Source organism: Scardinius erythrophthalmus (assembly GCF_964197995.2).
Source record: "Scardinius erythrophthalmus genome assembly, chromosome: 18".
Classification (NCBI taxonomy): Eukaryota; Metazoa; Chordata; class Actinopteri; order Cypriniformes; family Leuciscidae; genus Scardinius; species Scardinius erythrophthalmus.
Window position 1 is genome coordinate 11561813 of NC_138238.1, and position 72089 is coordinate 11633901.

Consider the following 72089-nt stretch of genomic DNA (forward strand, 5'->3'; position numbering starts at 1 on the left):
TGGTTGTCCTAAAAAACTTACAAATGTAGTCTGTATCATTCAAAAGATTTTTAAATGTTTTTGAGATAAGTTTATTATGCTCACCAAGGCTGCATTTATTTGGTCAAAAATACAGTAAAACAGTAATCTTGTGAAATATTATTTAAAATAACAGTCTATTTGAATATGTTTTATAAAGTATTTTATTCTTGTGACAGCAAAGCTGAATTTTCAGCATCATTACTCCAGTCTTCAGTGTCACATGATCCTTCAGAAATCATTCTAATATGCTGATTTGGTGCTCAAGAAACATTTATTATTATTATTATTAAGAATTTTGAATATAGTTGTGCAGTTTAATATTTTTGTGGAAATCATGATGCATTTTTTTCAGGGTTCTTTGATTAAATAAAAGTTTAAAAGAATGGCATTTAATTGATATTTTGTAAGTTTTGTGATTTTGTAATGTCATTACTGTCACTTTTGACCAATTTAATGTGGCCTTGCTAAATAATAGTATTAAATTACATCTTTCAAACAAAAACAATGTCATCCTGTGGTTAATGCATAATGCATTTGGAAATAAGTAGCTAATTCTAGTAGTCTGAACATGAGCCAGTTCTTTTATTTCACAGTGTTGGTTTTGGATGGTTGTTGGCTTGACTTTGATTGCAGAGCAGAACTGGTAGGCGTTGAGATTAAATCCAGTGACTCGTGGCGGTGAATAATTCCCCTGTCTGGTGCATGCCAGCTGGCATTTGTCAACATGTTTCATTTAATAATAAAGTTGGGCTCTTAAAGATGTGAACTTTGACCTTCAGCTCTGGGAATGTGGCACAGGAGTATTTTGTGGCTGCAGGGAGACTTCATCTGAGATGAACAGTATCATTCTGTTTTCTCCACACATCACTGAGCTGTCCCTCCTCTTTTCTCAAAACACAGACGGGTAAATGATTAGTCTGATGTGACGACAGTTTGACTGGCTTAGACTTGAGCTTGCCTGTGATCAGGGGGACTACTAGGAACATTGTTTGGGGCCCAGTAATGCCTCCTCATTGGGCTCAGGGGAGAGGTGGCCCACCCATAAATATTGTATCATGGGTCCTTTGAATTGTAGTGCAGACCTTGACTGCTGTCAGTCATTTTATGATGACTCAGACTCTCTTTGCAGACCTCATGCTACCTGAATTGGTTGGGTTTTATCTGAAAATATCCCTGGAGCTTTCCCATCCCATGTTCCTAGCTTGTTCAACCAGTGCCCCTGAGGGTCAATAAAAATTGCAGTCCCACTAACCTCAAGCCCACCATCTCATGAAATTCCAAGAAATGTTTCTCTCCCAAATTTGTTTTCCCAAACAGTCTCTCTCACAGTTGCTTTTTCTTTGTTAGAATTCTCATAGCCTTTTTTTGGTACAGTTACTCAGTAGTTGGCCTCTTCAAATACTTTTTAATCTTTTTATTCACATTTCAGGGCTCAATGCAAAATGTCCTCTAGAAGTCGGCTGCATCTCCTTCTCATGCTCCTGTTTGGCCAAGGTAAGAGAAAGCACTGACTGAGCACTTTATTTTTTTTTTTTAAGAGATTTAAATATTGTTTGTTGACTTTAGATGTATATCTTTCATTGTGCTTTAGAAATGTGTTGTACTTAGTAACTGTTTATCTGAAAAGAATAATTCATTATAGCCCTCAACAAGGAATTTCAGCCAGATGTTTATTTTCTCAACAAGTGCGTTAACTTTTACATTTGCCCTGCCAGCAAAAGGTTTTTATCAGACTAAGATATCCAAATCTGTTTACATTATTGTTATTCTTTATTGGCTGTCATGCTGAGGCCTCCACAAAATTTGTTGGAGTGTGGAGTTCTGAATTGAGATATCTTCCCGTGTTCCTGAAATATTTTCCCATTACGTTCCTGGACAAATGCCATAAATCTGAGGAGGGATTTAGTCCTTCAGACCGCTCAAATCAGGCGATAAATGTCTCTTGGTTCCACAGCCTGTCAGAGGGGATCACCGCAGGGTTTGAGGGAAGATTCACCGTGACCTAGTACAAGTTGACTTGTTCAGAGCCATACTGTACATCACTGATGCTGGTTGTCTATCGTATGAAAATAACTAACTCTGACATCCCCTTTCCAGTATTACCAGTCCTTTCTTCTTTAGATGTAAAAATGCATAGTACATATTCAAACAAAATCATTAAGCTTCATGGTTCATCACACCACAGATCAGATCATTTATTGAACCTGTAATGCAGGCTTTGTAAAGAGGTTGTAATTAAAGTGTAGTTATAAACTACAAAACTGTATCACCATATATATATCACCATATATATACACTTTAATATATATATATATATATATATATATATATATATATATATATATATATATATATATATATACTAAAGTGTAGGTGTTAAAATGTACTTTGGCTACTATTTACAAAGGTTCTGAGGTATCAGTTTGCTCTTTTGGAATTCTTGTGAGAATTGCAGTGATTCAGAATGACACACATCTTTATTTATCTTCACCATCGGTGGAATTAAACCATTAACATTTTGTGGCATAATTTCCGCCCTGACGCCCCCAGCCCCTCATCTACTCGGGGGGTGGGGGGGTCCTGCAGGTTTCTTAGGCCGAGGTCTGTTTCCATGGCGAGATGCTGAGAGCAGCCCTCCGCATGATGGCATGAGTGTTAGGGGACAAAAGCACATGATTAAATTGTGTGATTCTCAAGTGCACTCCACTCCACAGGAGCTTTACACAGGGTCTTCACTGCCCTGGGCTGTTCTCATGGCCCCTGCCTCTCAATCAGAGATTGTATGCATGAGAGAGCTTGTCGCTCTGAACTGTGCTCACTCGAGCGGGAAACATGGGCTAGGACAGCCTGACCGTTCTCTTCACGTCCAGTGGGCGTTGCTGGAATGCTGATCATTCTAAATTATTCCTCTCCGAAGGATGTTTAGCGAGTTCCTCCTTACGGAGCCGGGTCTTGGGGGCAGGGGTCAGATCAGCTATCTAGAAGCCGTGCTCAAATGACTCATTTGTGCAACCAGTTGTTGACTTTGACAGTGCCTGAGGGAGTACCTGGGTCAGTATCACTAAATACATGTCTAAGTCACATTACACCTGAAATATTTTTTATGATCATTAAGATGTTTTGTATTATATTGTAGTTGCATTATGTTCAACACAATAGATTGGTGCAGGTATGACATCAGATCCTCGAAGACTAATTCGGCAAGATTTTCCTATGGGGTTTTATAATGTTTTTTTTTTTTAATTTATGAGTAAAATAAGGTCTGTGGAAAACATAACTTGATGATACTTTAATGTTTTGTTCTACAAAGTAAATTACCACACGCCCGTACCGAAAATGCGAATTTCGAAGCAGTTATGTTTATTTTTGAAAACGCATGTTTCTAATAAGTAACTGGATAAGACAGTTGGGGTGTGAATGTGAGCAGTGTACGTTGTAGAACAAAACATATCAAGTTATGTTTACCATCATGTTTACGATCATGATGTAAAAACTAATTACTATTTACAAGGTTTGGTGGTGGTGGTGCTTAATTGTTTTAAAATAGCTTTAACAATCCTAAAAATAGGTTGTTTTTAAACTATATCTTCTTTCTTTTGATTTTCTTTTGATTTTTGATTTTGATTTATTTGGTGAAATATGACCCTTTCTTGACAGGTTTTTAATAGTTTCAAAGCTTTCATTTTAAAATTCAATTTTTATATTTAAAATAGAACAATTGAAATTATTAATTTTTACACCTCTTTATAATGCCTATTAACTGCTAACTACAGTATCTCTTTCTTTATAGTTTGGTCCATTTTCTCTGTACAGGAGATACAAACAGATCTTGAAACCATTATGAAAATCAACGCTGCTGGAGAAAGTAAGTGTTGAATTTTTCTTTCTCAGTCAGAAAATCAAGTGAAAACTCCTCAAACATTTACAAAGCCGCACTATAGTGCAGAGGAACAACACTGTATTTAGAAAAAGAAGAATTCATGTCTATTTAAAGAACCACTGATCTAATGCCAACGTGTGTCCATATAAATGTGCAAGGGAGTCACAAACCTGTGTTTACTTGTAAAGAGAGGGTTTAGTTTCATATTAAAAGTTTGAAGGAATGACTCCACATAGACACAGAAAGCCTGTGAGAGTTAGATTATTTACTTAGCCACAGTTTAGGGCCAAAATTGCCCCCAGAAGTTAGCTAAATCCTGTCTTTAGAAATTATAAGTAGCATAAAAACAATGCAAGTCTATGCTATGTGTGCATTTGTATAGCTAGGGAGATGTGTTTGTGTGCTGGTGCAGACAGCGGCATGCCGTCTCTGTCTAATCACCTTCTTTATGACAGGCGGCGGGTTCTAACATGACAGCTACATGGATTATAATTTAGCCGGTTGACTAGCACAAACTTGCTGTAATGTGTTTGTGAGTATTTATCTCTGCTAGAACATGCCATAGGTGACCTTTGAGCTCCTTAAATGTGTCAAATATAGGCTAGTGTTTATGTGAACGTGTAAGTGTTGGTGTTTTGCATCATCGTGTTTTTTTTATTTGCCATTGGGTTAACCAGTCTTGACTTTGTGTTTTCTTCTGTGTGTGGTCAGTGATGCAGTGCTCTGCAGCAATGGATGTTCTCTTTGTGATGGACAGCTCCTACAGCGTCGGGAAAGGAGGATTCGAACGATCCCGGCACTACATGTTGAAGCTGTGTGAGGCTCTTGATGTCAGCCCAGACAAGGTCAGATTTGCATAGAAATCAATGTTAGATTAAATGTAACACCCACAATTAAAGGACACCCAAAAGTAAAAAACAGTCATTGTTTACTCCCTCCTATGTCGTTTCAATCCACTATGCTGTAATTTTTACAATGTAGCTCTTGACATAATGAAAGTTTATTGTGGTCAGGGGTATTCAAGCTTTAAAAACAACGCAAAAGAGCACATTAAAAAATAATGTGATGACATTGTGGATGACAAAATGGCATTCATTATCGCTTATGCAGTAACCAACTGTGACAAGGCAAGATTATCAGTGAATAATGACTTATTATAGTGAACAGTTACATAAAGACATCATTTGACTTCAGAAGATGTAAAGGAATATAGCACACAATTCAAATAAACTATCTTTATGGTGCTTATTTTGTTTATCGTACGTTTTGGAATATGACAGCCATTGTCACTACAAAAAATATCAGAATACAGGATTGGAACGACGTGATATGAAAGCTTGTTTGCACAACGGAATAAAAAAATTAAAAAAGTAATTGCAACTTTACCTTTTTTCCTTAGCAGTTTCGAGTTTATATCTCACAAAATCTTAGAATTAAAAGATTTAAACTGAAAAGGCAATGGTCAGCTGACTTATTTCTCAAAATTGCATGTTTTTAATCTCACAATTATGAGATGTATATAAGATATAAACTCGCAATTGTGAGTTATAAAGTAAGAGTTGTGATATTTGAACTCGGGAAAAAATAAGTCAGAATTGTGAGATATAAACTTGCATTTGTGAGGAAAAAAAAGTCTGTAATATTCACTTTTTTTTTTCTTCCATGCGGGAACAAGCTTCCATAACATTAGGGTAATGACAGAACTTGATTATTGGGTTAGCTATTCTTTTAAAGGAGAACTCCGATCAATTTTAACATTGAGCTAATTTTTTTGTACATTTGGAGTGCTGTCAATACAGAGAACAACGACAAAAAATCCTACACCGAGTTATTCTATTTTTAAAATTTGCACCCTGTTGACTTCAATGGGGCAAGTACTAAACCTGCTTTTAGCCTCTTAACATCCTTGATGTGTCATTACAAGTGCACAGAAAATGTGAGTGATTCCTTCAGAGTGATCACGAGTGAATCTGACTGCAGTAGATGTGAACGATATGTATAAAAATGATGTTATTTAAGCCAGCGCAAATACCTGTGTTTACATCCTGTTTTTGGTTGGTCCAAAGTAATCGATTGCCGAGTTCACGCACGTGATCATTGGTAACTAAACCTATGCGTGTGAACTCGGCAATCGACTGCTTTGGACTTCAACCGAAAACAGGATGTAAACACAGGTATTTGCGCTGGCTTAAATAACATCATTTTTATACATATCGTTCACATCTACTGCAGTCAGATTCACTCGTGTTCACTCTGAAGGAATCACTCACATTTTCTGTGCACTTGTAATGACACATCAAGGATGTTAAGAGGCTAAAAGCAGGTTTAGTACTTGCCCCATTGAAGTCAACAGGGTGCAAATTTTAAAAATAGAATAACTCGGTGTAGGCAACACCGATTTTTGTCGTTGTTCTCTGTATTGACAGCACTCCAAATGTACAAAAAAATGAGCTCAATGTTAAAATTGACCGGAGTTCTCCTTTAATGCCGTCTTTCAAATTCTGGCATTCTGTTGAATATTATTTATGTTAGTTTCCTCTTCATGTTTATGGTGTTTAAACTGCGTTCTCTATTTTGGGCAGGTGAAAGTTGGTGTGGTTCAGTTTGGTTCCACTCCCAAACTGGAAATCAGTCTGGACTCCTACAAGAGCAAGGAGGAGCTGAAGAAAAAGATGAAGAAAATCCACTATAGGTACAGAGATTAGTGTTATTGTGTGTCTATCAGGGCTCAGCACTTCCTGTGGAGGATGAAAAATATCTCACTCCATTTTACATCTTTGAAACTTTGTCGACACAGACATGGGGACTTGTGTTTACAATACACCCTCAACATGTGTGTGCATGTGTGTCGTAGTGCGCTGTGTCATGATGGATGACTTTATGAGGTTGAATTAATGGTTTTTGTAGTGAAGGCTGTGCAGGGTTCTGTAATGACTAGTAGCTGAATTACACTCTGAGCACACAGCTGGCCTAAACCTTATCACCCAGTCAGGACATACCACATCTCCCTCGACTAGCTGTGAAATTACCGTTTCGGATTTCCACTCCATGAAAATTTCACCACTTGTCTGTCTAGCTGAACAACTGTGAGCAAAGATGATGGAGAGAAGCCCAGCTGTGCACATGCCTGTGTCTCCACTGACATAGTCTATATCCCTGCAGGATGGAGGAGATCCTGTATTTCAACATTGCATAAAGGAGCATTGTCAGTAGTTGACACTGAAAAATATAGCTGTTATACCATTTTTTAAAAAGGTACTCATGAAACTGTATATTTATATATATATATATATATATATATATATATATATATATATATATATATATATATATATATATATATATATATATATATATCATTCTTATATTGTGATTTGGTTGCAATTCCTACATCAGTTTCTTAATCAACTGGCCAGTTAACCATTAACTCCAATGTATGTATCAAGTGTTCATTTATGAAGTACAGAGAATGTACAGTATTAACACTGGAAAGAAGGCAAGCAGAGTTTAAATCAACCCGAAGATGAAGATGTAGCCTGTGTGAAGGCTGAGAGTGCTGTTACTGGTTTAGGTTTCATCATGCAGGGTGCTTTAAGGACACAGTGGACTGAAGGGAACTAAAGGCTTCTGTGTTATCCTAAGACTTCTGAGGGGCCGCTGTAGTTAAATTAATGAGATTAGAGCAGAAGCAGTGAAGGGAAACTCGCAAAGAAAATCCAGACTGTCCTCTTCATTTTGCAGTGTAATGTTGACTATGTTGCTGTGGGTTTCTGAGTTACTGTTTTTTCCACAGTGGAGGTGTGACAAGCCACAAAGCTCATAATAAAGACTGGAATTTCATGTCACAGTAGTAATTTTGATATAACTCTCAGTTGTACGTCTTAAAATGTGAAATGTTTGAAGTAACTCTTTCTCTCCTTCAGAGGTGGAAGCACACAGACAGGTCTGGCTCTGAAGTTCGTTCTGAGGAAGGGGTTTTCCGGCGGACGCAATTCCACAGTGCCACGCGTCGTGATCCTCTTATCTGACGGAAAGTCCCAGGGGGCAGTGCAGCTGGCTGCCTCGGAGCTCAAGCTGTCTGGAGTCACTCTGTTTGCCGTGGGGATCCGTTACCCAAGGTAACACACAACATTTCCACTGACTTCAATCACGGAATTAAACCTTCACATCTCTAATTACCTGCTTCAACAGAACCTCTCAGAAATATGTCCAGGTTACCCCCCCCCCCCCCCCCCCCATGAAATGAAGCCTATTATTAGGACCAAGAAGATATTTTTCAATTGTGACATTATTTTTATGACAGTTAAGCATTTTCTCACCATATTTTTATTAATGCACCACACAAATTATTTTTATTAATGTACCACACAAATATATATATACATATATATAATAAATATTTAATATATGTATGTGTAATGTGTGTGCTGTCAAATTGAATTATCGTGATTAACATAAAAGTTTGTGTGTATATACATAAACTTTTGTTAATCATGATAAATTGATTTGACAGCACTGATTAATATGGAATTATGTATATCATTTTTTGGAGTATCTCACTCAGAATCAATATTAAACATATTGTAAATTACCAAACAAAAACTTGATGTATAATGGTAATGAGGATTTTTTTTGGCAAAATGTGCTGACTTTTCATGAAAATAATGTCACAAAAAACAGCTGGTCTTCATTTTCTTAATGCAAAATAACATTTCTTTGTTTATTTTAATTTTGGGCAACATGTTTTATCGCTTTATATTTACCTTGTGTCCTTGGTAATACACTCTGTCAGTAACACTGTACACTGTACAGAGAGTAATGTTGTGGTACTTTAATATATACCATGGTGCTGAGAGATTACCATAATGATGTACCATTGTATTTACTGTGCATGGCACTTTAAGATAAGGTGAAGAATACTATTAGAAAAAAAAAAAAAATGGTAATACCATGGTACTTTTCTGTGCTTTTTTGTTGGTGATTGTTTTGAAACATTTTGCAGGGACAGGTGCGGTCATATTTGAAATGTTTTCAGCTCTATTAGTGCTGACAGCTCTCGGACACACTAACAGGTGTGTTATTGCACACTAAAAGGCTGCTGACAGCCTGGATGTGTGGTGTTACTTTTGGATAGGCTGCAGATAGTGTAATTCCTCTGTTCTCTCTTTACTTTGAGGCTTTATGGCAGCTTCCCAACAGGTGCAAGAGGAAGAGAGAATCTCAGTGGATAAACTCACCTTAACTGCCATTTCTAACAGCTGGGAGTCTATCAGTGTTGTGTTTGGGTGGATTACTGTGACCCCTCAGAGCTCTTGCAGCACCATATGCTCTGTCTGCTCAAAATGTATCGGCAGAATTTTACTGCACCGTGTGTAATGTAGATCTGGAATTGACTGTGACCTTCGCTACTTTTTAAAAGTTTGAGGTCATTTTAAAGAAATTAATACTTTTATTCAGCAAGTAGGTGATCAAAAGTGACTGTAAAATATTCAGCAAGTAGGTGATCAAAAATGACAGTAAATACATTTATAATGTTACAAAAGATTTATATTTCAAATAAATGCTGTTCTTTTGAGCTTTATATTCTCTCAAAGAATCCTGAAAAATCCACAAAAAATATAAAGCAGCACAACTATTTTCAACATTGATAATAATATGAAATGTTTTTTGAGCACCAAATCAGCATATTAGAATAACTTCTGAAGGATCATGTGACACTGAAGACTGGAGTAATGATGCTGAAAATTCAGCTTTGCCATCACAGAAATAAATATTTATTTAAAAACATATTCAAATGGAAAACAGTTATTTTAAATTGTAATCATATTTCACAATATTACTGTTTTAATGTTTTTCTGATCAAATAAATGCACTTCTTCTTCACTTCTTTCCACAACTATTTTTTTTAATATATCATGTATAATAAGTGTCTCTACTTCCTGGCAGATATCATTAAAACAAGATATGTTCCATTATAACCAGTCAGAAAACTTAGCCAAGACGAATGTTTATTTTTTATATTTGTACAGAGCTTTAAAGAAAATTGTCTTTCTCTTGTAAGGTGGGAAGAGCTCCATGAATTGGCGAGCAGCCCATCGGATGCTCATGTGTTCTTCGCGGAGCACTTCAGTGATGCTGTTAATGGATTATTCACCAGCCTCACCACCTCCTCTGTCTGCACTGCCGTTCCTTCAGGTAAAAGACTCACCTGTGACTCAATCAACAACGCCTTTATGAACAGCAAGTGACGTTTCCTGCACTGTGATATCTGCAGGGTGTAAGGTGGAGTCTTACCCGTGTGTGCAGAAAACCCTGGAGACGGTAAAAGAGCTTCAGGGAAACTTCATGTGCTGGAAAGGGTCCAAGGGATACTCACCATACACATCCCTCTGCCCTCATTACAGGTAAATGACATGGACTGAACAAAACGCATGGGTCTTGACCTATTCTAAAGTGTAAAAAACACTTTGTTCATTCCACGAGATGCTGAGAATCATCCGTCTGACACATACCTATGACGAGTCAAAATGACCTTAATGTATATTGACTCTCTTTCTCACAATTATACAGTCACAGAGATGCCTCAGGTCTGAGATTATGTTTGTATTGTATCATATTGTGTGTGTTTTTGTTCTTTTGAAGCATCGCAGGCTCATATTGAGGTTTCATGGCCTGAGGTGAAACATAAAGCAGATCATTAACAGAAATGTATGGAATGAAACTGGTGTCTTACAGAAACCTTAACAATATATATATATATTATAAATTGATTTATCACGATTGCATCTAACATAAAAGTCTTAGTTTACATAATATAGTAATATAGGTGTGTGTGTATATATATTATTAGATGTCTATATATTATATATGTCTGTGTGTGCGCGTGTATATACTGTATACACACACACACACACACACACACACACACACACACACACACACACACACACATATATCTATATATCTATATATCTATCTATATATATATATATATATATATATATATATATATATATATATATATGTTACCAGCAAAGTGTGTAATCCGGCATTCTATAGAATGCCTAGGTAATGTATTTTTTGCAAAAAACATCAGGAATTCTATACATTGCCTAGGCATTCTATACAATACCGGGATTTCACACTTTGCCGGTAACATATGTACACACATACACCTATATTATGTAAACAGAAACTTTCATGTTAGATGCAATTAGTCGATTTTACAGCACTAATAGTACATACTAATACTAATAATAAATATAATAAGGTATATATACTGAATATATAAAATAATTATTCTGATTATTATTAATCATTTTGAGGTTTCATGGCCTGAGGTGGAACATAAAGGAGTTCATTAACAGAAATGCGAAACTGGTTTCACATTGTATTACAGAAACCTTGACCAAAAAAATTATATAGCATTATTATTATTATGATTTAAGCTCAAATAAACACAGATGTGACCATGGACCACAAAACCAGTCACTAGGGTAAAACATTTTTTTTGAGATTTATACATCATCTGAAAGCTGAATAAATAAGCTTTCCATTGAGTTATGGTTTGTTAGGATAGACCAATATTTGGCCGAGATTATTTGAAAATCCGACAACTATTTGAAAATCTGGAATCTGAGGGTGCAAAAAAATCGAAACATTGAGAAAATGGCCTTTAAAGTTGTCCATTTATGTTTGCGATTGTGCTGCATTCACTCACAAACCTAAATGTTTTATATATTTACGGTAGGAAATGTACAAAATATCTTCATGGAACATGATCTTTTTTTAAAATCCTAATGATTTCTGGCATAAAAGAAAAATGTATAATTTTTACCCATACAATGTATTGTTGGCTATTGCCGCAAATATACCCGTGCGACTTGTGACTGGTTTTGTGATCCAGGCTCACAGATAATAATTAATTAATTAATAATTAATTATAATATGGTTTATTATGATTATTATTATTATTAATTTTGAGGTTTAATGGCCTGAGGTGAAACATAAAGGAGTTCAGTGATGTGTGGAGTGAAAGTGGATTCACATTGTTTTACAGGTATAACAAAGTTTACAGGCAGCACCCCGTTGTCTGTCACCGAACTGTCTGTCCAGGTAAGACCTAAAAATCAGAATACTTAATAATGAATTTTTAATTCCATAATCATCAGAATTTGATTAATAGAAATGATTCCCTCTCCCTTCAGAACCATGTGACTCTCAGCCCTGTCAGAACGGGGGGACGTGTATATCTGAGGGACTGGAGAAATACCGCTGCGAGTGTCCCACAGGCTACGGCAGTGACCCCAATTGTGGTGAGTTCACATTCATGTGCCTCTCTTCCCACACTCCTCAGCATCTAACGGGCTGTGTGTGTGTTTTGTTTTGGTGGGTTTGGGTGGATTGTATGCGTGTGTGGGAGTTGTCACAAACAGCTCATGGTTTCACGTTACAGTGGGGGTCAGCTTTCGGGCTAGGTCACGGTTGACTGAAATATACCTCAGAGGTATTATGTCCTTCAGATGATAGAGACGCTCTAATTATGAGCTAATATCACTCTGTTTTCATCTACAAATGCTTCCAATGTCAGAAACCTTGTTGCAAATTTGTCGCCTTGTGCCGTGAAATGCAACCATCAAATTTATTTCGTAATTTTTTTTTTATTTCGTGTTGCCATTATTGATAATACATACAATATTGCCAAATAATCAATGTACACAACAAACGCAGTGAATGAATAAATAAATACATAAATAAAATTATATGAATATTTTATTGCCAAAGCATCAACATACACAACAAAGGCAGTGACAAAAAAATTAAATAAAAATAATAATAATAATAATAATAATAATAATGTTGTTTTACAAAATATAAAAAAATAAAATATATTTTAAAATAAGATCAAATAATATCTTTATTTACATTATGTGTGGTTTTTATATTTAGGGTGAGATAAATCTGAAATGAATAATATCGCAACAATAGTGCCATGATTAAACAATGACACCGCAGTCTCCAAAAACAATTAAACATTAGCAAAAAAGAACATTAAAGAAATTAGAGTAGAATGTGTGTAAAGTTAGTTCTGACCACACAAATCAATTCAAATCAAATCCCTTTTATTGTCATTGCATAAAATGCATTTAAGTTAAAAAGCAAACCTTACGGTGAGTCCACACATGACAACACAGCAGCAATAATTAAGACAAAATAAATATGACACACTATAATACCGAAACTTGACAGTTTCATTTAAAGATATTGCACATTATCACAAAGACGCCCTAACTGTAATTATAACTAGATGTACCGCATTGCGGTACAAAATATGACCGCCGCTCAGGCCTGCACTGGCTTTCCACAAAAATAAATGACGTGGAGTAATTTGGCTGTATTGCGTGTTTATGTAAATACCTAAAAAAAGTAATAGTATGTGGATGTCTGTCTGTGTGTGTGTGTGTGTGTGTGTGTGTGTGTGTGTGTGTGTGTGTGTGTGTGTGTGTGTGTGTGTGTGTGTGTGTGTGTGTGTGTGTGTGTGTGTGTGTGTTTGTGTATGTGTGTGTCTGTGTGTGTGTGTGTGTGTGTGTGTGTGTGTGTGTGTGTCTGTGCGTGTACAGTATGTATGTGTGCGTACATGTGTGCGCGTGTGTGTTTGTGTGTGTGTGTCTGTGCATGTGGATTTGTATGTGTGTGTATGGGTGTGTGTCTGTGCGTGTGGATGTCAGTGTGTGTGCATGCTTGCGTTTCTTTGTATTCCTGCATGTGTATGTGTGACAGTATCATCCTAAACCAGCAACCCTTCGCTCAACAGCACCATCTACAGGCCGATGAGTGTACAGTCACTAAATGTGCACATAAATGAATTTATTTTATAACCCCCCATGGATGAAATTCTACAAAACTTAGCAGAGGATACCCCCAGAGGATGTCAAGTTAATCATACACATGAAATATGGTGCAGTTCTGAACATCTCCACTGAAGATAGGGGCGATTAAAGCAGAATAATATTGCATTTTCATTTTTTATGGGAGGGGCGCAAATCACAAATGAGTGATTAAGGGCTAGGTTGATGTGGGCCCTTAAGAGCAACATACCATAAAAATTTCTTCATCCTCGTTGCCACGGTTCAGGTAGTTATTTAGGAAAAACTGCATTTTTTTGGGTTTGGGGGGGCCCAGCGCGGGGGGGGGAGTGGCCCCCGGGGACCAAACGAAATTTTTCCGTAGAAGTCTAGTGGGGCTACATGCCCACCAAATTTCATGTTCCCCGGTGCTTCGGTGTCCCTGGTATCGTTGACGAAAAATTTACGGGGGCCCCAGCTCAGGGGGGGAAGTGGCCCCCGGGGACCAAACGAAATTTTTCCGTAAAAGTCTAGTAGACCAACATACCATAAAAATTTCTTCATCCTCGGTGCCACGGTTCAGGTAGTTATTTAGGAAAAACTGCATTTTTTGGGGTTTGGGGGGGCCCAGCGCGGGGGGGGAGTGGCCCCCGGGGACCAAACGAAATTTTTCCTTAGAAGTCTAGTGGGGCTAAATGCCCACCAAATTTCATGTTCCCCGGTGCTTCGGTGTCCCTGGTATCGTTGACGAAAAATTTACGGGGGCCCCAGCGCGGGGGGGGAAGTGGCCCCCGGGGACCAAACGAAATTTTTCCGTAAAAGTCTAGTAGACCAACATACCATAAAAATTTCTTCATCCTCGGTGCCACGGTTCAGGTAGTTATTTAGGAAAAACTGCATTGTTTTGGGTTTGGGGGGGCCCAGCGCGGGGGGGGCCCAGCGCGGGGGGGGGGGGGGGGAGTGGCCCCCGGGGACCAAACGAAATTTTTCCTTAGAAGTCTAGTGGGGCTACATGCCCACCAAATTTCATGTTCCCCGGTGCTTCGGTGTCCCTGGTATCGTTGCCGAAAAATTTACGGGGGCCCCAGCGCGGGGGGGGAAGTGGCCCCCGGGGACCAAACGAAATTTTTCCGTAAAAGTCTAGTAGACCAACATACCATAAAAATTTCTTCATCCTCGGTGCCACGGTTCAGGTAGTTATTTAGGAAAAACTGCATTTTTGGGGGTTTGGGGGGGCCCAGCGCGGGGGGGGGAGTGGCCCCCGGGGACCAAACAAAATTTTTCCTTAGAAGTCTAGTGGGGCTACATGCCCACCAAATTTCATGTTCCCTGGTGCTTCGGTGTCCCTGGTATCGTTGACGAAAAATTTACGGGGGCCCCAGCGCGGGGGGGGGAAGTGGCCCCCGGGGACCAAACGAAATTTTTCCGTAAAAGTCTAGTAGACCAACATACCATAAAAATTTCTTCATCCTCGGTGCCACGGTTCAGGTAGTTATTTAGGAAAAACTGCATTTTTTTGGGTTTGGGGGGGCCCAGCGCGGGGGGGGAGTGGCCCCCGGGGACCAAACGAAATTTTTCCGTAGAAGTCTAGTGGGGCTACATGCCCACCAAATTTCATGTTCCCCGGTGTTTCGGTGTCCCTGGTATCGTTGACGAAAAATTCAGTAAGGTGACGAAAAAAAAAAAAAAAAAAACTTTGACAATCCCTATATGACCGCTTTCGCTAGCTACGCTAGCGACGGTCATAATTAGTGCATTTGAATCATGACCATTCAAGGTGTCATCAAACATTTAGTGTTTAGCATTGTTGTTCAGTTCTCTGATGGCTCTTGGGTGAAAAACTGTTCTTCAAACTATTAGTCCGTGATGCGATAGATCTGAAACACTTAACAGAGGACAAACAGAAGATGCTGATGATGATGTTAGCCGCTCTACTCAGACAACGAGAGCTGAATAAATGTTTTAGTGAAGGTTTCCTAGATGGGGCTGGTATATTTTCCTAAATGAGATTCCAAGAATCCGTCATCAGTCTCCATGAGTTCCATTGTAACACTGACATAGAATCCTCCGGCCAATCAGAACATGATGACACGCGCAACCTCCTGCTGTCAGTCAGTGTGAATGACATCACAGGCAGGGGTTAGATCAGATGACCCCATGTTAATGGGTAAAGAAGAGTCTCACACGAGCCTAACTAAAGTCTAAAATAAACACAAGATAATGTTGAAGTGATGCATGTTCTTTAGATCTGAAAATGGTGTCAATCAAAGCGGCTCTTAACCGTCTCCTCTTTTTCCAGCTCCCGTTCTGAGTTTCGACTGCTCTGTGGATGTGCTCTTCCTGGTGGAGGGCTCCTCTGCTCTTACTCTGGAGGGTTTCTTACGCTTCAAGTCCTTCTTAAAGCGGTTCATGCAGGCTGTATTGAGTTCTGACACCCCTGTAAAGATGGGGTTGGCCCAGTACAGCAGCGACGTGAAGATCGAAGCCAAAATTGGGGAGCACAGAGACCCGGCGAAGCTGATCCAGGCCGTTGAGCGCCTGCAGTATCGTGGCGGGCAGGCCAAGGCTGGAAACGCTCTTCGCTACATCACACGCAATGGCTTCCAGAGCGCTCCCGTGTTTGCCGATGTTCAGGACGACCTGCCGCGAGTGGTAGTGCTGCTCACGGGGACGCCCTCGGCCGACCCTGTGGTGGAGCCGGCGAAGTACGCACGGGACAGGGAGATCTTCATCATCGGTGTAGCGCCAGACGGGATGAGGGCTGAAATAAACAACATAACAGGAAACCCCCAGCGCACCATCACATACCAGTCACCCGACAGATTGACCGCTAAGATCCCAGAGCTAAGAGCCAAAATTTGCAGCGTCGACAACCAGGGTAGAGATCTGAACCATTCTTCATTGACACAACTGTAAAGTCCTTACATAGATCGTTGCACATCAAGGAATAGTTCACCTCAAATAATAGTTTTCCATCTAATGGACTCTTTTCACAAACTGTGATGGCGTGTTTCCACAGTTATGAAAATTGTATGTTAACAAAGCTTTTTTTCTTTTTCTTTTTTAACACTAATGAAGATGAAAATGGGCATGATTTCGATAATTCTTCAATCTTAATCAAAATATACTGCTGACAAAAATTAAGAAACAAAGACAACCCCTATACAAGATATTAACAATCACTTTCATAGTACAAGAAAAATCTAAAAAGAATATGATTGTTTATAATTCAATCATAATCAATAATGTCTGAGATTGACCTGCTTGAACACTAATTTTTTTGGGAGAACGCAAAGGTTTTGTGAGTGAAAGCAATAGGTTTGTGAGGGAATGCTTAGTTTCTTGGGGAATGCAAAACTTTTGTAAAATTTAATACGAATAATCGTGAGCCAAGGTAAAAGTTAGCGAAAGTTTCGCTAACGAAAAAGTTTCTCGGGGGAACAATAAGTTTGCGAACAGAGGTTTTGTGAGTTCGGCAAAAGTTTTGCGAGGGAATGCCAAAGCTTTGTACAAGTGCACAGTTATTTTTCAGGGGAATGCTAAAGTTTTGTGGAACTTCTAATAATACAAATTTTGAGTGAAGGCAAAAGTTTTGGGAGGGATCGCTAAGGTTTTCCTTAGACAAAGTTTCTCAGGGAAATGGAAAAAGTTTTGAAAGAAATATTTAAATATATAAAGCAAAACTAAAGCACCGAAATATTTCTCATATTTAGTCCAACACCATGTCCCTTGTGTTACAATAGCAAACCGCAATGATCCAGCAATCCAATCAATTCCCAATGGACAAAATGAAATCCCACCCTACATTTTTTTCTTATACGTCACAATAGGAAAGAAAAGACTATCACAACTTCTGTTACATGCCGACTTTAACTATGATACAAACTAGTCAGGATGTCACATTGTGAATATGCTCTAATATATGACAATAAAAATCTAGACAGCAACATAGTGTCGGCCCAGATCCGGGCCAAATCTGGCACATGTGGATTCAACGCGTACCAGATGTGGGCCGGATCTGGGCCGACACTATGTATCTGGGGTTTCCAAAACAGATAAATGAAAAAGTTTTTTGGGGGTTGAACTATTCCTTTCAGTTTGGTTATGTTTTTTTTTTTTTTTAACTGTTATACTAACGCCTTTTGTCTTTGTTAGGCTGTCTGGGTCAAGCTTTGGACCTTGTTTTTGTGCTGGACGCCTCCAGTGCTGTAGGCAAGGACAATTTCGTCCACTTTCAAGACTTTGTTCGGAGCACCTCAGTGCAGTTTGACATCAATCGAGACGTGGCTCAGGTGGGACTGGTGGTTTATGGGAGGCGTCCCGTCACGGTCTTTGACCTGGACAAGTATGACTCAGGCTCTGCTGTGCTGAGGGCAGTGGGAGACGCTGCTTTTCTGGGTGGGAAGGCCTCTACAGGTTCAGCCCTGCTCCATGTGCTCTCCCAAAGCCTGACGGTGGGGAAAGGAGCGCGACCTGGAGTCAACAAGGCTGTGGTGGTGCTGACTAATGGGACGGGTGCGGAGGATGCAGCGGTGCCCGCCCAGAAGATCCGTGATAGCGGAGTGTCAGTGTTTGTGATTGGCATCGGGAGCATTCAGCAAGAGGTCCTCTTCCGCATAGCCGGCTCTGAGGATCACATGATCTCTGTACCTTCATATGATGACCTGAAATACTCTGAGGATGTGCTGGTACAGATGGTGTGTGCAGGTATGAGACGGCACAAATATTCCCCTTTGAAAACATTTGTTCATATGTGATGGATTTATACTCTACCTTTGCTCGCTTTCTACAGACGTGAAGAAACCTGTTCACCTGTGCAGTCCCAACCCCTGTATGAATGATGGCGTGTGTGTGCTCCTCAACGGCAGCTACCGCTGTGAATGCCGTGGGTGGAAGGGTCCACACTGTGAAACACGTCAGTACCAGTAACTACTAATTAGTCTTTTGTACTAGTAATGGATATTCTTGTTTTCCTGTAGATGGGAAGTTGACAATTATATAGGTATTTGTAACCATTTTTATTCACCTTATTTGCTGTTTTTTTTTATTAAAACCTATATATATATTATTATACCTATATGTTTTATTACTTGTTTTAGTTTTTTAATGAATGTCACATGTCATTCTAATATGCTGATTTTTGCTTTTTCATGATTATATGAATATAAAATCAAAAGAACATTAATTTGAAAGTTTTTTTATACATTAAATTAATCCTTGCTGAATAAAACTTAAAGTTTATACTATATATATATATATATATATATATATATACTGTAAACATGGTTTTCTCAAGTAAATTTAACTAGTAAGGATGCTTAGATTTTTTTAATATTCTTAAAATAAGACAAAAATGTGATTAAGATTATTTTTTTGCAATGCAAATCTTGGTTATTTAACCCATCTTATAACGAATTAAAATGGATTCACACATCGGCTTATGTTGCACAGAATGTTTTGTTCATTTTTGCCCTCTGGATGGGTCATAATTTAGGCATTTTCAGAATGGACAGTTGGCAGGGTATATTTAGGTGTTTTGATTTATGTATTTTTGTGAACTTGTTTTTTCCAGGAAGCAGAGATCCGCCATCCAGAGGAGATCTCCCTAAACCTGCAGGCCTGAGGCGCCGTCAGCACAAGAGTGAAAAAGAGCTGCTGCAGCGCTATAGGGAGCACCGCAGGAGACACGCGTCCCGAACACAGCACAGATGAAGAGAACAACGAACACTACACACACAAAGACCCAGCTCAGCAATGGGTTCAAATTCATTCTACAATTCACTCTGGTGGTGAACACACAATCCAGACGACACTCACGGGTATCCATTTCATGAATTTTGTAAATGCGTTCAGTGCCTTAAAAATTATGATTTTTTTTTTATTTAGTTAATCTTAACTCTTTCCCTGCCATTAATGGAATTTTCCATCATTTATGAAACAATGCTTCCCCTATACAGTAGGGGACGCTATTACACATCTTCTAAGAGATTAAAGAAACAGGCAAAAAAGAAGCAGAAACAAGTGATAAAAGCATTGCTTATGCACGTAGTAGTCTGACAAAAATAAAATTTTCTCAGCTTTTTATGAAACTTACCAACATTCAAGTGTTGCATGAAGCAAGAATAAAATGTTCTCTGTTTTGTGGAGGCTGTTCTTTATTTTGATATGCTGCATGTTCAGATATTCATTCAACAAAATGTTCTTGGGGCCATGAACATTTTGTGAAAATGATCAAAAATGCTGGTGGTGGCTGGCAACTTTTTCTTCTTTTTTTTTGGTGTGTAAACGCTGGCAGGGAAAGAGTTAAGGGGTTTTGATGCTGTTTGTATTGATTATTCAGCACTGAAGACCCTTTATGAACATGTTTTCTGTCTGAGATTTGGACTTGCTTGTGATCTGTCATAATGAAAACTCCTCGTGTAACAGAAAGCCTCATGTTAGAGGCTTATGTTTTTGACCATATTTATTTTTTTTATCAGTTAGTGATGAATTTGTCTATTGTAAAGCTATTAAATTTTTTTTTTTCAGAACCTTGTCTAACTCAAATACTTTCTATTGTTTTAGTGTTGTTTTGGTTCCACCTACTGGAAAAAAAAATGCAGTTCTGTTTTCTGCAATTTCAAAGCAGGATGCCGTTTGCATAAATATGCATAGTTGTCAATACAAACTTTTATTTGAATAAAAAGTGCATGTTTCAGCTAGCGTACAGTAACAAACCGAAAAACACTGAACGGATATGTTATATATATTCACATCTTGGTTACCAGCATACATGAACCAAGCTACAATGTACCAAATGGCTGAGTTGAAGTCTTGAATCTAAATGTTTCAATATAAAAATAGTGGTTCTCAAAGCTCTCCTAAACTCTTTTTTGGTCTCTTCTCAAGCTTGTGAAACATCCATCACATACTGTGCACACCACTGGAAGAGTATTTTCTATCGTTCTCCTCCTTTGTCTTACATAAAATGACTTGAATAGATTTAAAATCTATTGTTGTCCAGCGGCGTTATTTGGCAGGGAACAGAAAATATTGTCTTGGATCAGCTGCCTGATGTACCCAGTGCCATCTCAGCCTCTGATAGCAGAGAAGCAGGGACGAGTGGAGGGTGATGTATCAGAGGGGCGGAGCCTGCAGGGAATTGGACACACCCCCTTCCCCTCCCTGCCTTAAGCATTTGCCTTAGCAGTCCTTTGAGCTTTGGCTAAAAAGTCTTTTTGCACTCGCTGTTCCCATCTATTAAGTTGTGTTTTTTTTCTCCCATTCCTGCAGAAAGAGAATGACATCAGCTCAGGCAATAACAATCAGGAAAGTATTGTAAAAAAAAAAAAAAAAAAAGATGACGACTGAATACATCTTTACATCTATATACATACACTACCATTCAAAGGTTTAGGGTCAGTCATATATTTTAAAGAATTAATAGTTTTATTCAGCAAGAATGCATAAAATAGATCAAAATTGACGGTAGAATTTTTACATTGATACAAAAAAATTCTAAAAACTTTCTATTCTTCAAATTGTCCTATTAAGCAGCTCAACTGTTTTCAACATTGAAAATAAATGTTTATCGAGCAGCAAATCATATTAGACTGATTTCTGAAGAATCACATGACTTAAGAAAATTCAGCTTTGACTTCACAGTATACATATAGTAGTAAAAAATATATAAAAGTTATGTTACTTTTGTAGCAATATTTCACAAAATTACTGTTTTACTGTATTTTTTGAGCAAATAAATGCAATCTTGGTGAGTATAAGAGACTTCTTTGAAAACATTTTTGACCCCAAACTCTTGAACGTTAGTATACACCGTCATTTGCATGGTACTTCACTGTACTTCAAAGAGAGTCATGGGATTACCATGGTGGTACATGTCCAAAAACCAAGGCTTTAGAACTTTTCTGTCGTGTACAGTTGCTTTGACTGAGAAATGATTGTATTTTTTTTTTTATAAATCATAAATGTAAGATTATCTTAAAGTCATCATAAAAAAGCTAAGCTCTCTGCTAGAACTATGGATGCCTAAGTGGACTCTGACCTTGGCCTTCTGCAGAACGTTTCCTTTGTTGGGTGTCATGATGGACACGGGTCTGTTCTTCAGCGCTGTGGCACAGTTCACAGGTGAATCTCCATTGTTGGTGGGTGTATTTGTATTTGGAGCAGGACTGGCGACAGGTGCCATCTTGGGCTACAAACAAAACAATACAAGTCAGCTCACGTAGTTCAAATATACAGTACAAAAAAAACAGAAGGAACACAGTGGGATTGAATTCTTACCTATCCTGAATGGTACCACCTTAGTATACTTATGTCTAGGTTTGCAATTCACTTGGTTTTGGAACAGGTTAAGACTTGTTTTACGATTCAAAATAAATGTCTTCTATGTTAATATCTTTTAAAATGTAATTATTTCTGTGATGGTAAAGCTGAATTTTCAGCATCGTTACTCCAGTCTTCAGTGTCACATGATCCTTCAATCATTCTAATATGCTGATTTGGTGCACAAGAAACATTTTTATTATCAATGTTTAAGACAATTGTGCTACTTAATATTTTTTTAAGGATTCTTTGATTAATAGAAAGTGTAAAAAAAGTGCATTTATTTGAAATATAAATCTTTTGTGACATTAAAATTGTCTTTACTGTCACTTTTGATCAATGTAATGCATTCTTGCTGTATATTCATTAAAAAAGTATTATATATAAATATATAATCAATTACGTATTATATATGATTAAAAAACAACAACTTTTGAACGCTAGGGTGTATATAATTACATTCCCCTTACACAAAGTGCATGAAAAGAGTCAGACAAAAACTGAATTCTGTTGTTATGAGACTAACCGTTAAAGTTTCCAGTAGACTGCTGTCTACCGTGGTGCCCAGTGTAAAAGGTCCAGCTTCCACTTTTCTCAAACTCTCCTTCACCTCCATCAAGCTGAGCTCCACCTCCACTCGCCGACGCTCTGCCTCACGACACGTCTCCTCCATCTGCTTCAGACGAGCCTCCAGAGAGGCCTGCTGGGTGGGGTCTATGAAAGCCATAATCAAAAGCATTTATTAGCATTTACATGCATAGTGGCATTATCTCAGCACTTTATAAAAGTATATCAAGTTTTATAAAATTAGCAAACAGTAGCAGCATAAAAATAATCCAAAGTTAGAACAACATGAGGATTAATAAAAACTGACTAAACTATATTTTTTCAGTGAACTATTGCTTCAAGACGAGTGTTTCCTAACATGACCATTAGGTATCACTGCAGTACCTTGGCAGGAGTTTAGCTCTTCTTTCACCTCTCGTCTGTCTTTCCTCAGTGTGGCCAGAGTGTTTTTAACCTCCTCCCTCTCTCGCTCCAGCCGGTCTCTATCGTCGGTGTAACGTCGCACGTCGGCCTCCGTCCTGTTCTTCCCTAATTTCACCTCAACCGACCCTGGGGCTGCTAAACAAGAGGAGGTTGTAGGAGTCATGACCTACATTCACATACTGCAAGTATACTCACTTGAGTGCATGGCTGGAAAAATGAAATACAAGTTTTGTAGGTCTGCTTTACAGCTGAAGGCTCTCACCTGCTGGAGAGAACTTGAGCCTGTCGAAAAGTCTATCCGCGCTGGCGGCTCTTCCTCTGGAGGTGGGAGGACTCTGGGGCATCTGGGGTAGGGTTTGGGGAGACAGAGAGGCCCTCTTTTGGTTTTGCTGACTAAGGAAACTGATTTTTTGAGTCTGGACGTACAGATTGGGGGCCGGAGAGGGATCTGCGTCCACTCTGGGGGCTACAGGTGGAGGGTCCAGGATCTCTGTGCTGTTCGGTAGTGAGGTTTCATATTCAGGCTGTTTTAGAAGAAACAAACATTCAGCAAACATTGTACTGCTGTGGCCTTGGTAACACATAAGAATCCCATTTATAATTTTCATTTTCTACATTTTCTTAGTAACAAAAAAAAGTCATGATGAAACTGAAGTAGCAACAAATCTTTTCATCTACACTGAGTAAAATTATAGACGCAACACTCTTGTTTTTGCCCCCATTTTTCATGAGCTGAACTCAAAGATCTAAGACTTTTTCTATGTACACAAAAGGCCTATTTCTCTCAAATATTGTTCACAAATCTGTCTAAATCTGTGTTAGTGAGCACTTCTCCTTTGCCGAGATAATCCATCCACCTCACAGGTGTGGCAAATCAAGATGTTGATTAGACAGCATGGTTATTGCACAGGTGTGCCTTAGGCTGGCCACAATAAAAGGCCACTCTAAAACGTGCAGCTTAACTGTATTGGGGGGGGGGTCTGGGGGAGATCCCCCCGAAAAAAAAAGGTTGTTGATTGTAGCCTGTGAAATGTTGGTTCACTCCTCTTCAATGGCTGTGCGAAGTTGCTGGATATTGGCAGGACCTGGAACACGCTGTCATATACGCCGATTCAGAGAACCCCTTATCTCGGCAAAGGAGAAGTGCTCACTAACACAGATTTAGACAGATTTGTGACCAATATTTGAGAGAAACAGGCCTTTTGTGTACATAGAAAAAGTCTTAGATCTTTGAGTTCAGCTCATGAAAAATGGGGGCAAAAACAAAAGTGTATATTGTAACACACATCTGAGTGTAACAGGTTATTGATGTAGAAAGATGTAGGACAGGAACTTGATTCTATGCATTGGCTGTTTATTGGATTTTGAGATGTGGGCTTGCAGGGGCGGAATTTATGCAGATTAAATGATTAGTTATGTCTTGCATACGTCATCATAGTGAACATTTTCACTGGAAGATCCAAAAATAATAAGGTCAATTTATAAAAAAAAGAAAACATACATGTTTTTTTTTTATTACAGCTAGATCTATGAACATGCATTTAGAAAATAACAAGGATGAATTTCCATTGCATCTAATCTTAACCTCTTGAGGCTGTAGCTGATCATGTTGTGGAGCAGCTGAGGGACTGAGCTCTGTCTGTACGGTGTTGGACATCTGGGGTGACACTCTGCCCGAGCTCGTGTGCAGGAAGGAGCGAACCGGGATCAGATCCAGATACACTCTCTCCTTCCCGTTCTCCTCGGTGCTTGCGCTTCCCTCCTCGCTGCCATTCTGAACCTCTTGAACCTCCTACAGCCGGAGAGAGGAACAGTATCAGAGAGAGATTATTGAATTTGGATGGCCTGCAGGGTTACAAAAACACAACACTATCACAGCAATGACTTCCTGCCACTCGTATTATTTCTGGCCGACAGCTAAGTGAATCTTCGACTGTCCTGAGTCTATGACTCAGAATAAACACAGCTGCAATAAAGTGGGAGGTATAGATTTACGACAAAAGCATTGCAAGGGTGTTTCACCCACCTCCTGTTCATTCTCTGTGGATGCCACATCATCGTATATGTCATCACAGGTATAGGGGTCTGACGGAGGGCTGTCTGTGTATGTGTTGGGCTCTGAGTACCTCCTCTGCATTAAACTGACAAATACACACAAATCACGCTCCAAAATCTCCAAAAACAAATCTATCATATGACCATAAGTCACACGGGCTACTTTTATGGTACATTTATAATAATTTTTTGTCACTTTGGATGTTCACAGCCTATAGTATATCATTTTTTTTTTTATAATTACTGATGTGCAAGAAGTAACTTACTACATGGATGTCTTGGCAGCGTTGACAATACTGGATATTCTCTCTGAGTTCACATAGTCGTAGGTGAGATCTTCCGGCTCTGTTTTGGTGCCGGTTTGTGACAGTATGAGCCCGAGCCAGTGGCCCATTTCAGCGGAGGATTTAGCCTGGAAGGAAAAAAGGAGGATATTTAATCATCGATACCCTCCTGAGATATTCATTTACTTTAACAAGCACAGCTGGGCCTGTTGAAACAATCTGCAAATAGGAAGTAAGTTTGCCATTGACTTCATTCTGGCCTGAAGATGGCAGTCAAGTTGAAGTTTATATTGAATCCTCACTATCCCATGCAGTAATTTTGTCCCCTCTGTCTTTGTTTATTGAGATGTGTCTTACTGAAAACTGATGCTAAACAACTCAAGAATGAAGGAAGGATAACTTTATGAGCAGTGACCCAAAATAGGTACACAAAGAAATACAAATACACTACCATTCAAAAGTTTGAGGTTGGTAAGACTTGTATTAAAGAAATGAATACTTTTATTCATCAAGGATACGAAAAATGAAAAGTGAAAATGACAACAAAGACTTTTACGTTGCTACAAAAGATTCCTATTCCAAATAAAATGCTGTTCTCAACATTGATAATAAGAAGTGCACTACTTATGCAGCAAATCAGCATATTAGGATGACTAAAGGATCATGTGACATTGAAGACTGGAGTGCTGGCTGCTGAAAATCTGTTTTGTCATCACTGACATCTCACATTGTAATATTTCACAATATTACTGTTTTTACTGTATATTTTATCAAATAAATACATCTTTGTTAAGCATAAGAGAAATTAAAAACATTACAAATCATACTGACCCAAACTTTTGAATAGTAGCGTATATAACATAGAAGCATAGGCTACATTATTTGTGTAGCATATACTGTAAATACTAGCTGTGAATCTTGCAAAGTTGTAGACACCAGAACTAAATGGAGAGGGAAGTTTCACACATCTCAGAAATCTCATTCAGACTGATGCCAAGATTCATGAGGGCATCAGACAATGAGACTGGCAAAACCAGTGGCTCATTATGAAAGTGTAAAGGATTACTAATCTGTGACCTTGGAACTTCCGGTTTTCTGCAGCTTTTAGTCCAGCTCTAACTGGAACAAATATTTGTTCTGTACAGATCTGTTATACACCACAGATTGCCAACAGTCCATTTGCTGAATGAGTATTGCACAAAAAAATTGAAAGCACTTGTAAAAATCACAAGCTCCTTATAAAGGTACTGGGTAAATAAAAGCACTTGTGAGGAAGAAGCAATCACAGAATTTTCCAAGGTTTGCTAGGGACTTTGGAAGATATTCAGTTTTGTTTGAGATCCTTAAGCAAGCTAGAACTGTTTATTATTGTTAGATGGACAGAAATTCACTAAATTGCATCTTTATATAACTGCTTATGTATGATGCTGCTGTGCCATACTTCAATGAGTTTTTGTTGTGCTATTATAGACTTATTTTCCACAGTCTGTTGTTGTGGTATCATCTCTTTCAGATCTCTAAACTGCATATAGAAACAAAATGAACCGTGGTTGGATGTTTACAGGTCGGTCAGATGATCTCTTCATGTCTAAGTGGGCAGAACAAGCTGCACAGTCAAAAGTCTTGCAATGCAGGACTATAGTAATGAACTTCATTGCTCTCTACTCACTTCTAGGATTGCGAGCTCCTCTCCATCCATTTGGATACGGAATGAGTAGAGGTGTTCAGGGCTGGGGTCTGGCAGAACCATGCACCCCTCGAGAGACAGTGGCTGCTGGGACACTTTGCTCCTGCTTTTGTCATTGTAGATCCAAAGCTGCCTGTCCTTTACTGAGCACCACCGGCTTCTCCAATGAGTGTTCACCAGGACATTAAGGTAGCCTGGAACAAAGAGAAATAAAGATGAACGTTTTAGATTGTGAGGGAGTTTAAAAGCTGGTCTACTAAATATTGTGATGGTTGGTTACCTGACAGATCCACAGTCTTCTCTGGACTTTCCAAAGAGGAAATCTTCTTTTTACCAATGTTCATAAGGTTACTAAACTTGCCGTATTTCTTCTTAACTACAGTTAAAATGACAATTAAAAGGTAAATTATTAAAGGTAAAAAAAAATTATACATAATTATACTGTATATTATAATCTGATATTTAATATATATTGTTCAAAAGTTTGGGGTAATATGATGTTTTAATGTTTATGAAAGAAGTCTCTTCTCTCAACAAGGCGGCATTTATTTGATCAAAAATAAATTAAAGGTAGGAATATTGTGACATATTATTACAATTTAGAACAACTGTTTTCTATTTAACTATTTAACTAAGCTGAATTTTCAGCATCATTACTCCAGTCTTCAGTGTCACATGATCCTTCAGAAATCATTCTAATATGCTGATTTGGTCCTCAAGAAACATTTCTTATTATTATCATCAATGTTGAAAACAGTTGTGTTGCTTAATTTTTTTTGTAAATAATCATGATTTACCAGCCAATCGAGAGACTGCACATTTTAGAGGGGCCTTTTATTTATTAGAGGTGGCCAGCCTAAGGCACACCTGTGCAATAATCATGCTGTCTAATCAGCATCTTCATATGCCACACCTGTGAGGTGGATGGATTATCTTGGCAAAGGATAAGTGCTCACTATCTTTTCAGGAACTTTTTTCCAGGAATCTTTGATAGAAAATTCAAAAACAGCATTTATTTGAATTATTTTACACCATGATAATGTCTTTACTGTCACTTTTGATAAATTGTATGCATCTTTGCTGAATAAAAATATAAATTGCTTAAAAAAATCTTATTGACCCCAAACTTTTGAATGGTAGTATATAGTATAATCAATGAAGCTTCTACTCTGGAAGTGCATGTTGATGCATGTTTCTGTTGCATGTTTCTTTTGAAAATAAAGTTGCATACAAAGTTATTTAAAAAAAATATTGACGCTAATCAATTCTGCAGCTTACAGCTGTATGGTCCAAAGTTAAGCAACATTCTGAGGTGATGTTCATCTTCAACACTACGAGCATAGACACCTTCAAGTCACTTCCAGTGTACATCTAAAATGAGCAGTGAGATCTAATAGAAGGGCTGAAACAGTCCACTCTCACCATCTTTGTTTTCCAGGTTCTCTGCATGACTGTCTGTGCTGCTGCCACTCTCAGATGCCACTGAGTGTCTCTCGCTCAGGTCACCCTGGCAGAAAATGTAGAACTTTATAGCTTAACCCAACACAGAGACAAAATTGGAGTGTTTAATACATAAATCAATCAGGGAATAAACGGCAAACTGTCATACCTTAGTACAGATGAGTGTTGGAGAGTCGGTTACATCAGATACCGCAGTATTTTTCGGACTAATTTCCTGAATAACCTGAAGAAGATGGAACTAGGCTGTAACAAACACTGATTTACCGGTAATTATTAATCCATATGGGATGACTCCATTGCCCCTCACCTTCAGCCATTGTTCGGCCTGCTCTTTGCTCTGAAGTCCTAGGACAATGGCCTCTCCACCCAGTGGGGTTATTTTCAGCTTGTGTTCTTTCCTTTTCGTTTGCTTCTCTTTGTAGATCACACTGCAGCCCAGAAGACTGATATCCAGCAGAGGAGTCTGATCCTTTGAGCTTTTGTAGCACTGAATGCAGTAGCATACAGAAAAATCTGATTAATTTTTGGAGGTTTATACTGCCAAATTTAAGAATGATATATCATTCGTAATAGAGCTTCATTTAAATTGTGGATATAGTGGTAAATGTAAACATAAAACATTCTTGTAGCACAAATAGTATAGCATGGCACTAGCAACGCCAAGGTAATTGGTTCGAATCCCAAGAAATGCATTAAGTGATAAAATGTACACATTGAATGCAATGTAAGCCACTTTGGATAAAGTGTCTGCCAGATGCATAAATGTACAATATTCAAATCCCTTTTTTTAATTTTTCATATCAAAATGTGGGACAGAACTTGGTTTTTATTCACTGGAAATTGACTGAATCATGTGCAATTCCATGACTGTTGGATGAAGGAAATAGGAATGTCATTTCAAGTTACATTTTGATTAAAGATGAAAAAAACTAAAGAAAAAAAATCTTCGGAATAATGTGCAACAATAAATCATGTACAGGTAGACCAGAAATGTTCATTAAGAAAATAAAAATGGTATATTTTACTTTAGGTTGACTTTAAATGGTCTGTTAGATAGCTATTTAAGAAAAGTTAAAAGCATACGTTAAGTAAATTACTACAAGTATTAGTAACAGATGTAAAGACTTGATTTCAAACACCCGGATTTGTGTAAACATTCCTATCATAGATCAGCTATGGGAGGGATATGGGTGTCACTGACATAAGCAATGATGTCACCTACCAGGAGACGATGTTCGCGAATGACACACAGCTGTTTAGCCCACTGGCCAAGCCACTTCTTCCTCCAGAGGAAGGCACAGATCCGTGCATCCTTCATTAGCTCGATGGATGCCTCAGGAGACGGCCACTGGTGCTGTGCTGTGGACTTACCCTTCATCACTTCTTCCTCATCATAGGACTCATATGAACTGCTCACTGGCTCTGTATCTTCTGTAAACGTGAAAAATGAGAAAAATGTGAGTCAATAAGGAAAAAAGAGAGGCTAGGGATGATCTGATTGTTCATTCTCATTACCATTGCACTGGAACAAATGAAAGTAAAAACCTAACTCACTGCAAATTCTCCCTGCAAAATCAGATTCGTAAAGAAATAGTTCACTCAGAAAATGAACGTTCTGTTGTTACAGTCCAGTATGATTTGTCTTCCGTGGAAAATAAAGGGAACGACAAGAGGGTTAGTAAATGATGACAAATTTTATAACTAAACTGTATGAGCTATTTATACATAGTTAGTCTAGATAAGATATGTAAGAGATTCTTGATTTATATACGAGTAGGAGAAACAAATAGAGGAATGATATACAGTTGTAATCGAAATTATTCAACCCCCATAGAAAATCAGGTTTTTTGGCTAAATTTACAGACTTTCAGCAGTCTGCAATGAACAGATCAAACACAGTAATTGAAATAGCTCAACACTATAAATGTTTCAAGTGCAAATGCAACCTTGAATGTCTTCTACAGTCTCAAAATTATTCAACCCTCTAAATAGAATCCCTCACAACAGCAACGAATCAAGGGATTCATTAGTTGGACCAGGTGTGCTTGAGCTAGAACACATGAAATATCTGAACATGCTATGAGTTTGATGACAGTCACATTTGACTGCACGTTAGAAATATGGCTAAGTCAAAAGAATGGGCTAAAAAATTAAGAGAAGGTATCAACCACAAACAAGTGACAGGATACAAAAAGATAGCGAAGGCACTAAATGTTCCTAGAGACACCGTTGGAAGCATAGTTTGCAAGTTCAAAGTTAAAGGAACAGTGGTTACACTACCTGGAGGGGCAGAAAAAAGATGCTATCAATGGCTCTAAAAACAGATTTCTGAGAAGGCAGGTTAAAAAAAAAACTCGAGTGACTGCAATAGACCTGCAGGAAGACTTAGTGGCATCAGGCACTGAGGTTTCAGGTAGCACAGTAAGGCGTGTACTAAACGCATGCGGTTTCAATGCTATCATTCCAAGACATACACCACAAATGATCCAAAAGTACAAGAAAAGTCGGCTCCAATTTGCTCAAAATCATATAAATAAGCCACAGAAGTTTTGGGATTTTGTTCTGAGGAGCGATGAAACAAAACTGGAACTTTTCGGCCCTATGGATCAGTGGTATGTCTGGAGGAAGAAGAATGAAGCATATGCTGAAAAGAACACTGCCTACAGTTAAGCGTGGTGGTGGCTATGTGATGCTCTGGGGCTGCTTTGCATCCTCTGGCACTGGAAACCTGCAGTTTGTGGAAGGCAAGATGGATTCATTGAAGTATCAGGAAATCCTAGGAGAAAACGTCATGCCGTCAGTGAGGACGCTGAAGCTTGGGCGTCATTGGACCTTCCAACAGGACAATGATCCCAAGCATACCTCAAATTCCACCAAGACTTGGTTGCAGAAGAAGTCCTGGAAGATTCTACAGTGGCCATCACAGTCACCTGACTTGAACCCCATAAAAAAATCTCTGGTGTGATTTAAAGGCGGCGGTTTCAGCACGCAAACCCAAGAATATTACTGAACTGGAGGTCATTGCTCTTGAGGAATAGGCTAAGATTCATCAGAAACGCTGCCAGAAGCTGCTGTCTGGTTTGCAGAAGGTCAAAACAGCAAAAGGACTACTAAGTACTAAAGATGTTTTCCATGAAGGGTTTGAACAATTTTGAGACTGAAGAAGTTGGGGGAACCACTTAAAACATTTGTTGTGTTGAGCGATTTTTATTACCTTTGTTTGATTTGTTCATTTGTTAAAATTTTGCCAATAAACCTGATTTGCAATGGGGGTTGAATAATTTTGATTATAACTGTGTGAGTGTATATATATATATTAATATGTTTATCACTGCACATGCACATTAATAAAATGTATTGCAATATAATTATTATATTATTTATTATAATTATTACATATACATATGTTATAAAGTACATATTACATAAATACATATACAGTATATATATAGAGAGAGGGAGAGGCTAAAAGAAGTGAAAGTGCATATGTGCGGCATGCTCTAAAGCCAGCAAGCACATGCAAAGTCAGCGGCCTCAAGCTTGGATGCATTAAACAATGAGGTTTTCCCAGAGCCGTGCGCTTCGCCGTAGCCAATAAAGTTAGAGCTGTTTCTTTGTTTTTCTCTCCTGATGCACATTGAGAGAAACAGAGATAGATACCCCGAGTGATCACAGCATAGACCACAGTGTTTGAAGCTTCTACGCGTTTCCTGACCCCTGTGATGATGGCAAAGCAACCAAAATCTACAGAAACACAGGAGGACAATAAAAAGGGAAATGCAATAAGGGAGGAAGAGAAAAAAATCAGGTGAGAAGCTACAGATAGTGAAACATTTGTGTGGCTGACATGTCACATGAAAGAAACAGGAAGAAAAAGTGTTTTAAGTGCATTTGATGCATGAGAATTGTTTGTTAGAACTCAATATTGATATCTTGAGCTGCACTAAATATTTGTGTCTTGTGGTTGTAATGCTTGAATTATTTTAGGGCTTCATCACTGTCAGAACATATCCAACTGGAAATCCGCTTTACTCATCCTAAACCATGAGGTTTGGCTTGATATCAGCTGCCGAAACAAGTGCCGAAACATCTCAGATTTTGGCCCTGCGCATCCCTTGTGTGTTGATATTACACAGCACAGCTGCATGATAATGCCTCTGTATCCTTTGACCAAAATGAGACGTCATTTTCCAAAGAATATTGTAAATGATTGTCCCCTCGCTGGGCTGAACTTTGCACCTCCAGCCAAATGCCCCATCACCGTTGGCCCCATTTCCTGGGCTCACGGTCAATCTTCCGTCACTGCGAGAGGACTGGTTACTGCTAAACAAAGACCTTCACTGTATTCTGAGTTCCCTGCCTGCAGGCTTCTCTGTATCACAGTAAAGCTGTAGACTACAGTGGGAAGGAGCTAAAACAGAGCACTCAATGACCACAGCTTCACTCTCATAGGACAAGAGCAACAAGAACAATAATGAGAAGTCACAAATCTACCCAGTCGTATTACCCAGTATTTTTTTGAATCAGGTTAAATAGTGGTTTGACATGAACATCAAAGAAAACAATCAACAATAGAAGATAATTTGTATGTAGGGCACCTTTGGGCCCAATTAGAGACGTACCATTGATGCTTATAGGGTCATAGGGTTGTGGATCTTCATAGTAACTTTCAGGCACTAAAGATGCTGGAGCAGGAGCCGGTGGAAGAGGAAAGGGCTCCCTCCCTAAGTTGCACTGAGAAAAAAGAGAAAGATGTTGTTATGTCAACATTCTCATTATTTTATCAAATAATAACGCAGTTTTTATGTGTTTCCTAATAAAAATGCAGTTATCCGTTGGATGCTAGTCCAGTAGCTAGACCACCAAAAACCATCATAAACCAGCCTGCAAATCTATCTTTTCAGCAGAGTTAATTAACATAAATGTGCAAAGCACGCACATCCACACGCTGCATCTTAGCTGAATATCTCTATTACATTCCCATGTAATGACTCCCCAGAGATGAGTCGTTTCTGCACCTGTCTTTCATGTGGGCTTTTCTCTCTGACCGAAGGGGGATTCTTCCTCGAAACTGATCTCTTTCTGACCTCAGCCCTGCTCAGCTAGAATAGGAATTCCACACGTGTTTGCCTGCAGGAGTAATGGTTTTAAAAGGGTGTGGAGCTAGCTATGAGGTTTCCCAAATCAGCCGGTTCATAACATTACTAAATTCCCCTACTGATATCCACAATGCAATGATAGCCCCTGGGCAAACAGAGCACTGATCCTCTCCTCATCACACAAAAAAACACACTAATGGACACACAGGGATGATGAGGGTTAGCGGTAGCTTGTGAACCATAAAGTTGAATGATGGCAAGGGGTTACAGACAAGCGGCTGGGAAAATCTCCTTTCGCTTGCATTTTACTTGTGCTAAGTGGTTTGATTGAAACCTCCTGCTTGACTTGACGTGCTTGTGCTTCTCAAAAGCAGAAGTGAGGTGAACAGGCAGGCTTAGTTATAGCAAGGCACATATATAAACAACTGGATGTCATGGATACAGGAAGTTGAATGCAAAAGCTTGCTGGAGGCTCCGCTGCGATAAGTGATGCAGAACAAGAGTAAAACACACATTCAAGAGGGACCAATGGTTAGTGTTTTGGTGGGAAAATAAGAACAGCCTCACACAGAAGGAAGAGAATGATTGAACTGTGTAGAAAGTATTGTTTTTCTTTTTCGACCCCAACTCACAAGCCTCACATTTCTCACTTCATCCCACCCTCACTCTTCTAGACTCAACATTAAATCTTTGAAACAGGAAAAAACTGTGCTGAGTTCTCAGGCATCAGACAATGTTTAAAAAGAAAAAGAAGGCATTTCAGGGTAGCGTCAAACTCAGTTTCGCCTTCTTCTCCGGCCACTGGCGAGGATCAAGACCATGTCCACATCCCAGAATAACCATAACAACAGTGAGATCTGTTTATATGCTGCTAAGTGCTTGTAAAAATCACTGTGAGCAAAAGAAAAATCCTTAAATCTCAGTACTGTATGTTGAGACTGAACTCCACCCCAGGCTTGTTTTCATATTCTAATCCATAAATCATACCATCTTCTCCTTGAAAAGAAAAAAGTTAAGAAAACAAATGTAGTCTATATAGGAAACATTTCAAGTCTAAGGCATAAATAATGATAAAGCACCAGTCTTTGGGACAAAAAGTGAAAAAATGCAAGTGGGCAAGAGACCAAAAGAACACCCAGAACATGGAAAATCCCCCGTTCCCATGCCAAAAATTCAGTGAAGAAAAAAACCTGACTCACCAGGGCCAAAACATTTCTGAGGTAGAGAGGGGTACTGAAGGAAAATAATCTTTTTAGCTTTATTTAAAAACAGGAGTGGCTCTCTGAACTGTCTGTCTGTACTGTCATCATTCATGTATTGGTTTGTGTATTTGAGTCAATTACAGACAGGCGAAACATGGCGAAAACACTGGTAAAACTGATCAAATCAATCAAGTCTATAGTGTAAAAAAATGACAGCAAAATTATTTAATTCAATTCTTTAATCAAATCAACTTAATTTAAATTGCATTAATCCAGAATTATATTGGAACATTATTGTTTTCAGTACTAGTGCCGATAATCTTACACTACTATTTTGAAGTCTGTGGCCTCTTTGCTATTTTAGTGTCGCTATTTTTAGTGCGGCAAGTAGCTGTGAGACTGGAGCATGTGCACACTTCTGTTTACAGGTCAAACCTAAACAGAAACACTAACTTGAATGTAGTCTAACTTTATGGTTCGTGTACAGAGTAATCTGGGTACGGACAGGCAGGATAGAGAGGTGGTATGGGGCCTCCCTGCAGTTTGGGTCAGAGCAGAGACGGAAATGAGGAAGAACAAGGAGAAGAGTCACTTGGAGTTCTGAGAGTGCGGGTAGAAGAGAGCGTTTTCACCATAGACAGGGCCGTCCTGGGGCAAAACTGTGAGTATTTCCGTGCTCTCTTTCGCTCTGGGATGAAGGACAGCCAGCTGAATGAGTTCCACCTGCAGGGAGGCCTGAAAGCGAGGGGCTTCCTCATAGCCATGGCGGTTTGCAGGGGTGAGCGCCCTGCTATACAAGACCCAGATGAGATTGTGGAGGCCGCAGAGTGTGCAGCTTTCCTCCAAGTGGACATTCTAGTCCAGCACTTGATAGACCTTCTTGATACCGACAACTGCATTCTTTTGTACAACACGGCATCGGTGTACGGCTTGTGGAGGTTGTTTCAGAGCGCTGCGGTGTTCATCCGCGATGCTTACACTGACCTGCAAGACATGGTCAAGACGCTCCCAGAGGAGCTGATCTGCTACGTGGAGTCGCTTTCACCAACATCGTTTGTCGCTCTAGGGACTCATTCTCCGTCCATGAAGATGCTGCAAGACTGCTACAGGACAGTGTTTTACCTCGATGAAGAACCGGGTACTTGGAAATACCTGACTGATCTGCCAACAGACGCCAGCACCTCCATGGCCGGGGTGGCCATCGTGGGGAACCGGCTGTATATCGTTGGAGGAGTACGGGGAGTTAGCAAGGAAACTGTGGACTTGAGCTACTGTTATGACACAGAAACCAACACTTGGAGTGTGTTTGATGGTCCTCAGCAGTCCAGGTATAACTTTACCCTGGTGGGTCATGATGGACACTTGTATGCCATCGGAGGTGAATTCGACAAAAAGATTATGTCCTTGGTAGAAGCATGTGATGTTTCCACAGGCGCGTGGACATTTTGTAAGAATGCGCCTCGTTCTGTGGCTGCGCCGGCTAGCGCTGTTGCCAGGCGTAGGATATTTGTATGTTTCTGGAAGTCTCCAGATACAACAGACATTTATGAATATGCACCTAAAAATGATGAATGGACGCTGGTCACCACTATGGTCAAGCCTCAGAGTTACGGACACTGCATGGTGGCTCATGGCGACAACCTGTATGTCATGAGGAACGGCCCATGTGATGACTTCCTGCGCTGCCTCATGGACTGCTACAACATCACTACGGGTCAATGGACGGCCATGCCAGGACACTACGTCAATAGCAGGGGTGCCCTCTTCACAGCTATGGTGAGGGGGAACTCTGCATTCACCGTCAACCGCAATTTGACCCTGGAATATGTAATTTGTGGTGACAAGTGGAAGCCTCGCAGACAGATGACGGGTTTTCCAAAAAGCGGATCGCTTTGGACCTGCTTACTCAGACTGCCCAAGAACACAGATACACAGCAGGAACGTGATGAAGAGGAAGCATTAGAGATTAATGCCAATGTGGAATGTGTGAAAGATTCGGTAGAGGCTAATCATCCACCTTAGGGATTGTGGATCAATCCGTCATTTCATTTGCAATTGTAATTAAAAGAGTGGCATGTCCAAAAGTGAAAATTCTGTTATTATTTACTTACCCTTTTTTCTGTTGAGCACATAGGAAGATATTTTAAATAATACATTGTACACTGTTTTCCATACAATGAAAGAAAACGGGGAAATGCAAAGTGAGTGGTAGGTACATTTGAAATATTTCTCCTTTTTTGTTCCACAGAAGAAAGCAAGCCAGATTTAGAACACGCGAGAGTGAGTATATGATTGTATGACATTATATATGCATATTGCATGACAGTATATGACAGAATTTTCAATTAATAAAATGCACAAATTCATCTAATGTTATAAACAATAAATAAACTGTCTCTATGCATATTGTCTACTCTATGGAAAATGAGAGAAACACTAATTTAATAGGTGTGAACACATCTACCGTCTCTCATTCCCACACATATGCACACGTGTCTATTCTCTAACTGCGGTTCTCCAGCCTCTATAAACAGCTCCCCGATCGCTTGCGCAGCTGCTGTTAATCAGACCCAGCACCCTGCAGATGGGTCTGAAGTTCAAAGTCTTCTCACTGGAGAGCTTTAATGCTCTCCATCCTCCTGTCTGTCTGTATGTCTGACTGACTGCAGACTCCCACAGCAGCCTAGGATTGATACAGGAGCTACAAAGTATTTCAGGACAAAGACTCCACGTTTTTTACTTCCTCATATTTCTCTCATTTAAAAAAGAGTGATTAAGGTGATTACTGTTTCTAATCAAGGCAGAATTCATTATCAAACTGCAGGACTAGTTATTTGGCTTGTGTGTGGCTTATAAACAAAAACACACAGCATTTTTGAGCGTGGGAAACAGATACATAACAAATATGTGGCAAGTAAAAAGGCCCAAATGAAAGTAAAATCAGATAATAAAAGACAGCATGATCACTGTGGTCTTGCATTGTAGTAGTTATTGTGATTGAAAAAGATAGGGCTGTGCGATATAACATAAGACATTATATGTAGGCTTCATCAAAATTTTTGATACTTTTGATAATAGTTATACAGTACATCAAAATTAGGGCTTGACATTAGCGCCCACCAACCCGCTAAATGTGGGTGGATTTCAGCAGTGCCGTGTAACACAGTCACTCCTACTAAATAACCAAAATTTCTAAAATTGTGATGAGTGAAAATGCTGAGAGGCTAATAACTTTGGAAAACCACTAGCTACAGTGGCTTGTGAGAAAAAAAGTTCATGTCAAACCCTAATCAAAATATATTTATTTCCTCTGCAATGGCTCCTTTCAACCAAACTAATTGCAACTGTAGCTAAATAGAATAAAACTATCTAATTCAGCAAAAATCTAGTTAACAATGTTTTTTACTAAATGAACAAACTGACAATAATAATAATAATTATTATTACCGAATCACTTATTCTTAAAGGGGTCATATAATGTCATTTTTGTACAAGCTAATATGATTCTTTAGGGTCTAAATTAAAAGTTTGCAATATACTTTAATTAAAAATTCTCATTAGTATTGTCAGAAAACACTAATTTGACCTGGTCAAAAACAGCTCTGTTTTCAGCATGCCGTTTGAGTGCATGTGTCTTTAAATGATAATGAGCTTTGCTCACCCCGCCCCTCTGTTCTGTGTGTACACCGTTTGTAACACAATTTAACACAATAACCATAATGTGTTGTTTATTATAAACATGGGATTATGAATTATATTGAGAATGTCATACATAGAAAACATGCCGTAATGTACCCTGAGTGTAAAAATAGCCGCATTCATCGTGAAGCGTGCAGCAAGCGATTTGCAAAGATTAATATAAAGATTAATAAAACGTTACACTCACTCACTTCTTCTGGAGGTGCAGCAGGAACATGAATAGTTGGTACCGATCCTTTTTTTCAGGAGCAGCTTCTTAGCAAAACCAGCTTTATACTGACCCTCGTTTGTAAAGCAGTCTGGTGTGTGAATTGCGAAATGATTTGCGCAAACATGAAAGCATGGACGTTGATCGCGGGGAATATTCCCTTCGAAAACAAACTCAGCCACTGCGTCTTCAGCGGTTCGGATTTAGGAACATCAATATGACTGCTGTGTTCGTTATTACACGCAAGAACACCACAGTCGCTTAGACGCCATTCTACTCAGTGCTCCAGCTATCAGCAATGAACGCGCCAGTAGGCGCGGGCTGTGATTGACAGCTCGCTCACGAGGGCGGGTCTGTGTTGAAACGCTGCTGTCAATCAACCATTATGGGAGGGGCGTCAATTTTGTGACGTCACAAAATCGAACAGCTTGATTCAGGAGAGGGGGAAACATTTAAGAAAATTTAAAAAAAAAACACAATGGATTTTTATCATTTTATGATGGTTGTGTATAGGCACTGCCAACACACATTTCAGTACAATCAACTTGTAAAAGTGCATGTACCATTATATGACCCCTTTAAATCACTGAATCACTGATTATTGAATCGCTGAATTTTGACTCAATGAATTTTACATGCTGAAAATTACTATACTATAGTCTATAGTCAATATACTATAACGCCCAACCCTAATAGTAGATTACATTTAGTATAGCATTTGTCTTACTTACATCTTAAGACACATTAGGTTTGAAACTGAACCGTGTTGGTTGTTGTCGGATTTTTGTTTCAGTGTCTTTGTGCTAATGCTGGTGTTTAAACGAGGTTGAAATGATGCTGAGGGTCACTCACTGGTCTAGGAGGAGGCGGCTCTGGTGGGCTCTGGTGTTTTCCTGGTTCTCCATTGGCTTCTGGTCTGTTGTCTGACAAGCATATAGATTTTCACACAGAACAACAGTGGCTGTTAATGAACAGATCAAAGACTTTTCAAAGGGTTCATCATGTGCAGCAAAAAGAAGTATGAGTATGCAAGCAACAAGTAGACATAATATTTCTGCTGTTCGGCTCGGTTCTGGTATCAATGGTTAGCCTGCGGCAGTCTCTTAGAGCTGTCCCATCGACATTCCTTCAACTTCCTCTCCAAACGGTAACATCTGGGTTGCTATAGGAACGCAAGGCAAATACCAAATCCGCACAGCAAGGGCTAAGAGTCACCCTTAGCCATCAAGGAGTCAGGACGCTATCAAGTAATGCCTTTTTCTGAAATTCAATTCAATTCTCACCACTTACATTTCCCTGTTGGTCTACGTGAGCTTATATGATGTTTCACATTAGTGACTCATTGCAGATGATTTTTATTATTGATTTATCAGATGCAAATAGCAAAAGGTTGTGAACATTTTCACATATGGGCAGGAAATTATGAAAGTCCCTCTTCACACCACTGAAACTCATAGGGTTGTTCTCCTGATAAGCCTTTTTAAAAATGCGTTTATTAAAATGGTGCCGTTTGCGAATCTGATCAAAGAACGCCACTGCAGTTTAGTCATGCATGTATCTTCTGGATACGTAGACGACTGCGATACGAATGTTAAGTCTGGTTTTATTGTTACTATCATTCTTCAGCGAAATCTAAACAAAGCAGCTTGGCCTCAGATGGGGGTCTGGCAGAAAGAGCGAGAGGAGGACAGGAGTTACTGAGAAACAGACAGGAAATGGTGAGGGGTGGGGGATGGGGGGGACTTAACACTTCAACCATAACCCAGTCACCCCCCTAAACATGACACATTCACAGCAGCGCTGTCAAACAGCAAGATAAAACCATTGTGATATGTGAGAGACATGTTTGCAGGTTAGGGGTGATTTTCATCCTCACACCTGCAAAATGTTTGCAAGCTAATTATAGAGAATACAATAGACTCACCTCTGTCTGTTCGGTCTTGGTTTTGACCTGTGACGATGACCTTGTTCATGTAGATGTATTCTTCATCTCCTTCTGCAAAATAACCAATATTAAAGACTGGATTATGGATTTGAACCATAACGTCAGTTTTTTGTACAGAGTTTTTGTTGCAGGAGCCCAAAAATTATTTGGGCACTTTACGGACCTGATCTCATGAGAAAACATTTTTCTTTTAAGAGGTTGCAAGTTCGTATGATGTGATTAGTAGGAAAGCATATGATTTGTAATAAAAAATAAATAAAAAATAATAACCCACCCCTAAACATAAGTGTCAGTGAGGAATGTGCTGGAATGAGATATTCATACATACAAATTCGCCACCAATTTGCCAACTTAAAACAGTTGTCAGGAGACTGAATTGTAATTTACACTTAAAATGTGACTTGTGAAATGTGACTCAAAAGTGTCACTGGCTAAGGATAAGGATATTGGCACTGGATAAGCCAATATTTATGTTCATATCATGACCAATATAAAAAATCTACTATATTTTGTCTAAATGTAAAATAAATGAAATAATAGACTCTAGATATCACAACATTATAATGTACAGTATGAAAAAGGGATATTCATTTTGAGATTGGCTAAAGATTACATTTAGCAGTGTTATTAAATTATTTGTGTTTTAGAAAACAACAACAACAACTTTAAAGGGATAGTTCACCCAAAAATGAAAATTCTGTCATCATTTACTTACCCTCAAGTTGTTTCAAACCTGTATGAATTTCGTTCTTCTGCTGAACACAAAAGAGGATATTTGGAAGAATATGGGGAACCAAACAGTTGATGGGCCCCATTTACTTCCATAGTTTTTGTTTCTTTTTTCCCCCATCAACTGTTTAGATACCGGCTTTCTTCAAAATATCTTCTTTTGTGTTCAGCAGAAAAAAAGAAATTCATACAGGTTTTGGAAAAACTTGAGGGTGAGTAAATGATGACAGAATTTTCATTTTTGGGTGAACTTTTCCTTTAAGTGAGCATTAGTTGTTGGCAAAGACAATCATTTTTTTTTTAAATGGAGAAATGAGTATGTACAATATCCAATATCGACCAATATCAGTAAAAGAAGTTTATAGGTTTTAAATGATAAAACAATACATATACTGTTCGAATTGAAGACAAAAAGTAAATTTGGACATTTTATAGTTGGTCAAACATTAGTAAAACTACTAAAACTACAACTAACGTATGTTTGTAGTTAATGTGATGATCTACACCTGTGGTTTCTCTGCTAGGACACCTGTGTGAACATGAGGAACTTTGCTTATTTATGCAATAAATGTGTGGCCTAAACGTCCAAATACTTTTTAGGCCATTGAATGTGAACTTGCTGGAATAAAGATACTCTTCACTCCACTCATTTAACCTTGCCGGGACTTGCCAAAGACTTCTTTGACTTTGACTTCCAAAGACTTCTCTCGTATTCAATGTTTTTTCAGATTCTGGACGCTTTCATCCCTCACGTATTTTACTGAACATGTAATAGATTTCTATTATGGAGAAGAACAGTGAGAGTTTTGTCTCACACTTCTCTTGTGTAAGGGTCCAAAGGCATCTCCAGGGCCCCTCCTTCTGTACACATCAAAGGCAGGCCAGTGGGAGACATAGAGAGGTCATATTCTATCATAATAAAAGTGCTGATTTAGTCCCAGCCTGTGGGAGATGGATTTACAGCTTGCTTGGCAACAAAAACATTTTAGGACATTATTTTGGATCTTCACAATTATTCAGAAGAACTAAATTAAGCATAAAAGATAAGATGTGGCAATCCACAGGTAACAAAGCTTTGAGGTATTTCTGAAGGGGAAATAAAACCCTGTGACAAAACAAAAACATGTTTCGATGGTACAGTGAAAACAGATTGGGATTTGGAGGATGGAAATGAAAGCTATTTATAAGCTGCTACTAAAAGGAAGTGAGTGTCCCTAGAGGATAAAAACAGCCTTGGAAAATGATACAGCTTGAAGCCAGGGGAGGAAGTGCACAAGCCCGAGACCAGAACATGAAAAACCTACAGCCATGCTTGTGTGAAGAAAGAAGCAAATGGATGGACCAAAATTACGGGCTCCTTAATAAGACAGAACAGAGCAGATTCTCTAAACAACACGCAAGTTAGAAATGTGTTGCTCCCCATGAGAACAATTGTGCTACACAAGTGTATGCTGAAATAAATAAATATGTATGAAACGGTCATTTTTGTTGGGCCTTTTACTTTTTTTCATTGACAAGAGCAAAGAGAGAAGGGACATCACAGGCTTTTTCAGGTAGAAAACCTGATTCCACATAAAAAAAAAAAAATGCGGACACCCCAAATCAGTGGGAAATTGCCAACTAATTGCCAACAGCAGACAAAATCATTAGTCATTTAATGTTATCAACTCCCAGACAACTTTGAATCCTTCCTGGACCACCAATGGTTTGCAGATCACAGTTTGAGAAGGATTTGGTGTAGAGTTAGATGGTTAGTCTAGACATTATGTTGTTATGTATGTACCATTGGAAGACTTGTACGATTGCAGCAGCTCATTCAGGACGCCCTTCTGTACTGTGGCATTTCCACTCAGCTTCTCTCCATCCAGGATCTTCAGGAACCTCTGCAGCTGCTCCAACAGCTGCTCCAGCACTGCACACACACACACACGATAATTAGTTTAAGTAATAAATAAAATCATCATGTCAGTGCATTAGATCTCATGTACTGTGCTGAACCTTGATTTCGAGTAAATACCTCTCATGCTGATACATACAAATTAGTCACAGTAAAAATGAATACATGCTTGATAAGTTCAGAATTATCTCCAATCTGGCAACTCAAGTGAAGCAGTTTTCAATCAGTTGAAAATTACCAATGCCTGATAGCACAAAGGTGAATCACTTGTGCCTGTCAAGCAGTGCTTCACTAACCTTGAAAGCGATTGCTGTATATTACACACATTAAACCAAGTAGGTTTCATTCCAAAACCAACTATTTCCTCATTATGTAAAATGCTCTATTGGTGACAACATCCATATTATTTAGCCTTTTGTGTCTCTGTGAAGCTAGTTAGCATCAGCTTAAGTGAATGATACGGTCAGTGAGGGGTGAATGATGAGGCTTTGTCACTCTACCCACACTGACTCTCTCAACATCCCATGACGTATCCTTGTCACTCTACCCACACACTCTCAGGGGTCAACAGCAAACTGGGCATCCCAGTCTTGACTATGAGGGCCATACTTTGTTTTTCTCCTCTCATGAATCACACTGCCTTACAACAGAAATGACCTTACTGGATACAAGCTCAAAAAAGGAAATGAAACAGAAAGTATAGATTAATATGTGCCATTAACATCTCATTAAAACTCCACATAAGGCTATCAAGAACTGGTGCATGCAAAAACAAAAACTATCAAACTCCTTTCAACAACATTCCATTCCATTTAGTCCAATAAAAATATGCCATTTGTCCTCGTTTTGTGGTATATAAAGGACAAATGAGTGAGTGCTGGTTGTTAGTTAACTTACTAACAATCACTCTCCTGTTCATTTAAATATTTGGTCATCATACTTAAAATTTCAGATTCAGATGACTTTTATGTAATGCAACAATGACATGAAGATGAGAGATTTGATCTCAAGCATTCACATTTTGAGCAATTATAATGTTAAATAAATAGTACTCAGCATCTTAAAAACTGAAAGATCTGGTCCAGGATGCTATTTGGTCAACAGAGGATTCAAGCCACGCTAAAATACAAGAAATACAAACAGCTAAGATGTGCAACATCCATTCACCTAGATGTGTATATCATTGCACAGCACAGCACAGCACAGCACAGATAGATGAAATATTAACCGTAATACTAGGTGCATTTACATGTCAGGGACTATATTATATTTATATTTTCATAATTTAATAACCATTCTAATAAAAGCAACAAGGCCCTTGCTGCTGGGAATATATTCAGAGATAAAGAGGTTTCAGGCACTTGGCTATAAAAACCCTTTAGTATATTTACAGTCAAGCCTCTTCTACCTTACTGGTTAAATATAAACTTCTCTAGTTTCGAAACTAGTGAGATGACATATAAAACTATTCAACCCATGCTGATGTTTCTCTTATGGCTTCTACAGTGGTGATATTTACTTTCCTCAGAAGTGTTTTACCCTGCCTTTAGGAAGGATAGGCCCAATTCAGTTTTATGATGCAACACTAGGCAATATCTGTCTTTCTCCACAAGCAGTGTCCCTAGCCAGATGATCTGCTGCTCGGACAATGGATAGAGAAGAATGAATGCCATTAAATAATTGAAGTTTGCTGTGAATGTTTCAGTACTCATTGCCATGACTAAGGCAGGTAACCAGTTTTCTTTAGCATGCACAATGAGCTGAATAACATTCATTTATAGATTGTTGACTTGAAATTTCAAGCAGTTATACTAGTGTTATATGGATCTAAATCTTTACCAACATTTTTACATATATATATTTATACTTAAATTTTTTTTTTGTCACATTACAAAATGGTGAAACGTAAAAGAAATGCAGATTTTAAATTCAAACCTTGATGCTGAAACAAACACTGACATGTCCTTTGTCAACAAGTCTCATGCATATAAAATATGGAACAATCCTTTCCATATATGTCTATAGCAGATATACATATTTTATTGTCTGTCTATTATTACTAAGTCAATGGTAATAGTGAAATCTCTGCAATTACTGTGAGAGTAAGACATGCTTCGAGACATGTTAAGCACAGTAGGAAGTCATAGCTTAAGGAGAGCCGGATTTATTTGAACATTCTTGTCCGCCTCCTCAGAGACAGATAACATCTATCCATCTATCTCTGCGTGCATAAATAGCTCCTGAAAAGAACTCCTGTATGAAAGATAAAATCCCTGACAAAGACGTCAAACAAATAAACAAGCTCACTGGACATAACATGAGAGTGTGTTCAACATTCAATATTTCCTCAATTAGATTCAATATCTAGTTCACTGATGGGATTATTTAAATGATCATCTTTATGAAGATGTATCAAAGTAGATCCAAAGTTTTAAAGTATATTATATACTACTTGATGGCATTACTATTTGTAGGAATTTGTTCATAAAATGTGGTTTTAACACATACATTTAATGCAAATAGGAAATATTCCCGAAAAAGCTTGTGGCTTCTCTTAGCATCAACATCAAGTTCATAAGAATTTACAGTTTGTTTTGTTTTCTCACCCACAAAGAGTTGTCAACTATCCGAACACACACAACAAATCTTAAAGTAGCGGATATGCCACTTCCTTTGTTGATTTCCACAAAAAAAAGAGATGAAGTAACTTTTAAATTAAAAAAGTTCAAAGTTGTTTTATTTCAGCAAGACATAAAAAAATCTAATATTTTGAAGAATTTCAACTGTTTTTGTCCATACAATGAAAGTTAATGGGGTCCAGCACTGACATTCATTGTAACATTACAACACTGAGACCTTTTTTCAATGTATCCTCTTTTGTGCTCCACAGAAGAAAGTCATACAGGTTTGGAACGACTTGAGGGTGAATAAAATATGAAAGAATTAACATTTTTGGATGAACTATCCCTTTAATATTGTCATGTATTCTCTTCCCATGATGCTCAGCTGAGCATTTGTCCAAACATTTTCTTTGCGGTGTGTTTTCAGAGATTGACTTCGATGCCCTTCTCTGGAGGGACCATGGGAATGTGGAGTCAGCTGACTCTAGTCCAACAAGGGCCGAGTTTCCGTTGGATACAGTTTGGCCCCAAGCCCATTAAACTCTCCAAACGGTGAGAACGAGAATGTTACATCCCTGTCAGCGCTAGAACCTCTCACACTTCCTCAGAGTAATGAAACCTGGGTTTGACAGTGACTCTTCAGGCTGTCGATCACACGACAGTCACCGACTCAAAAGGGCAGAGTGTCAGAAAATATGCTCAAAAATGATCAACAATTTCACTTTGATTGAAGGAATGAGGACAAGGCCAGATCTTTGCGGCAAAGAGGGGATTTCTTTCTGATGTAATAAAAAAAACACTTCCTCATTCCTGGACAAACAGTGATTGCAAATAAAGGTGTTTGATGGTGTTTTGTAAACCCCACTCTATTTCTGGACTTTCAGTTTGCAGTCAGACAAAGAAATTCTTTTTGCGGCTGATCCGCAGAGCAAGTGCTTGATGGAATGAGGAAGAGTTCAATAAAATCATTTCACACTGTGTACATTGTCGCTGTGCTTGTTTGTCTTGAGTGGCTATTGAACTGATTTTAGACACATGCTCGTGGTAAATTGTAAGGTTAAGCATCGCTCTTCCCAGAATCAAAGCCACAGAGCGTTTGCTGTATCAGAGCTGGCATAATAAACACGAGTTTAAATCGAGTGGACGATTTTGATGCCGCTCTGGCTTGCGTTAGTGTCCTAAGTGGTTTGATTTTTACAGGCAATTCCTGTCTGACACTTAAAATACAGCCAGGCTCCAGCTGTGGCTCATATACTTAGCTCAGCTCAAGGCGACGTGTCACAGCACATCATTTATTTGATTCCCGAGTCAAACCCTCAATTTCTAAAATGACGGGCTTTCGGCCATGTGGGAGGGCAATCACCGCAGTGATGGCATGTTTTTTGGTGTTTGTTTTTGCATAGAATTCTCTATTCTTGTTTAAAGGGAACAGATGACACCAACCATCCTGAGACTGCAGAAAAGCAGAACAGAAGCACTGATCTTTTATATACCTCTAGAAAGAGCACTTCACAAAAACACTGGTCAATATGCATGCTGCAAAAACAATACACAAGTCAAAGATGGATCAGTACTATACAGTTGCTTGAGATATCAATATTGTACAACGTCCGTCTTTAAATATTTTCACCCCTATCTGACCCTTAGATTTAAAGGGTTAGTTCACCCAAAAATTAAAATTCTGTCAGTAATTACTCACCCTCATGTTGTTCCAACCACGTAAGACCTTCGTTCATCTTCGGAACACAAATTAAGATATTTTTGATGAAATCTGAGCCATGTTTCACTCCTCCATAGGCTTCTATGTGACCGAAACTTGCTGGCCCAGAAAAGTTATTAAAGAGATCGTTAATATAGTCCAAGTGACTCCAGTGGCTCAATCTTAAGTATATCAAGCGACGAGAATACTTTTTGTGCGCAAAAACAAACAAAAATAACGACTTTATTACACTATTCATTTCCTTCTCTCTGGGCCTCGTAGTGTTTTTGCGCAGCGCGTCTGTGTTACACGTCACCACGTAGGCTCACTATTGGCCGACGCCGGTCATGTGTGTGTTGCGTGATGACGTGCAACACAGACGCGCAGGGCAAAAACACTACGAGGCCCAGAGAGAAGGAAATGAAAAGTGGAATAAAGTCGTTATTTTTGTTTGTTATTGCGCACAAAAGTATTCTCGTCGCATGATAAACTTAATGTAGTGCCACTGTAGTTACTTGGACTATTTTAACGATGTTTTAATAACTATTCTGGGCCGGTGAGTTTCGGTCACACTGGAAGCCTATGGAGGAGTCAAAATTCTGTCAGATTTCATCAAAAATATCTTAATTTGTGTTCCGAAGATGAACGAAAGACTTACATGGTTGGAACAACATGAGGGTGAGTAATTACTGACAGAATTTTCATTTTTGGGTGAACTAACCCTTTAAAAAGGCCATATTTGCCCGATACTAACCATGGCACTTTGAAGACGCCCCTTTTTGCATGTTAAATGAGAAACTGCAATGTGCTGCGCTCATAAAACTTGCAGACTTGTCACGAACGAGATACCTGCCGACTCAAACCCAGCCAAATTAATCTTTTGAAAACTATTACATCTTTTTCTACTGACACTACAATTTTAAACACTCAGCATGAACAGCACAGTCCGTGATTTTTGCAAGTGAACATAAAATCTTATCAAATTGCTATATAATCAGAACTGCTTCCGCACAAAAACATACAAGCTTCTTTAAAAACCACCAGAAATAAAGACTGGTTTCATCATGTTTAATGAGATATAATAATCTGGCTTCAGTTCCTCTCAAACGCAACCACCACATTGAATCTTTACTAAAAACATATATATGCGCCCACCCAATTGACATTACTCAGTAAAATTGCATCAATTATATATAATTCTGTACAACATAAATTAAAACATACTGTGTGCTGATCACACCCATAAACATCCATCTATCAGCCAACAACAAGTTACAGCAACAAGTACATTTTACTAATATATCTCTCGACACAGGAATGTTGCATTATGGTCTGGCCCCGCTGGCTCCACTTCATATGCTTTTCAGTTTATTTAGATTAAGCAATCAGGAGCACTGGCAACAGAAAATCAGATTGCTCAGAAAATCTGGGTTACAAATTCCATTTCCTACAATTACTCCTTATCAAAAGGAGTCAAAATGTTTTCTTTTGTCTGGAGTCTCTAGACCATTTATAATCACAATTTTGGAGAGAGATTGAGTTATGGATGAGATCTGTAGGGACCTATACGGTCAAATACATTTGACTACTTTAATATTGTATACATGGAGTAACCTCTTTATCCTCTTAGCTACAGTAAATAAAACCTTGTGTGGGTGCAGCTATGGATCACATCATCTATTCTTCTGAAAACACTGCGATACCTTTGAACATGACTAAACTGCCTTGGGCCTTGAATCTTATCTCATGGAGATGAAATCAGCACTCTAAAGACATTTGCTGAGTCATCTACAGCCTACACCCCGAGTACTCCATAAAACAATGCACACCAGTGTTTTTAATGTTAAATTAAACTTTACTGAATAAAGCTGAAATAAAATAAATTGGATAACAATAAGATAACAAAAAGAAGATTATTCTTTAACAGTAGCCAAATACTATGTTGATTTCCTAAAATGATTGGGCACTTGGAACTTCATTTATATTACTTTATAATACTGGGCTGTTGAATGCTTGAATGTGATTGGCTGACGAACATTCTAAGGTGTGCAATTATTTTCAGGGAAATGCATGGCTAAAATAGTTCCAGGCAGATTTTGACTGCATTATAATTCTATTTCAAAGGTCCTTAGAGCAGAAAGGAACCAAAATCCAGACAATGACAAAGTAAGATCTTTTTCTATCTCTCTCTCTCTCTAATAACAGCATTAGACTGCTATTCGTGGTTCGAGCCTCCATAGCTGTAAATTGATGTTTTGGAATTAGCAACGGTGGCATGGGATGAGATGAAAATTGTACATACCATACCACAATGTCTTGAGGTGTGGTAACTGTAGTATAAGCGGAGTAATTGACGACAGGCTGTTGAATTATTAGGAAAATAATGCACTCCGCTTCGTGTCGTGGCCGGATTACCACCCCAGGGTGCATTATTTTCTAATAATTCAACAGCCTGTCGTCAATTATTCTTTACATAATTCTCTTCTTATTGATTCAGTGATGCAACAATACAATCACAGTTATTTGTTGTTTTAAAGGAAGAGAAGGAATACATAGGTTGCTTTTAAAAAGTGCTTCATTTATTTATGCCGCAATGCACTTTGAGAGCACTGTTCCTCAGATCACAATTAAGTTAACAAAACTTAAATGGCTTAAGTAAATGCGGCTCAAAATAAGTAAGAAACACTTTTGTAAATAAGACTCGAACTATACATGATACAGTTAAACTAAGCAAATTAAACATTTTTTTTATGGTGTACAGTGCCATGTAGTAACTGATTATATGTAATCTGGATTACGTAATCAGATTCCAAAAATTAAATACTTGTAATTAGATTATATTACATTTTAAAATACTCAAAATCAGAATAGTTACGTTTTTTATTACATTACTTAATATTCACAAAATGGCAGTAAATTATTCAAAATTAATTGATTCTCCCTAATTATTCTTTTTTATATTTTGAAAATTTTCCGTTCTGAAACGTTTTGTGGAATTGCACACACAGACCGGCCACGGGTCAGGCGACTATAATTACATGGAAAATTTAGAGGCCGCACAGCATAAACAAATGAAAACCATTTTTTTAGTTATAGTTTTATTTTGATTGTTTTTATTTTCAAATGATTTATTTTGTATAATTGAACTTTTATATGATTTAATCAATTATTAGCTTTTCATAAATTGATGAACCCCCCTGCAGTTTCCCCCCTAAACCCTACTTTGGGAAAGCATGACACAATGTAATGTTTAAAGTACTTCATGTTGTTGACAGCATAAATAATAAAATATTTTTTCTTTCTCTTGTATTTTTATCTATATGGTACAATATTATACTATTATATAAAAAGTTAGGTCAAAAGTTATCTTAAGTAATCAAAAAGTATTCAGATTATATTATCTAAAATGTGTAATCAATAAATGTTACTAACTACAATTTGGATCATGTAATTTGTATTTATTAAGGGACTACAATTTGTAAGTAATTTACCCAGCACTGACGGTGTAATTTCCAAGTGATGATTGAACCATAAAAAGTAGGAGTTATGTACTGAAATGGAGTCAGGTTGTTCTAGGGGAGGTACTGAAAAGTAAGAGTTTTTATGACATCAGCCGAAATGGGAAGTGGTTTCAGAGGTGGAGGAAGTACATTTTAATAAAAGATTACAGACACCATTTATTACTGTGAAAAAAAAAACCTGTGCACTAATGAGTCATGCACAACAAGAGCAGGAACGTGCATAAAGCAAGCAAAAAGACAAGATGAGACTTTATGGTGCTCAGTTTTAAATAAAAATGACAAAGAAACTAGGGCATAAAACACACTTTTCTCACCCAGCCTCTCCCATTTCTCCTTTCTAACTGTCTACAGACACAAAAGAGACTGATTTAAACTTAGAAACCCTCCCCAGTTGTCTGCTTTCTCACAAATACTTCTGCTGTGCTACTTATGTCTTGGCTGTGATAGTTGGACTGAAATTTACCCTTAGACTGTATGGTTTATTTGTTTACGTTGTTCCTCTTCAACACGTGCACAGCATTTTGACTTTGATTGACATTTGCTGCGCAGATGATAATAATGAATAACAGTTTTGGAGCGTCAGTGACACTTTTGCATGCAGTGTTACTGTATAGAGTTCATTTGTGTGAACGATTACCCAAAACCCTCGGATACATACATACATACACACATATATATATATATATATATATATATATATATATATATATATATATATATATATATATATATATATATATATATATATATATATATATATATATATATATATATACATACATACATACACATATATATATACATACATACACACACACATATATATATATATATATACATACATACACACACACATATATATATATATATATATATATACACATACATACACATATATATATATATATAGAATTTAGCAAATTTATTTGGCTAAGGAGTGCTTTTTCACACAGTGCTTATGTCTCTTTAATATTTACATAGGAACACTGAAACATTGATTATTGTGAAAAAGACTGTATGGCAAATGTTTGGAAATGTCAACGATTAACTCCATTTGCATGCATGAACATTGACTAAGCTTTAAAATTGTCAGGAAAATGGTTTAGTGAGAAATCCAGTGATAATGTATTGTTTTTAGAGCAATTTCATTTGGAATGACTCACTTTAAAGATCCCACAGTTTTCCCTCCAGTGTTGATGTGTTTCCAATTAAAACAAGACATTGTGCATGGTGGGGCGTACTGAAGGGCTTGAGTTATTTTTAAAATAGCCAAAGTCTTTAGTTAACATTATAGCCAAGCAAAAAATTATTTGCTACTTGCTATTGGCAATAAATAAATAAAAATTAATACAACCCTGTGCACAAAATGAAGCATTAATATTTTTATTCCATTTTCCTGGAAGAGAATACTGTAAGCTTTAATTGTTAATAGTTTATTTTGTCAGCTTTCAGAGTTACACTCCCATATACACTGTAGAAAGATTAAAAAAAAGAAAACATTCAAGACATTACAGTGTTGAGAAAAGATTTCTTAAAAAAAGCCTGTTCTTTTGAATCTCATCAAAGTGAATCCTGAAACATGTATCATGGTTTCCAAAATTATTAAGCAGCACAACTGTTTTCAACATTGATAATAATAAGAAATGTTTCTTGAGCACCAAATCAGCATATTAGAATGATTTCTGAAGGATCGTGTTACTATGAAGATGCTAAAAACGGATATAAAACTCAAGGTTCAAATCATTTTACGGTTTTTGAGTCATGACCAACTGTGTTTACGAGAATACTCGCCGAGATGGGTATTTTGACATAATTTTGTCAATTTTTTTATGGTACTGTGAAATGAGTTTTGTAGCTTCATGTTCATTTCTCTGAGGTCCTCTTTACTACCATTTAAATCTAAGATCTCCCTCGTGCTTACCAATGCTGCATTTATTTGATAAAAAATACAGTAAAATCAGAAATATTTTGACATATTATTGCAATTTAACATTCATTATTTTTAGGGGTGCACTGAAAAAAATTATTCGTTGAATTTAATATTTTTTTATGGTAAGTGGCTGCACACAATTGATTTTAGCTAAATTTAAACAAATGTATTAAGTTGAACTTTTAAAATTTTAGTTCAACTTAATGCATTTGTTTAAATGTAGCTTAAATCAATTGTGTGCAACCACTTACCATAAATAAATTGATTAAATTCAACAAATCATTTTTTTCAGTGCACCCCTAAAAATAATGAATGTTAAATTGCAATAATATGTCAAAATATTTCTGATTTTACTGTATTTTTTATCAAATAAATGCAGCGTTGGTAAGCACGAGGGAGATCTTAGATTTAAATGGTAGTAAAGAGGACCTCAGAGAAATGAACATGAAGCTACAAAACTCATTTCTAATGGGCACAACGTTCCCAAACTAAAATTTGGATTATGTAAGCATGTTTATCATCCTGTCAATAAATAAAGAACAATGCGGCCAACAATGCAAATGGCCATCAAACGTCAACCTTAAACACACCTAGGTTACATAAACATTGCATTAATGTTCATTTAATTTTAATAAGCAGTGTTCATTTGTAGCATGTATACTATATGACCTCTCACAACGTTGTCATTTTCCACTGGCTGTGCTTATGTTAGCGTAACTCTCCCAGCCCAGCTGTTGATTGGCTCACCTCGGTTTAGCCTGGCCACGCTGCCTCTGACCTCATTCATTTAGTGAAGGATAAATGAGTGATGACAAGACTGATTGAAGGGACTCAGTCCACACTGTTTAATCTTCATCTTCTCCTGGCCATCAAAGGGCCATTAATATGGGTCAAATCTAGAACTAACTTTAAACAATTTTCTTGCCATTATACTGTCATGAAAGGGGAATATTAGAATGGCGATACAGAAACAAAGTGACACTAACTTGGAAAATAGACAGTTGAAATCATATACAGATAAGACTTCAAACGCACAGCGCAGCCATCAGCAGTTGGCGTCTACGTCTCACACTGATTGACTTCTCACAAATTCTGATGCAAGTTATAACAGTTATTGTGCTGGCTGAACATGCATTCACATAATTTTGAGATTTTGTGCTGCAATAGTCACAACAAGATGGCAGCGGCAAAACAAAACAATGTTTTGACTTCATCAGAACTCTCAAACAGAAAAGCGTTGAGCAAGAGAGGATCTGAAACACCACCGATTCAATTACAACCAGCTCAACTGCATTATTTGGCCAGCTCAGACTTGACAATCTTAACCCTGGACGAATTACATCTGACACTCCTGCTAAAAGATAAGCATTATCAAGCCATCTCGACATCACAACCTCCATGCCTGAATTAACCACCCCTAAACACAGATATGGCGATAGCATTGTTGCGCAGATTACACTCTGAACATGGCCAAATTGAAAGTAGCTAGATTACAAGTTAGAGCAGTTTTACCACTCAGTTGAAGCTCGGTGTGTTTGTTAAACTATCAGATCAGTTATCTGCAAGTCTGTTGAGGGCAATAATGATTGCCCACATTTTCAGCAGTCTTGGTTCCGAAAGTATTTTTCTCATTCATTTTCTCAATTGGGAATTCAAAAATTCCTCAGTAAAGACTTTGAACCCAACCAGCTTCAAGATAAATCACTACATTACTTAACTTAAATTCAAAATTAAAATATATAAAATGCATGAAAGATTGAAATTAAAAAGTAAATAAATAAATAAATAAATGGGCCTCCATTTAGATTTACTACAAAGTTTGTTAAATATATTAAATACATAAATAATAAAATGAAAGGGTAAAGGTCTTTTACAAGGAATTTAAATATTCATTTACATTTATTCATTTTGCAGAGGCTCCCAAAGCGACTGAGGAAATGAGGAATACAGCAAGCGGTTCATCGTGGAGAGGCAAACAAATACAAGAAGTGCTCAAAAATACAAAGTTTCAGACATTGCTTAGAGCACCATAAGATAGAATAGGCCGGGATTAAAGGAAAGTGAAAGCATAGAATTGTTTTTTTATGATGATAAAATTATGACTTTTCTGTTGTCTTTTGAATGTTGTCAGTCTCATAAAGCAATGCAAGTTATGGAATTTAACTAGAGACATAAGTACAATATATCTAAGGATTTAAAGACATTTATTATAAATAAATAAATATGCACAATATAAGTGGAGACTGACTCGCTTCATGGGAGTGGACAGCCTTTGGCACATTCGTTTACATGGTAACAGCAACTATTTTAGATTAGAGGATCCAGCGTTGCCCAATTCATGGTCTAGTACAGAAGCATCTTCTCTTAATAACCTCAGAGCTTCATTGTAGGTCCGTCTTGAAAGGTTTAAGGAAAAAATGGGATTTATCCTTCTGGAACCCGATTCTATTCCAGGCCAATCCCAAGAAAAGTGCTGAGTCCTGGCTCTTTTTCTCTGTATTTCAGCTCCGATCTGCTCTCTTCGTTTACTAATAATAAGCATGCTGCTTCCCTGTTGACTCTCTTCAGAAGTGAGCGTAATGAGGGCATGAACTCAAGGACCCGTTTAAAAAAAAAGTGCTGATCTCTCATTCTGGGACGCCTTTGGAGCTGCTTCCAGCGTCTTTATTAAGATGCACGAGACGTCCCTGTGTCTCCAGCAAATTTCTGGAACACTGACACGTTCTGAGCGCTGGCCCAGGCAGCGGAGCCCGTGGGTGGGTCCGGAAACATGCTGGTATCATGCCGGACCTCAAGGGTGAGATCTGGTTCCATGAGCTGCCTTTGAAGAGAGAAATCAAGGCGGGAAAGGAGGAAACCGGAGGGATAAGAAAAGAGAACGGGTTTAAATACTTTGTTCGGGTATATTTGGCCACCTATCGGATTGAAATGCTTGGTGCTTTGACTAATTTTTTTATTTCTTTTGGAAATTCTAGATTCTCTCACCTGTAATCTTTTTTCTTTAAAACACCCTGCTATTGCATCACATCATTTACATGGGAATAAGAGTTTGAACTAAGCCTCTTAGTTCAGGTTCACAGGCTCAAATATCCACACAAAAGCATTTTCATGTAAAATGGACACCGAATATGCCAGAATCAACAGTTTTGTGATACTAACAGTGAATTCTGAGGCTCAAAGCACTGTATTATCCAAAACCACAACCCAAAGCTATATCCTGAACTCAAAACATGCACGTTCATGTCACCTACACAGTTCTGTGAACCAGTTCTCATCATGTAAACAGCATTACAGCGCTTGTTTCTGCTATGGTATGTTACACACAAACAAAGCATCATATGACAAAGAAAAATGTGTCACCCACTCAGTGTTTTATTAAAGGAGAAATTATGCAATACTCCTTAAAATGCCATCTCCCACTATCCCTTTTTCCTCCCTCTATCTTCCTTCCCTCCCTCTATGTCTTATCTCATGAAAACAAAATTCACAAAGAGTCTTTAAGAGGCATGGCCTCATAGAAGTCTAACCACAATAACTGTAAGCCTGTTCCTGACAGCATTTACCAGACGTCAGCAAAATTCTGTCATTAAACCACAGTGTCTCACCACATTTAATCAAGCGACACGTGCCTGCTAATTAAACTGCTTATTCTGTCATAATTTTCTCACCTTCATGTTGTTATGGTGATGTTTACCAGAATGTTGATGCTGTTTTTTCCTATGCAATTCAAGTGGCTAAAAAAAATGGCCGAAACCTCTAAAAACAGAAATGTTTTTCTTTTGAATTTTCCGCATACAGATGACAACATTGTCAAAACAATCTTATGGATCCACGAAAACAACTAAAAAGGCTGTACTATGCATGTCAGGCCAGTAGTTGGCGATGTCACTTTAAAAAGAAACAACGCGCCTACAGACTGGACATGTAATATGTATGTGCATGATGCATTGTTTTCACAAATTCACATTTTTTTTGTTTACATGGGGAAGATAACTGTATAGTTTTCAAAAACTTGAACAATATCAAAACCGTTTTCAAAAGCTTGTGTCACAGAGCAACAATATTGGAATCACTCTCAGAACAATGAAACATTGACAGCCAATTAGAATCCACCTGACTGGTACACTATGTAACTTGGCTCTCTAGTGGTTAAAAACGGAACCGTCGCAACTCTGCCTTCATTATCTTAAGCCCGCCCACCGACTCTATACATGATGTGATTGGCCTGACTAGAGTTTGGTTTTTCCAGATCGCAAGCCAACGGAGAGTTGCTAGACGACACTGGCTGCAAAATAACATTTGCTTCCGCTAGGGTGCGTCTAGATTTCTAGGCAAGTTACATAGGATTTAAAGTGTCAGACAACAAATAATAAACAGCATGTTATCGCCTGTTGGTGTGGATGCTAATATAATTATCATTATAGTTATCTCTATAATTATCGTTTTTGGTGTGAACAGGCCTTAATGAGAATAATGACACAGAGGAACAATATAATTGGAATCAGTTTCGAATCATTTTTTTTTTTTCAGCTGATAAACAATACAAACTTTGACAGCCAATCAGAATCCATCTGACTTCAATGAGCTCTAGCATGTAAAGCAGCAGATGACAACTGCAGCGTGGGCTTAAAATAAACCAAACCTTATTGTGTTGGCGTGGATGCTAGTTATTGTTGTCATTCTTGTTGTGAACGGGCCTTTAGAATAGTCATGTTGAGTCATTTTTGGAACTTGACAGCCCCTTGTCACCATTCACTTTCATTTTTTGCAAAAGCACAATGCGAACATCCTGTCAAACTAATTTTGTGTTCCACGGAAGAAGGAATATAATACTGGAATGACACGAGGATGATAAGATTAAGATATAACTTTCATTTTTGGGCAAACTGTCTCTTTAAGACAAAAAAAAAAGCAAAACAATCATTACAGCAGAATTATGATGTCCTTTCAGCTAGTCGTAATATTTACAAGGTTGCTGAATATTAAAGGACCAGAGAGTGATATCTCATACACAGATCCATTTACAAATTAAACCTAAGTCACAGACTGGAATGGTGAAGTGACATGTTCAGTGCAAATAGAGCTCATGAAGTAATAGACCTTAGCTAAACCAAAAGCTAACTAAAAGTCTACTTCACTAAACTTAAGTTTACACAGCATATGAAGTGGAATTAAGAAGTGAAAGCCTTTCTGGTACAGATGTTTTTATTGTCCAAACCACAGCGTCAATGAACTTTGGTCTATTGCTTCTAATATGTTTTCAAGTCAAATAGCCACCAGATTATAGCTGACCATCAATGCCTGATTATTGTTGTTATTTTTTAACATTACAATTTCAAGCTATGCTGAACTGATGATTATTCATTTAGAAACATTTCCAGACAGAAACATCAGTTTGCACAAAAGCTGCTGTTCCTCCCATACAGAAGAGTCTTATCTCAGTTTAGTCATGAAATATTAGGGGTCTGCATTCCTATGCATATAAAAACTTAAACCACAGGAATCCAAGGAATCCTGGAAGAACAATTGTTGCTACTGGACAGGATTTCCAATGAGCGTCTCTCTAATACACGCTTGTTTATTTATGTATTCAGAACTGCAATGGACAACTAGAATACCAATACTGAGAAAGAATGCGAGAACCACACAGAGTGAACGAGCACAGAGCAAAATTCAACTTTCACTGGAAACTCAATTTCCTCCTTTTGCATCCCTCTGGAGAGAGATTCTGGAGATTCCCACGACCCGTTATCCCAAATAGTGAGGATCGGCAAACATTGCAAAGTTGAGAGTTGTTTACAGCGGGGTGTTTTGGATGTACGGAAACCTCTTTTGACATGACACCATGCAAACAGACTCCGAGCGATAACTTCTCCTAATCATTCCACTTACCTTTGTGCTGATCCATTCTCCACACGTGAAGAACACTTTCCAGCCTGTCAGCTGTGTTAATATGAAGCAGATGAGTCCAGAGCGGTTTGTGTCAGGTTTACTCGATTCCTCAGGCTGATTCTGAAGTGATGTGATGAGATGTTATCCTCTCCACTAGTCTCTTCTACAGCTCTTTCTCTCAGATGCGCCTCGCGACCGCCGCGCCCCCTCTGGCGCACGTCATCACACAAGTCAATTTGCATTGTAGTGAATGCTTTGAAAGAGTTGTGCAATCTTACTTAGATATACTCTAGGCTACGAATACTATACGTAAGTAGCCTAGTACTTTCAAAGTAGCCTATGCAATAGCTGTTAGCATAATATATTTTAAGCAATAGGCTAATGTTGTTGGGTTCTGTCTGTTCCCAAAAACCTGCGCTTTTCTGTTGTTTTCTGTGTAAACATGCTTGCCAGACGGAAGTGTTTGATTGTTGCGCTCGCATAGTAGTTAAAAAAAGAAAACAAGGAAAGGAAAAAAAAAAAAAAAACCACCAAAGACCTTGCGTTTTTTTTTTATTTCACTTCCCTTATAAAGTCAAAAATGGCCCCTCCACAGGTAAGCGCGGGCGCCATTTTGTAATTTTAATGTGTCTTATTTTTTAACATGCTGGTTTGTCGAGCAAACATTTTCACACTTTGATAGCCTATATTCTTCTCGTTATTTCCCTATAATAAATCAGAAGTCTCTCACATTCACCAAAAACGCCTTACTGCCGTGTTGAAAAATCAGTTGGATATGCGGTACATCTTACGTCTCAAAAACTGGTTCTGCATGCGGAAAGTCTTCGTGTTAGCATATTGCTAAGCGCTGAGAAAAAGTGTAGCACTTTTTTGGAATAGACGCGATGGATGCCCTAATAAACATAAAAAACATTCCACACACAAATGTTTGTTAAAATAGGCCTAGTCAGTTTTTAAATTAATCCGTTTTTATGGGTTGGTTTTAAGCATTGAATTAATTAATCTTACTCGAGTCGGCACAATAATGAGTATTTTTTTTTTTTTTATCTGTTAGATGTAGGCTATGCTCTAATATTATCTAAATATGGCCATCCTACAATTTAAAGCAGTTAAATATTTTTCATGAAGACCCAATTTGTAGCTATAACATGATAAACATGTAATTTATTATTTGAAAAATTATTTAATCTTTTTTTTTTTTTACCTTTTTAATAGTTTTTCTCTAAACTTTTCCATTGACCCCTATAGCACTCCTTTTGCAGCCACCTGGGGGTCCCTGGGGCCCAATTTAAAAAAACATACATTATGTGACATTAGATAGGACTACATGTGATTTCAATTAGGCCTACTTAAAGCATTCTCCACTTCACTAGATTATATTACCCAAGATTGTATTACTTATTGAACTAAATGAACGGTTTACACTAAACAATTACAAATAAAACAAATATATTTAAGGCACCACCTGATGTATAAAGAACCTAATGTAATCTGGATACTGCAAAAATTGTTTCTTGAACAGACAGCTGTTTAGAGGGCTTTTATTCTTGCTGTCAAACAGGACAATAAACAGCACAGACATTTGTTTAATAGTCACATTAAAAGTCAACAGATATGTGTTTTTCAAAGGCTCGTTCATAATTGATCCCCCCAATTATGCTTATTTACATTCTATTAAGTCCAAAAAAGTAATTAACTCAAAAATGTATTAATTAATATAATGCTGCTTCTTATATGTGTTGAATGTCTTGACATCGAATGTTGACACTTTTAATATTAAGTGTGCATTACACTTTAGATGATATAAAGGGAAGATTTCAAACATTCCTATACAAAATTGTAATCACCTTGGTAAATATAATAATTAAAGGCACATTATAATTTAAAAATTTGAAAGGATTTAAAGGGATTTCCAAACTCACCTTAACTTTAGCACACCTGTCTGTGAGGGATGAACAGGTTTTATATTCTTCCTGTCCCTCCCGTTGGATGTACATGCTGAAACATAACTAAACAGGTTAAGGGGACAGGTTAGTCTGGACAAATTAGGGGTCCACCACAGCTGTCACAGTGAATTTCAAGTGAAACTAACAGGAATATTTACAATTCAAAGTTACATTGTAACAAAGCCCAAACAAACTGGTTTGCTGTATAAGGACAATACTACAGGCCAGTCCATCAGGAACATCATCATATCTTTGTGTTAATCGGTCAGTGTGTGAGAACCCCTTCCTGTCTGTGAATGGGAGTCAAAACTCTGAGAAGCTGACCCCTCCACCAAACCCCAAGGGGTTGCAAGAACTTTCCATCTCTACACTTCCCCGTCAAGGCCTTTTTGTGAACTAGGGGATTAGATGCATAAATCATAATATGTAATATGCTGTGTTTGTTTTCTCAGCATGAAAGTAGGCCAGTGGTAGATAGAACCTTTTAACATAACACAGTGATGTAGACAGAGCATGTTAATTTCATATGCATACAATTATTTACTGGTCAGTGTACAATTTAAAGAAATTCAAACTTTTAGTCAGCAGTGATGCATTAAATTGATTAAAAGTGACAACAAATTCTTTTAAAGGGGTCCTATGCACTTTTCACAAGATGTAAAGTAAGTCTCTGATGTCCCCAGATATGTATGTGAAGTTTTAGCTCAAAATACCCCACAGATAAATTTTTTATAACATACTTCATATTCGCCATCTTGGCAGCGCGTCACTCCCGGATAACAGAAAATGAGCAAAGAGGCGGGGCATGGGTGGAGCTGAGGTGCCTGGGAGCTGAAACCACGCCCCCTAGCTCGAAGTGATCAAGTTTGCTAAGGCTAAGGAGCTAATGCTATATGCTACTGGCAGTACCATTGCAAGTGCTGTGCCAAGTGTACAACCGCACAGGGCCTCATGCTAATGTGACAGCTGACTTGATGATGTAAAGCCAATAGTTAAAGTTCATGTTTTTGCCCTTAGAAACACTTTTATTTAACACTTGAAAGTTAAATAAGCATACATAGTCTATTTGTTCCGTGAGAGCAACGGTACCGCATAACGAGTGTAGCCTCTATATCTATAGACGTTTTTAAATCTGAAAACTCCAAAAAGCTACGAGATTGTCAGACATGAGTGCATGTTCACACAGAAAAGTGACAGTAACAGTACTCTCCAAAACTATTTCTCTAACCCATAACCCTGACTTTCCCAAGAGGTTTTCAAACCATGAGGAATTTTCCACAGTCATATTATGCAACTTCATTGATAACTCACTGATATCCTTTTGCATTTTATCTAAGTCATCAATGGGGTCAACCAGGCCTGTACAACATTCAGGACCAATAACAGTGCATGCTCCCCCTTGTGTAGCAAGAATATAATCTAGTGCCATTCTGTTCTGCAGTATCATGAATTTGTGTGAGGCTAATACATAAGAGATGTTGCCAATTGCAAAAGCAGTATCATTAGCTAGCTTCTGCATTAGATAAACTTCTCACTTGATCTAGGGCCTGCATAACACCATAACTCGGAATTAATGCTCCAAGTGTTCTTGACCACCAAGTTTGGGCGCAAGTAAGGCCTGGGATGCAACCATCCTCAGAAGGTGCCGAATCATGTAAATTTGGATGTTAACTTGAGATTGGAGTGGATTTTATGTTTTCTCTGATGGCTGGTAGAGTGTATCTAACTGGTAGCACACTATAACTTGAGGTACCACATAGCCAAAATTAGTCTTTTGGAGAGGGAATCCTACACCACTGATTTACATTAAATAGCTTAGTTAATGAGGCAGTTTGCCTAATACATATTTCTATATCCTCATGGTTCTGCCATGCTGGTGGTGAAATTTCTGTCTGGAGTGGTGTTTCCATCTTAATCACAAAGCCACAAGCAGCAATTTTTCCCAAAGTGGTTGAGGTTGAGGAATGGTTTTTGGCAAGTTGTTGGCAAGAGTAGATCAGTCATTACAGGTGTGGCTGATGTCAAGTTACATGACCCTGAACCTGGGATACAACATGGTGAGGCCAGAGGAGCTGTCATGGTGTGACATGTGCTCTGGTTAAAAATACCATTAGTGTGAATGCCAAATAATGTACAGGTGTCGCACGTTATACAAATGCCGATGCCGATATTTTAAAACAAAATTAGTCGACCACTAAATTAAACGATGCTCAATTGGTACTTGATACAAAGCAGGATGGATCCATGCTTTCATGTTGTTTACGCCAAATTCCGACCCTATCATTTGAATGTCGAAGAAGAAATCGAGATTCATTAAACCAGGCTATTTTTTCCAGTCTCCTATTGACCAATTTTGTTGAGGCTGTGCAAACTGTAGCATCAGTTTCCTGTTCATAGTTGATAGGAGTGGCACCCGGTGTGATCTTCTGCTGCTGTAGTCCTTCTGCTTCAAGGTTCGACGTGTTGTGTGTTCAGAGATGCTCTTCTGCAGACCTCGGTTGTAACGAGTGCTTATTTGAGTTACTGTTGCCTCTCTATCAGCTCGACCAGTCTGGCCATTCTCCAAGGCATTTTCCACCGACAGAATTGCAGATCACTGGATATATTCTCTTTTTCGGAGCATTCTCTGTAACCCTAGAGATGGTTGTGTGTGAAAATCCCAGTAGATCATCAGTTTCTGAAATACTCAGTCCAGCCCGTCGGGCACCAACAACAATGCCACATTCAAAGTCACTTAAATCACATTTCTTTTATTTGGTCACATTTTGTTTATGCTGGTGAAATGACGCATAAGGCAGCAGTCACTGTTTTGAAACAGCTATAATTTTTCATGGATTTGAATCTGCAATTGATGGAAAACACATCAATGTTGTGCATTAAGGGCTCATTTTCAATATCAAAGACCGATGCGAGAATTCTTTGGAGCAACAGTGGTTACTCATCTCTGAGCAACAGGGTAATCCCCTATAACTGAGTCAGTATGAGGAACCCTATACAAACTTCCTTAGTTAATCTACCAGGTTTCCAGTCAGTATTCAGGCTCAGCTGATCCCGTGGCTTTAGAGTTGGATGTGTGAATGAAAAACTGTCTGCGGGACGTGTGTGGGATGGGGGCCTGACGGAGGGTGGTCTGCCTCCCAAAGGTTTGTTTGTAAAGGAAAAAATAAAGGGCGTCATATTGTTCATGCTCATGGAGCATAAAGGAACAATGTGAATACGCTTTTGTACAGATTCCAAGGTTCAGATTCAAGTTCAAAGCCTCCTAGAACAGGTAACAGATTTATGAAGAATCTGGAATGCCACTCAGATGCCTGAAAAGGGTTGAATTGTTTGGATGCTGTGTATCAGCTGGATGGTGTGGGTTCAGACATTGGCAGATCCTCCTGGCTGCTACTGTTGAAGCACAAAGAACATTCCACAGCTGTGAGTCAGAGAGCAGGGGTCACTGATTCAGCCCCATCCGAGCACTGGGGCCTTTTGATTCAAGGACCTTTCCCATGTTACACACATAGACAGATACACTCACAAAACACCATTACAACCTTGTACACAAAGAGGTGCTTGGGATGTGCCAAGTAAATCAGTCAGAGCAATGAGGCGATGAGATGCCATCCATCGACGAGCACAATAACTGACCGGCAGGCGGATAAAAGGATAGAAGATTGAATACCTGGTCTGAACACTTCATATTCATGTTCTTCTGAAGTTCTGACCTACTGTGCTGTCTTGCTGACTGTTGACAATAACCCACCTTGGCAAGTCGGTGTAGCTTTTCACACAGTCAGGGAAAGCGAGGCACCTGATCAAACTCGGTTCTGCGCTCCCATGGATCCTCAAGAGGGGAGCGTTATGTCATGAAATAATATTATTCTGCCACTCCTACGTTGAGCGATCAGGTTCAGTCTAGCTCATACAAGGAAAAACAGTTTTCTGGTGTGAGAACGATCCATCGAGAACATTCAGGGTGGCATGTATTCTGGCAAAGCTGCTATAATTACCGCCACATTTTCGTCAGATTCAGCTCAGGACATTCTGACAGGGGCTTGTGGGGTCTGAAATCCAAGACCAGTATATAACCATCCTAAACACTCAGTGGATACAGCAGTGAGACGGTATGGATGAGGATGATGTCAGAACATAAACCAGGCATGAACCAAATATCAGCACAGAAAAACATCTGAAATCATGAAAATAATGAATAGGTGTCCTAAAAAGCAAATCAAACCAAGCATGATAATGAGCTCCACAGGATGGGAACTTTGTGTATGTGTGTGTATCTTTTGGTACTGGTGAATCCGTGTCACAGTCTGTCGAACATAGAAAAAAGCAGGGTTTTTTTCTGTTTCTAATTTGCAGGAGGGTGAAAGTGGTATGGGTGACCAGAAACACCAATAAACACCCATCTTCTTGCTTAAATACCTCCATTCATACCTTTTGGTGGGCATGTGTCAGTCTGTTGAACATGGAAAAAAAGTAGGGCTGCCTGGGTATTGACACAAATTTCATGATTCAATTTAACCCTTCGCAAAGACCTCCCTGGTTACTGTTGTTACAAGCTCTCGTGCCACACATCATATTCTCAAACAGTGAAAAAATACATCATGGAGCAAAGAGGTCACTGATAACGCAACGACAGAAAAGACAGATCACGTTTCTCAAAAGCATCGTAAGCCTAAGTAGATCATAACCATTGGAACCAATGGTCTCTGTGTTCAACTTAGCTCACGATGCTTTTGAGAAACGCAGCCCAGGTTACTTTTGGTTTGAAACAAAGTCTCAGCTTTGTGGTGACAGATCGCTGTAACACCTCAGTTCAAGCGGCACATGAACTGATCAACACTTCCTACCAGTTATAGCTCAAAATAAACATGAATGAACAACAGAGGATATGTTGTTTCAACCGCAGAAAAGACGTCAATACACACAATTTTTCAAGTTCAAGTCCACTGACGTTAATCTATTAATTCTCCTGTCTGGTCTGTTTGTCAGACAAAATGGCGGATTTTGAGTTTTGATTGGTCATATCACCTTGGCTTTCAAACTCCCAGTGAAGGGTGAATTGAGATCTATATTTAATTTGATTCAATATTGATTAATTTGGATACAGGTAGGTCAATTTTTCTACTATAATATTAAATGTTAAAATTACCAACTGATTTGTAGGCTACAAACATTTAAATTGCACAAAAGGCATTTTTTGTAATAATAAAATTATAAAAAAATTTAAAGACATAAGAGTGCCAAGTGTTATTAAATTGACAGTAGGCTACTTTCTCTATAGTATGAATGTGTGTACATCTGCCTCCATGTTGCTGAATCCTCTCACTTGACTTTAAAGTGTCCATCAAATGCACACTTCAGAATGCCAGATGTAGATCCGGGTACTTTTCACCTACTGTTTTATGAATACTATAAATTCGGATATACTGTAGACTATACTCGGCTCACATTGGCTACTGTTCTATACTTCTTTCTATATATTTCTATACTATATTAGGTATATTCAGATGCAGGCAGCGTATTCTCTTTCTCAAATACTTCTAGGCTTTTCTACAACTACAAGAGTGGTATCACTAACTAACACAGTGCCATGTTTTGAATTCGACTCTCTGTGGAGCCCGGGAGGAGAGCGTTTTGGGAAAGAGGTCATACCACCGAGAACATTTATCAGGAAGAGAACATGAAGGAAAGCACCCAAGGATTTCCAAGTGACTCAACAGGCAGACCTCCCACTGTAACGGCCCCCTTATGGCTAGGGGCTTGTTGTATTTCATGTAAGGCGCACCACCACACAATAATAATTACATGGGACAAAATGATCTGAAGCAGAGTTTTATTACTCAGCAGAGCTTACACCATTTTCATCAAATCTTTCCCTCAAAAAAGACAGAAAAAGGGTGAGGTACACAGTAGGGGGTATCAAAACCAACTCATTCTGTTTTAAAGTGACATACAGGTCTTCACACTCGTTATAGTCGTATGTTTTGTAATAGACCTACTATAAAAGCACAATGCTGTAGTATGTCCTAGTTCTCTGTCATTAACCCTGCTAGTAACAGGAAACTGCTGTGAATAATAGCCAACGGCGGCCCATAATACATCTGCGAGCAGTGTCTATGGGAACAGCGTTATTCGGCAGCAATAACGACAACGAGATACGGCCCTGATATCGAGTCTACACCTGGCACAAATGCTATGGCTACAGCTCCGACACTCCCAAGTCAACACAGTGGCAGTATTGAAACACCTCCGAGGCAGTCATTTCAAAGGCTGTTCTTGCTTTATTAAAAATAAAATATTGTTAAATATTGCAGAAAAACCGGTAGTCAAAACAAATGGATTGTCTGAGGCCGTTTCAGAGCGATGTCTGTTATATCCTCCCACGCCTGACCTCTAGTGGTGAAACTTAATAATAATATATATATATTTTTTAAGTAATTTTAATTTTATAAGTAGCCTAATAATAATAATAATGAACACTACCACCTCTTCTTACTATCAGACAAAAATGTTTTTGATTAAGAACTTGTCTATCTCGGGTGCTGTTTGGGCTTTGGCTAAGGTGAGAACATGCTTGCTACTTTACATGTAGGATGTGTTTTTTTTAGGATTGTGACGAGGCGGCAGAGTGCTGGTGGGAGAGGACGCAGATTTCAGTTTCTAATGCTTTCCAGAACCTCGGCTCCGCAGGTGGAGGATCTTCAGTAGCTCTCATTTCCCGCTTTTAACGCACTTCAAAGGTCTCGTTAGGTCCTCAGCAGCAGGGGGGCTCCAGGGATCCCAACAACTCCACCACCTTAACGGCCTGTTTAGAGGGCGATCCCTGCTGACAGCCCCGGTTCCCCATCTAAAAAAATTATAGTCCTGTGTTTTACAAGAGGGCCAGGAGGGAGGAGGATAAATCTCTCTGCTCCTGGAGGCAGGTTTAATGAGCACAGGCACACCATCAGCTCCCCTTGCTCCTGCGTTCGGATCTAGGGGTCACTCGCACCTCATTTTTGTTCATATTCAAACACTCACTCATTTAAAGATAAAGATATCTATTTGGGAAAATAAAAAGTGGTCTTTTTAAAGCAAAATAAAACTTTTTTTTGTGCTTGTAATTGGATGCAGACAATAATAACAATAATAATAACAATAAAGGAAAAGTAAATCAGACTAATAGCTCTAATACATCATATGAGTGACTGATGAATTAAAACATGCACAATCTGCTAGCTAGAAGAGCTTCGCTTTCTTCTTCATGTCGTTGCGCTTCCAAAGAGGAAGTCTGTCAAACTCGTGGATCTCCATCCCAAAAATGTCAAAGAATGTCTCGGGAGCCAAGTGGCGCTGGATGTAAATGAGGAGAGAAAAAATATTGGAGAGATAAGTCATCAGGCATGTGATCAGCTAAGGACAAAAAAGATTGAAAACCCCTTTTCCCTCCCCCATTGAATATATCTATACAATGGTGATAATAATAATGATAATAATGCATAAATCATTTTTTAAGTGTTGTTTTGCATATTATTTAATACGTATTTGAGTACAGTGAGGCTATCGGGTGTTATTTACCTCCAGTCTCGACCTGTCCACATCCTTCGGGAGCTTAGTACGCCCTCTGTTGGCGACAGTGAGCATTTCATATGGGTACACCTTTACAAAAGGAGGGATTGTGTTGTTATGGAGAATGCTATGCGAGGCATTTGCCAAACACAATGAATCGCTGAAAGCAAATGGTTGAGGGAATAATGCACGGTCACTGCATTCTAATAGGGTACACAAACACCAACTCTTGCCAAAATACGACATTGCAGCACACGGTGCAAGTGAGAGTGTGGAAGAGCATGCAATGAAATATAGGTAAGCCTTGTGAGAGAGAGCGAGAGCATGTATTTCCAAAGCAGAAAGTCTGTGTTTCTCAATATAGGAAAGGGCTGGATAGGATAGGAAGTAATATATAGTGCTTTAGTGCAATATAGATACAGTTGGCAGGACAAATTAAACTGGGGTGTGTTTTAGTGCATCCTGGTTATCCTAGTCCAGAAACACTCAAAAAAACAAACAAAACCCGGTTCTGTGTTTTTGGCATTCATAGTGGCATCAGACATTATATTGCATATTTAAAGGAGCCGTATGTAAGATTGTGGCCAAAACTGGTACTGCAATCACTTTCAAATTACTGTAGAGTGGGGTATCCCCTCCCCCTCCCCCCTGACTCGAGGTTGCCAGATAGGCTGGCATTTTTTATCCGACACGTTTGGAGCTGGCAACCCGGATGCCGAAACACTACTGACTTCATGATTGGTAGATAGGTGGAGGGTGGAGCATCAGGCCAAAACACAACATGACAACATCAATATCAGTTGAAGGCTGCAACTTCACTTTTAAATGACAATATCCTGGCCGGACTACTGTTGTCAGTGATATAAGTATTTGAAATGAACAAGATTTCTTAATGTCTAGTGACATATCAGGGCCATTTTATGATTAATTGAAATACATTTCTTACATACGGTTCCTTTAAAATAAGTAGATAGTAAATACAATAAGTAAATGTCGGAAAACTCTGCTAAAAACATCTAAAACCAGCCTAAACTTATTTGAGTTTTATCTGGTCTCCCAACTTTGGCTGGTTTTATCCCAGACTGGCCACCCTGGGAGACACATTTATACAGGTGAGACCCACAAACCAGCTTAGGCTTTTTTTCTTTCCAGCTTTTACTAATTTTCTAAGTGTTATGCACGCTGGTGCTGTTTTTTTTTTTAAATATTGCACATTTTATGTATATTTGGTGCTCAGGAAACATTTTTTCTTATTAGTAATGTTGAAAACAGTTGCAATGCTTAATCTTTTTAATGGAAACTGGGATCATTTTTTTTAGGATTCTTTGATTACAAAAAGTTCAACAGCATTTATTTGAAATTGAAATCTTTTTTACTGTCAGTTTAATGCGTGTTGAATAAAAGTATTAATTTACTTTAAAAAAGTTTGAACTGTAGCGTAATTCATATTTTAACTACTAGATCAGCTAATGACTAATTAAAGACAGATATTTAATTTGATGTAGATTCATACAGTCTGTGTCATTAAAAAAATGATGAATGGGTTGAATTTTTCTATTTATTTCCCCCACTGAAATGAAACTATGGTCACAGGGGTTTGCCAACTGTATGTACGGGAAGGAATTATAATGCTGTTAATGGAGCACTCCTACGGACAGTTTACAATCATGCCAGTTATTGTTTCTTGCATTGCTGGGAAAGCCAATTAAGTTCCAATCTATTTAATCTTGCCAGTAACTATTAGCCAGGGCCGATGCATAAATTCAGTCCTGAGAGAATCAGGCTTCTGGGTAACTCCAGCAACCGCTTTAACAAAATATTACCATATGCAGCTGTGAAACCTCTTTAATGAGAACCAGGAGTTCAAAATGATTGAATAATCTTATGGCACGGCTAAAACAGTGTATGTCATATGATGACATCATTTCATAGCACTGGAAGATATGCAAGTAATGCTAGTCTAGTTGTACGCGCAGCCAAAATAACAGTCCTCCTGACTGATGAATAATCTTGATTTTTAGGAGAGGGGGGTGAATATTTATTGAACACAGAGGAGTATTTAGAGATGGAAGAGAGAAGAGAAACATAATTATTTGAAAATATTTGGGATACTTGCTTTATATTCCAACATATTAGGCATAGACATTCCCCTGTCCATTCTTGTAATGGAATCGTGGGCATCTTGGGTGGGCTAAAGAACAGAACACATACACGTGATGCGAATGATAAGAAAAGAAAGCAGAAACTGTTTTCAAGAACTCAGAACCATGGGAAATAGTCTGGATCTAATTCTTAACAGCTATTGCTCTGTATCAAGTTCTCTCGAGGGAGGTGGAAACTCAACTATTCATGTGACGTGCTCTTAAGGGTGTGTGTGTGTGTGTGTGTGTGTGTGTGGAGTGGGGGGACTTTCAACATATCAAACCCTTGACTGTGCTCTTGACTTTCCCCATGGCAATGGCTCAAACTCAGACATAAGCATAGCAATGAGGGCATGAGTGCCATTCCGGTTACATGTAGCATGATTGACTTCCATATGTGCATGACTGCAGATGCACATGCTCAGTAAACACTGCATGTCGGTCACATACCTTGAAATCTGTATGAATCAGAAAGACACAAAATTCCCAAATATTACTATATTATTAGAATAGCTTTTTTGCAGTTGTTAGATGTGTTTTCAGTGTTAAAACATTGCATTTTACCTCTTTGTCCTCCACACACGTCCCCGTAACTGTTATACTGAGAGAGTTCTGTAGACTGGGGCTGGAAGCACAGACAAGATGTGCTGTAGTTTATGTTACACTGGCTGATATGACCTCATTTATTCATTTATTAACAGAGGGTTGCAGAAATAATTCACTGATATTTCACTCACTTTGTGTGTAATTTTTTAAAATGAGAGAAACATTATGTTACAAATTAAATCACAAGATATTTTTGAATGTTTTTGAATGAAGACTCTTACTGTATGCTCACCAAGGCTGCATTTATTTGATCAAAATACAGTAAAAAACGAATAATATTGTGAAATATTATTACAATTTAAGATAACGGTTTTCTATTTGAATTTATTATATATTTTAAAATGAAATTCCTGTGATGGTAAAGCCTTCAGCTTTTCAGCAGTCTTCATGTGTCACATGATCCATCAGAAATCATTCTAATATGCTGATTTGGTGCTCAGTTATTATCAATTATTATTGGTGCTCAATTATTAATATATTTTATTATTATCGGTTTTATTATTATTTTTTGATGTATAGAAGGTTCAATAAATAGCATTTACTTGAAATATAAATATATTGTAACATTATAAATGTCAATAACTGTCACTTTTGATCAGTTTAATGCATCCTTGCTGAATAAAAGTATCAATTTATTTATTTTTCTTTAAATCTTACTTACCCCAAACTTTTGAATTGTAGTGTATCATGGTTTACACAAAAACATTAAGCAGCATAAACTGTTTTCAACATAGATAATAATGAATATCATAAGGATAATAATAGAACTGTTTCTTGAGCAGCAAATTAGCATATTAGAATGATTTCTGAAGGATCATGAGACACTAAAGACTGGAGTAATGATGCTGAAAATTCAGCTTT

At 38.2% G+C, this 72089-nt stretch overlaps 4 protein-coding genes across 15 annotated transcripts in view; 2 read left to right on the plus strand and 2 right to left on the minus strand.

The window, feature by feature from the left end:
- Window positions 1-1463: 1463 nt before the first annotated feature.
- Window positions 1464-19458, plus strand: vwa2 (von Willebrand factor A domain containing 2; the record flags this gene model as incomplete). The annotated part of the gene is made up of 13 exons (XM_081393086.1): window positions 1464-1515; window positions 3812-3886; window positions 4613-4746; window positions 6484-6593; window positions 7825-8019; window positions 9963-10096; window positions 10176-10305; window positions 11961-12016; window positions 12109-12216; window positions 16046-16624; window positions 17902-18453; window positions 18539-18665; window positions 19323-19458. 13 exons carry the CDS (start codon window positions 1464-1466, stop codon window positions 19456-19458), a joined length of 2388 nt encoding a protein of 795 aa, XP_081249212.1.
- Window positions 19459-19887: 429 nt separating this feature from the next.
- afap1l2 (actin filament associated protein 1-like 2) lies at window positions 19888-59196 on the minus strand. 3 transcript variants are annotated; one of them, XM_081393087.1, is made up of 20 exons: window positions 58988-59167; window positions 43211-43339; window positions 40678-40749; window positions 39606-39676; window positions 33168-33279; window positions 32206-32289; window positions 29768-29976; window positions 28853-29032; window positions 28694-28768; window positions 28507-28591; window positions 27365-27460; window positions 27067-27278; window positions 25380-25525; window positions 25085-25199; window positions 24644-24850; window positions 23321-23582; window positions 23020-23193; window positions 22595-22782; window positions 21788-21937; window positions 19888-21012 (listed from the first exon to the last, which is right to left on the minus strand). In XM_081393087.1, the coding sequence occupies exons 1-20, from the start codon at window positions 59001-59003 to the stop codon at window positions 20986-20988; spliced, it is 2610 nt and encodes an 869-aa protein (XP_081249213.1). In that variant the 5' UTR covers window positions 59004-59167; the 3' UTR covers window positions 19888-20985. The 3 variants fall into 3 exon arrangements, with proteins under 3 accessions (XP_081249213.1, XP_081249214.1, XP_081249215.1); XM_081393088.1 differs by lacking the exon at window positions 32206-32289 and having other exon boundaries at window positions 58988-59196; XM_081393089.1 differs by lacking the exon at window positions 32206-32289 and having other exon boundaries at window positions 23020-23190.
- Window positions 35230-37243, plus strand: LOC308707038 (kelch repeat and BTB domain-containing protein 13). The gene has a single exon (XM_081393090.1). It carries the CDS (start codon window positions 35372-35374, stop codon window positions 36866-36868), a length of 1497 nt encoding a protein of 498 aa, XP_081249216.1. The 5' UTR covers window positions 35230-35371; the 3' UTR covers window positions 36869-37243.
- A 7560-nt stretch (window positions 59197-66756) lies between the features above and the next one.
- Window positions 66757-72089, minus strand: part of ablim1b (actin binding LIM protein 1b) — a 93827-nt gene continuing 88494 nt past the window's right edge. For 8 of the 10 annotated variants that reach the window (XM_081393536.1, XM_081393530.1, XM_081393535.1 and 5 more), the window contains 3 exons: window positions 71187-71247; window positions 68491-68536; window positions 66757-68265 (listed from right to left, as the gene is read on the minus strand). In XM_081393536.1, coding sequence (XP_081249662.1) covers window positions 68175-68265; window positions 68491-68536; window positions 71187-71247 — 198 coding nt within the window. In that variant the 3' untranslated portion in view covers window positions 66757-68174. Of the gene's footprint in view, window positions 68266-68490; window positions 68572-70597; window positions 71081-71186; window positions 71248-72089 lie in introns of those variants that run through there. The other 2 variants (XM_081393529.1, XM_081393533.1) reach the window with 2 other exon arrangements.

What these genes read in the sequence shown, in the direction of transcription:
- LOC308707038 (XM_081393090.1), top strand. Translation starts at nt 35,372, where the DNA reads ATGGGGCCTCCCTGCAGTTTGGGTCAGAGCAGAGACGGAAATGAGGAA.
- afap1l2 (XM_081393087.1), bottom strand. An exon ending in GAAGACTGTGGATCTGTCAG is followed by an intron (nt 27,279 to 27,364) that starts GTAACCAACCAT and finishes TCTTTGTTCCAG; the next exon opens with GCTACCTTAATGTCCTGGTG. An exon ending in AGAGCTAAACTCCTGCCAAG is followed by an intron (nt 22,783 to 23,019) that starts GTACTGCAGTGA and finishes TGGCTTTCATAG; the next exon opens with ACCCCACCCAGCAGGCCTCT.